Source organism: Delphinapterus leucas, chromosome 17 (assembly GCF_059928025.1).
Source record: "Delphinapterus leucas isolate spDelLeu-1000000601 "Yukka" chromosome 17, BTC_Dleu_Yukka2, whole genome shotgun sequence".
NCBI classification, from domain to species: Eukaryota; Metazoa; Chordata; class Mammalia; order Artiodactyla; family Monodontidae; genus Delphinapterus; species Delphinapterus leucas.
The window spans coordinates 49,345,941-49,418,029 of record NC_143145.1 but is presented as its reverse complement, the minus strand read 5'-3'; the positions used below and the strand labels follow the sequence as shown (position 1 = coordinate 49,418,029).

At 39.4% G+C, this 72,089-nt stretch overlaps 2 long non-coding RNA genes across 8 annotated transcripts; one reads left to right on the top strand and one right to left on the bottom strand.

Moving 5' to 3' along the window:
- Nucleotides 1–33,346: 33,346 nt before the first annotated feature.
- On the bottom strand, nt 33,347–43,847 carry LOC149746982 (uncharacterized). Its single transcript, XR_016388408.1, has 3 exons — nt 43,721–43,847; nt 41,872–41,955; nt 33,347–33,615 (listed from the first exon to the last, which is right to left on the bottom strand). It is a non-coding gene; the product is annotated as an uncharacterized LOC149746982 (long non-coding RNA).
- On the top strand, nt 43,835–71,327 carry LOC149746981 (uncharacterized). Of its 7 annotated transcripts, XR_016388407.1 has the most exons (8): nt 43,870–44,669; nt 44,881–44,927; nt 45,860–46,047; nt 48,353–48,518; nt 53,042–53,107; nt 53,190–53,228; nt 53,807–53,922; nt 71,030–71,327. It is a non-coding gene; the product is annotated as an uncharacterized LOC149746981 (long non-coding RNA). The 7 variants fall into 7 exon arrangements; XR_016388401.1 differs by having other exon boundaries at nt 43,836–44,669; nt 48,353–53,107; XR_016388405.1 differs by having other exon boundaries at nt 43,866–44,669; nt 53,042–53,228.
- The last annotated feature ends 762 nt before the right edge of the window (nt 71,328–72,089 follow it).

The window sequence follows — 72,089 nt, the reverse complement described above, 5'->3', positions numbered from 1 at the left end:
ACTTCTTTTCTCTGTCAGAGTAGAGTGAAAGGTATCCTCCTTACTCAAGCAAAATAGCAAAGTATAGCTGGGCATCAGAAGCTGCAGAGCTTACCGAGTTTAATAAACTTCACCTATGAGTAATATTCCGTTGTCTATATGTGTCACATCCTCTTTATCCACTCATCTGTCGATGGACACTTAGGTTGCTTCCATGTCCTGGCTATTGTAATTAGAGGGGTGGGAGGGAGATGCAAGAGGGAAGAGATATGGGGATATATGTATATGTATAGCTGACTCACTTTGTTATAAAGTAGAAACTAACACACCATTGTAAAGCAATTATACTCCCATAAAGGTGTTAAAAAATAAAATAAACTTCATGGAATTCGGGCCACAAGAGAGTGGCTATGGAGATACTTCTTTCGGAAAACAATACTCTATTCTCCATCTTCAAACAACTCTGTTACCTGTATCATCTTCACTGGCAGGGGACACACTCTTGTATATATTGACTAATGAAAGGTATGTCAAGTAAGGACCTCCAAATATATACTCCTCCATAGAAGAAATGAGAACACTGGCAAAAACTGTCAAAATCAATATTTTCAGAACCCTGAAAATTAACCAATGATTTTCAACAATCCAGGGAATGATTATCCAAGAAAAATGGTTGAATCTTGAAATGAAGAGCAAGCCTTGTAGGGCTTTAACCTGCTCTATCCCCCTGTCCTTAACTCTGTGGTAGTCCTGAAAATGGAACAGCCTTACAACTACTATAGCTGGAAAGCCACCAATCTAGCAGCAACGTTTGAGGGAGCAGAATCAATTTGAAGTATCCCAAAAGCCCCACACACATGGAATTATTACTATTTGACTTACCTGGCAGGTCTATGAAAAGCTCTATTCTCGTGTCTTGATATGATCTGACAGAGTCCTTACCTTGTATGAACAAGCCTATCTACAGGGAAAGTTTCAAGAAAATTAATGACAATTGTTTAATGTCAGTCTGTCTGAAGTAACATTACTGATTGGGACTAATAAGAAGTTCACCAAACAACCTAAAAGGAAAAACTGGGGAATAAGATGTCAAAATGTTGCAGGAAGGGGAACCCCTTCCAGGGCCTGAGAGTGGGCTCTTGTCTAACACTCAGAAATGAATTGTCTGAGGAGACACATGTGCTGACAAAACAAGAGACTTTAGTATAGGAAAGGGGCACCGGGCAGAGAGCAGCAGGGTACGGGAAACTAGGAGAACTGCTCTGCCATGTGGCTTGCAGTCTCAGGTTTTATGGTAGGAGGGTTACTTTCTGGGTTGCCTCTGGCCAATCATCTTGCTTGGCCCATAGTGTGACTCAGGGTCCTACCTGGTGGCACATGCGTCTCTCAGCCAAGATGGATTCCAGCATGAAGTATTCTGGGAGGTTGGCTGTCTCCTCCCTCTTTTGACCTCTCCCGAATTCTCCCGGTTAATTTTCAGCACCATGTTCCTAATCTGGAATTCCTGCTGTGAGACAACTCAGGTAACTGGCCCTGGCCAAAGTGGGGGCTTTCAGTCGGTGATCTCCTGACAACCAGAGGCTTTGAAAAACTTCAACATATTTTGGGAAAATGAGAAGATCACTTTGTATGCATAGGCCTGTGCACACAAAGGCTGTGTACATTCCTGGGAAAGGCCCCAGAAGGCCCTAAGCTCTCCTTTCATCTGACCTGGTAATTCTGCAAAAGCAGAAGTGAAGTCTAAGGTGGAGTTAGAAAATGTCTGCCTAAGAGTTAAAGGTATGCCCCATACACATAGAGAGACCCTTGGCGAAAGTTGGGATATTTAAAGATATTTAAAGAAATCTGTTCAATCATTAGCTGACCATCAAGCTAATTGAGTGGTGACTTCAGTGACCAAACAGGAAAGTAATATATACATTATAGAATTAGTACAAGAAAGTCACTAAAACACAAACAGCTATAACAGAAACTTTGAGTGGGAGTTCTGATTTCCAAAACTGATACATTAATGCAACTCTAAAGGTTTCAATACAAATTATGAGACATGTAAAATAATGAGAAAGTATGGTGCTCACACGGGAAAAAAGTAGTCAACAAGAAGCTATAATATATATGTTTTTAAAAAAAAGAACTAAAGCGAAAGCATATATAAAGAATTAAAGGAAAGAATGAGAACAACATGTGACCAAATAGAGAACACCCACCTGCAGCCCTCTCTAGGCTTCCTGTTCGACCTAAGAGGGAGAAAATTGAGAAATACCACTGAAAGTCATAGGCAGGGATACAGACTCACCAAAAGACCAAGACCTTACCATACAGCCATAGAAAACTTCCTCTCCCACACACCTTACCACCACATCATTTAAACTCCTGTATAATAACAGGAAATACAAGTGAAAGAACTGCATGTCTCAGACCTCATCTAAGAAGTATCTAAGGAAACCTGAAGATTACAGGAGTGACAAAAACAAGGATATCAGAGGAAATTTTAACCTCTCACTCCTACAGCTAGAGCAAGCAATAAGCACAACCTAAATCCCAGTCAGGTAAACATAAAACTTCACACTAGAGGCCAATTTATCTCAGTTCCTTTTACCCAGTACATCATTTCCAGCCTTTAACAAAAATTACAAGAAGTACTACAAGACAAAAAACAAACAAACAACAACAACAAAAAAACACAGCATGATAAGATGAGCAAATATCAGAACTAGACTCATATTTGGCAGAGATGTTGGTATTATCAGACAGGGAATTTAAAATAACTAATAAATACAGTAAGGGCTCTAATGGGAAAAGTGGACAACATGCAAAGATGGATGCATAATGTAAGCAGACAGAAGGAAACTCTAAGGAAGAATCAAAAGGAAATGCTAGAAGTCAAAAACACTGTAACAGAAATGCAGTGTGCCTTTGATAGACTCATCAATAGACTGGACACAGCTGAGGAAAGTATCAGCAAGTTTGAAGAAATGTCAATAGAAACTTTCAAAATTTAAATGCAAAGAGAAAAAATAATGAAAAAGACAGAACAGAATATGCAAGAGCTGAGGGACAATTACAAAAGGTGTAACCTATGCATAATGGGAATACCAGATGGCAGAAGAACAAAGGAATGGAAGAAATGTTTGAAACAATAATGACTGAGAACTTCCTGACATTAATGACAGACACCACACCACAAATCCAGGAAACTCAGAACAGAGGGAAGAATAAATTAAAAAGAAAAAAAACACAAAAAAACAAAGCTAGACATATCATATTCAAACTTCATAAAATTAAAGACAGAGCAAATCTTAAAAGAGAAAAACACCTTACCTATAGAAGGACAAGATAAGACTTATATAGAACTTTTATTCAGAAACCATGCAGCAAGAAGTGACTGGAGTGAAATATTTAAACTTTTGAGAGAAAGAACCCAAAGATCTAGAATTCTGTACCCAGAAAAATTATCCTACAAAAATGAAAGAGAATTAATTTTCACAGACAAACAAAAATTGGGGAAATTTGTAGCCAATAGGCCTGCCTTGAAAGAAATGGTAAAAGAAGTTCTTCAGAAGGAAGGAAAATGATAAAGGTCCGAAACTTGTATCTACATAAAGAAAGAGAGAGCAGCGAAGAAATATGAGGTCACGTTGGTAATTTGAAATCAGCCACAATGGAAGTATGTACATTTGCATGTTACTAATCAGCCATACAGCTGCAATTAACATTCCCAAATAGTTTGTTAAACTTTTACCAACTCCCCATGTGATATCAGCCTTATTTCTTTTTTTAAAAAGGTGATCATCTTTCAGGACAAAACATGATGAGCTAATAATTTTACTTCAAAGTCTGATTTTATCAGTCCTGTTACTGGGACTCCATCTCCAAATTATGGCAATAGGTAATGGGTTGCCATATTTATAATTCAGTAATCAGTTTCTGCCTTTTTCCTTAGTCTTAAGTTTTAATGTTATTGTTTTTGTTATAATTATTGTATTTGCTTTTCTTATTTTCCTCCTCCTTCATCTATTTCTTATTTTTGTCTTTCCCTTTTATTATTGTTTCTTCAAGAGACAGTGGTATATATGTGGAGATACTGTATCAGGGACTGTCAGCTATACACATTTTTCAAACAGAATTTCTCCCTATATCTTTTTAAGCATTTATTTTTATCTAAAAAATACATTCACATTGTACAAACATCAGAAACCATAAACTATAGTGAATGTATTCCTCTTTTGCTCCCAATCTCTGCCCAATTAATTTCTATCCTCTCCTTCTAACAGGTAATTCTTATTATTACTTGTTTTTTGCTTCCTACACACTTCATATAAATTTTTTAAATGTGTGTACTGGCAAGTTCAAATATCTATTTTTTTCTCTCCCTTTTAAAACATGAATCCTAAATGCTATATTGGATACCACGTACCTTGCTTTTTCACTTACTATATTTTGAGATATTTCCATATAAGTACATTAAAAGTTTATGTTTTGTACATGTACATAGTTTTTAATCGTGTGGATAAAGCGTGAACTACTACTCCTATAGTTTTCCTTCTCAGTAATCAACACTGTCTTTTCATTTGCTAGAATCAGACACTTTACTGTCATATTTGACTCCTCTCTTTCAAATTCCACATCCAGTTCTTCCACAATTCTTGTTGGCTCTACCTTCAAAATATATTCTGCATCAATTCTTTTCTTACTAATTTCACCAATTCTACTTCTATCCCAAGCTATCACTGTATTCCTTGACATCTTTGAGTATCACAGAGCCCCAGAGGCTTATCTGTGAGTTCCTCTGCTTTTGCGAATATGCTCCATGCTCAGTGGGAAAGACTTCACACCCAGGGAGTTCCCCTGTTAACCAGACCAGCTGTACCCCATCTGGATCTGAACCTAATATATTTTACTCCTCTGTCAGTCTGCAAAATTATTCAGACAAACCAATCACATCCTCAAGATGTGAACTGGGATGGGGGTGGTCCACTTGTCTCTGGTTACTACAAAGTCTGCCTTCGACAGCCCCTGCTGATTCACTCTTATCCCAAGTGTAACGCTTGTGTTGCCCTGCATAGTGTGTGGAATCCTCCTCTCCCAGGTTATGAGTATGTTTGACTAATAAACTGCTGTCAATCTCATCTGTTCAGAGTGGAATGTCATATCTTCAGCCATTTTGTACTATTTAGGGTATGGGACTCATCCTTCACCGGGGGCATGAATAGGATGTACTGAGAACAATCACCATCTAGTTTAGTTTTCTCTTTCATAACTATCACATTCCCCTCCCGAAATCTACTTTCAATACTGCAATCAGTGTGTTGAAAACATGAGTAATATGTTTCTTTTTTGTTTTTTTTTTTGCAGTACACGGGCCTCTCACTGTTGTGGCCTCTCCCGTTGCGGAGCACAGGCTCCGGATGCGCAGGCTCAGCGGCCATGGCTCACGGGCCCAGCCGCTCCGCGGCATGTGGGATCTTCCCGGACCGGGGCACGAACCCGTGTCCCCTGCATCGGCAGGCGGACTCTCAGCCACTGCGCCACCAGGGAAGCCCATATGAGTAATATCTTAAAAACGCTCTACTCTAACCCATCCAATGGCTTTCCATCTTGTAGACTAAAAGCTCAAGTCCAAACAGAGCTTACAAAGCCGTACATATTCTAGGCACGCTATTGATCATTGACCCACTCATCTACAGCTCCTGTTCCCATTCAATCTGATCCAGACACACTTGTCCCGTGCTGTTCCTTCTTGGTATGTTTCCAAAGATGGGCCAGTGGCAGCAGGCCATTGAGCTCGATAGAAACCACAGCAGTTGTTTAGATCTTAGATCAATAGACTATTTTTTTTTTAGGGAGGAGTATTTTATCACTGATATTGTTTACACTTGTCAGTTCATGAAGATAATAAACATTTAATCAGTCTTATTATTGATTTAAGATGTTCTGTATACAGTGCACAACTTATTGACTACAACCATGGTGAACTACTTCCACTGACCACACCCTCCTTTGCTATGCCTCTGTTTGCATTTTAGGGTGTTTGCACTGGTATTCCCTTTACCTGAAATCTCTCCTCTGAGTTTCATATGGCTTATATATTCACTTTTATCAGGCCTTTACTCAGATGCCATTTTCTTATTAAGGCCTCTGTTACTACTGTGTTTAAAATGGAAATCTTATTCCCATTCTTTACGTGATTGACATGAAATAGGAAAGGTTTCAAATTCAGAATAAAATGTTTTGTAAATATTTATGTTTTCTCAAAATTCAGATTAGTTTTATTCTACAGCCCCAATTTTATACCCACTTCTAAGAAATCGTAAAAGACAAGCATTTTTATAAAACATTTGTGTTAAATCTAAATGGCTGTCAATTTACTTACATACCTCATTAGACACAAGTTAACCTTCAGACCTTTAACTTTAGAAATGAAGCTGAGATGAGAATATGTGAAGAATAAGGTATGTTTTGCCTCTCCTTCAAGAATTTTGATGCCACTTTCTATTATGGAAACTCCCAGAATGTATTGATAATGATAATTATGATGATAATAATTGAGTTAGTTACCATAGGCTAGATACATTTTTATATACTTTATTGAATTATTGTAATAATTCCATGAGACTGGTATTATTATGTCCCTATTATAGATGAGAAAAATGAGACCAGAGTTATCAAGTCATTGAACTAAGGTCACCCAGCTGGTAATTGGCTATTAGGGTTTTCACTTAGGTCTACTTCCATCAAAAGCCCTTGCTCTTAAATAGAGCACTATGCATCCCCTTCGTGGAAGCAAACACACCAGAAGACCGAAAGGTTTGTGTCAATAATATTAGAATATTATGATGGAGTAAACGAGAACACATCTATATTCAGTTTAAGGTGGAAAAACAAAATGTGAAATCTTTTGTTCATAGATTTGGGACTAGCAGTGCAGGGGTCTGTGAACTACAGCCTATTTATTGATGATATGACCTACAAATGTTAGTCATTTGGCAGGTAGAAATACAGCTCCTGATCCAATGTTAATGTAATAAATTTAAATGCTACTAAACATTACTTTGGTAACTGCAAACCAAAGGTCTGCAGTCATTTGCATGAAATGTACAAATAAGCATTTTGACTTACATGTTGTCACAAGCATAAATTCAGTTTACTCTTTCTAAAAGCCAGGACTTGGCTATGAACATTAAAGATGACTCGTATGACCGTGTTAATCTTTCCACCTCATATTTCAATTTTTATGAGAACTTTATTACTAAATAATATATCTCCATGCTCTCCTTTTGTAGCACTACTGCCCATTACTTGCCTAAACTCTACTCTGTCATTACTTTTAGCAGTTTTGTGCCTCGTATACTGTACAGCCTGTGATGCTTGTCTTTCTAATAAATTCTTCATCACTTTCACTATAATCACCTGCATTGCAGCTTCATTCATCTCCTTTCATTCAAAGATCCAGGGAGGCAGCATCCCGCTGAGTAAAAGGTTTTAAAAAACTTAATTGGGCCACAGGAACCTGCTTCTGGGCTTTAGTCAGCGTCATGAAATATTGCAGTTACTAATATAATACTGGTGGCTTTTGAATAACAGATTAATTAGGAACATCCTTATGCAGAGAAATAAATGGAGTATTCATGACATGATTTTCACTGCAACAATAAAATGCAAAAACTCAATACTCAACCAAGTTTAAACCTATCCTGGTTACCTTGATGTGTGCAGGTTTCTGAGTCTCAGAAACACACTCCTGCCAGAACCTCTTCATTTAAAATTAACTCATATACCTGTGGCTCCATCTACTACAGTAATTGAAGGTCATGTACTCACAGGTTTTGCCTTCTATCTCAGCTACCCTAGTTAATTATGGTCATTGTTTGGGGCAGAATCCCTTATCATCTAAACTGTGTGTGAACTGACAGCCAACGCTCCTCTTTCTTTTCCTTCAGGGAGTATCTTGATGATGTTTGGGGAGAAGGCCAAGACTACCATAATCTAAGAGACAAATATTCTGAAATTATTGACTGTCATAAATGGGAAGGGTGATAGTATCTCCAGCTCTAAATTAGAAAATCCATGAAGAAGAAAGAAATTCCACTGATGGGGGAAAATCTAGGAGTGGGTAGGTACTGGCAAATCAGATGTGATAATATTTGGGGGTAAACCCAAGCTGACCAAATGATCAAGGGGATTTTTCAGTAAAAACTCAATGCATGGTATGGGTATATATACTGAGTTTTAATATCTGCTTAAGAGGTGACTTGGTAAGGAAAATCCCATTTAGATTTTGTAGAGCTTAACTAAGACTTAAGTAAGAATTTAAAACTAAGAATTTTAAGAATCTAACTAAAAGAGAACTTTAGCCAATTAGGCTATTATGTTGTAATTTTAAAATGTGAGTGTGACACCAGCAGTCAATCTGATAAGTAAATCATGGCATAGTTATGCATAGAATACTATAAAAATGAGAATGAACAAATGATATCTCTGTACAAGAATATGGATGAAGATCACAAATGTACTGCTGACCAAAAGGAGCCAGACCTGAAAAAAGATATACTATATTATTCCATTCATATAAAGTTCAAAACCAGGCAACGCTGATTGACTCCTTCAGCCCCAGCTCCTGGAAACCGCTTATCTGATTTCAACCCCTATACAGTAGTTTTGCCTTCTATAAAATGTCATACAAATAGAATCACATAGTACTTAGATTTTTGTATCTGGCTTCTCTCACCTTCAATAGTGTTTTTGAGGTTGATCCATATTGTTGCATATATCAGTAGTTTGGTTCTACTTATTGCTCGTTTAACTCTGTCTCATTGCTGAGAATCTTATCGGATGGATGTGCCATGTGTTATTTATCTATATATTTACCTGTTGATGGATGTTTGGCTTCATTCTAGATTTTGGCTACTATGAAGAAATCTGCTCTAAACATTTGTGCGGACCTGTGTTTTCAGTTTTCTTTGGTAAATACCCAGGGCTTGGATTGCTGGATCATATGTTTAACTTTTATTTATTTATTTATTTGTTATTTCTTTATTTATGGCTGCACTGCTTGGTTTGTGGGGTCTTAGTTCCCCGACCAGGGTTTGAACCCACGCCCTTGGCAGTGAAAGCGCAAAGTCCTAACCACTGGAACTCCAGGGAATTCCCTATGTCTCTCTTTAGAAGAAACAGCCAAACTCTTTCCCAAAGTGTTACATTTTGCATTTCCACCAGAAATGTATGTGTTCCAGTGGCACTTCATCTTTGTAAACTCTTTGTATCACTTGTTTTTCCTTTGTGTGTTTGTTTTTTTAAGCTATTTTAGAAGCTGTGTAGTGGTATCTCATTGTGGTTTCAATGGAAATTTTCTGAATGAGTAAAATTATTTTAAGCATATTTTCAGGCGATTATCTGCCACTCACATTTCTTCTTTGGTGAAATATCTGTTGAAATATTTTACCCATTTAAAAAATTGTGTTGTTTGTTTATTATTGTGGTAAATGTTTATATATTTTAAATCAAAGTTATTTAATGGATAGATATATGTTTTGTAAATATTTTCTTTTTTCCCTCTTTGTTGTTTTATAAACTATGGCCTTTTTTCTAATTTTAGTACTAATTTTTTTTTTTTTTTTTTTTGCGGTACATGGGCCTCTCACTGTTGTGGCCTCTCCCGTTGCGGAGCACAGGCTCCGGACTCGCAGACTCAGCGGCCGTGGCTCACGGGCCCAGCCGCTCCGCGGCATGTGGGATCTTCCCGGACCGGGGCACGAACCCGTGTCCCCTGCATCGGCAGGTGGACTCTCAACCACCGCTCCACCAGGGAAGCCCCTAATAATTAATTTAAAAGCATATATATTTAATTGTCTCCTTCTCTAACCAGGTATAAAGTTATTCACTATTTCTGTCCCCTTCCTGAATATAACATGGATCTTAACACATTTTAGCCACATATTAATCAATACCACCTCATCTGGTTATTGTTGCAAGTGTGTTATTTGTTCCTTTTTTTAACACACAAATGACATATTATTGTCATATTCATGTGTCATTTTGTAATTTTTCTGCTTATTGCTGTTTCTTAATTCTATACTTTCATTCCTCTTCAGTTTTATTCTTACTAAAATTTACTCTTTATTGTTTTCATGAGATCCTGTGGCTATTAAACTCTCAGCATTTTTCTGAAAGTTCTTATTTTGCCCTCACTCTTTTTTTTTGTTTAATGTAAATTAATTTATTTACTTATTTTATTTTTGTCCGTGTTGGGTCCTCGTTGCTGTGCACGGGCTTTCTTTTAGTTGCGGTGAGCGGGGGCTACTCTTCGCTGCCGTGCGCGGGCTTCTGTTGGCAGTGGCTTCTCTTTATTGCGGAGCACAGGCTCTAGAGCACAGGCTCAGTAGCTGTGGTGCACGGGCTTAGTTGCTCCGCGGCATGTGGGATCTTCCCGGACCGGGGCACGAACCCGTGTCCCCCGCATCGGCAGGCGGACTCTCAACCACTGCGCCACCAGGGAAGCCCCACAAATATTATTCTTGTTTTGATCCTCCCTCTCCTCTCACCACTTAAAAAGGCAAAAGCCATTCTTAATTTGCAAAACTAAGCTGCACAAAAACAGATGGTGGGCTGGATTTGTCTTGCAGGTTGTAGTTTGGATTCTGGAGTTTTATTCTGACATCTGCACTCTTACTCAAGTTGTTTCCACTGCATGTCTTGTCTTCCTGGCTTTCTGTCACTCTCTGACCCTCTTCAACAGCTCTTCTCTTCTTATCCCTTCCATTGAGTTCTGCCCACACCTTTTGGTGGATCTCCTTCACATACTGACTTCTAGTGGCTCTGCTCTTTGTTAGCTGGAGGACCTTGGGTAAATTATTTAATATCTCTTAGTCTTAGGTTTCTCACCTGTAAGATGGAGATAATACTAGTACCTACCTCAAGGTATTCTATGTGTGTGTGTGTGCGTAAGTGAGCGCGTGCACGCACACACACACATTAAAAGAGATAGTGCATATAAAGCACTCAGCACAGTGTCAGATATACTAAGCGCTCACTAGTGTTATTTAAGTTATTTAATGTTACTTAAGTTAAGCACTTATGTTGTTTAAGTGTTTTGTATGTAACAGTTTTGTTCCTTCATTTGAAGCTTCCCAGATGCTAATGTTTTTCTTGTGTTCTCACAATAGCCTAGGGCTCTATTTAAAGCAGGTGCTATAAATATTGAAAGTACACAATGAGTTAAATGTAAGAAAGGTAAACATTTCTAGAAATAGTTATATGGAAGGCAGGAATCATAGCAGCAGCCCAGGCCATACCTACTGCTGGAAACTATAGGGCAGGCTTGTATGGCATTCTCAGGCTCTCAGTATGGTGCCTCTTCAAATTCCTGTTCAGCTGGGGAAAGGTTAAGTGCTCCTTGTGGGAGAGGCAGACCCACCCCCCTCAGCTCTTAGCCCTTGACAAGAACACTTCCCGTCTAGCCCCAAACTTGTTCACCTCCCCCAACAAGTCAAACTCAGAGGCTAACCAGACGCCCCACCACCACCCCTTCTTACCAGGCATTTAACTACCACCTTTACACACCCTTGTGGGATCTTACCATCTCCAAGTGACTTTTTAACATATTCCTCTCAACCACATGTCACATTCTTCATGGAAGGAGTTTCGATGAATACAGCGTTTTCTGTCTGGTTCCATTTCCTATGATAACTCAGCGCTTGCCTGCCTCTTAACCCAGCTCAGTGTGCACTGATCAGGTTGCTATTGGGTTTTGGATAAAAACCTTTGCTCCTTGGGAAGGGGAATTGCACTGTCTGTCTTAGATTTAGTCCTCTGGTCCGGCATAGGGAGAGAGGGATCTGAGGCAGAGATGAAAGTGTTTCAGAAGATGCTCTGAGACATACTATGGTAAACTGCTGTTTGGATATAAAAGAGGGACACTGGATTGGGTGAGAGAGGCATCCTCTGCACTTCTGGATGGTTCTTCTGTGCCTGAGAGCTTGCAGGGTGGGCACAAATGTGCCACTCTGTCTGATGGGAGGGGACTGACAATGGGCTTCAGAGGCATGACAAGGTGCCCTCATGCACGTTTGCACAGAGAAGGCCTTGTCCACTGGGTATGAAACCTGGTGGTGGAGAAACCACTGGTGTGGAGAGTGTGTGGACAGTAGGAACATGGACTTTGGTGTCAGATGCTCTACCACTTAACTAATAATTGTGGACTATTTCTCTGGAAATAGAGATAGTACTTACTATATAGGGTTGTTGAAAAGATTAATACATGTAAGGCATGTGGTAAGTGATGTTAAATTATAAGAGACATGAATCAGTAACATATGAGATATTACTGGCAATGTGACCCCATTTGAACCTATGAAGAGTGGTCTGGCATTTAGACACATGAGTCACATATGTTTCCATGTGCCTTGGGTGGCCATGAAATTAAGTGGTCTTTTTTCTCTTTTAAAAACCACATCCCTTTAATAGAAAACTGCAGCAAACACCATGCAATATGTGAAAAGGAGCACTTATTTATTGTCACTACATGTCAAAAACCAGCTGGACCATTTTCTTGTAGCAGATGTTTGCCAAATTAACTTTGGAAACAGAATTCATGTAGGGTATTTCTGTTAGCACATTGAATGCAACTAGGACACATACAGATAAATGTTTGAAAACATTTTCCAGGAAATGTCAATACCCTCTTAATTTAAATGTCAATACCCTCTCAGGAAATGTCAATTTCCTTTCAGGAAATGTCAATACCCTCTTAATGTAAAAGAAATTCATTTACAAATGATCTGCAATTCAGAACAGCTTTAAAAATTTGACCATGAAGACTTAAGAACATTTAATTTATGTTGTTTGTGGTAATGGTAATTATGAAGTGTGATAATTAATGTGCTTTATAATAAGAAATAGATATTTGGTCATTGTCCCATTCCTGGCACAGAGCTCCTAAAATCCTTGGAATTTTCTCCGAAGAGAGCAATAAAGGTGTCTTTTGTTATGTTAATGAGGTTGCTTTTGAAAAACTCCTAAGGATGGGGGCTGGCTGCCAGTGGAGGCAGCTGTGTGAACAGAGGATGGAAACTTTCAGCCCTGCCCCTCAAGCTCCTGGGAGGAGAAAGGGTCTGGAGACAGCGCTGCCAGTCTCCCAGGCAGAGAGCACTCCCATAAGGCCCCAGATGTGTGTCAAATCAGAGGCCTGAACTCGGGCCGAAGCTGCAGGATAAGCAGACGAGCCTCCCGACCACAGTCTGGGCGTCCAGCGGCTGCTCCGCACGGGGCCCTGGAGCAGGTGAGTCCCAGCGCCAGGCCCGGAAAAGCTGTTTCTCATGTCGCTACAGCCTTGTGGGTCTCGGGCATAAGAGCCCCTTGGTTTTCAAAGCTACATGTTTTGGGGGCTCACCTCTCAGGTGCAGGTCTTGGAAGTTGGGGTGCCTGGTGTGGGGTTCAGATCCTTTGCTCCTCGGAGACACTCTGGCTGTTGAGTTCCCTCCTGACTGGGGCGGGGGGGAAGAGTAGGGGTGGCGTTTATGCCGAAACTGAGTCCCAGCCCTTCCCACGTGCTGCCTGTGGGCCTTCTCCTTGGCCCCATTTATAGAAGTTGGTCAGTTTTTAGATTTTTTCAGAGGAAGTTGTTCTTTTTGTATCTGTAGATTCAGTGTGTGTGTTGCCATCTTGAACCTGAGTTTTAAACGGAAGTACTTAATCATATATTTTTTAACAAAGTCTATAGTAAATTAATATTTCTGTCTTCCTCCTGAAGAAGATTAGTATTTTTAGAATGCTTTAACTTCGTTTAAATATTCCTCCCATGGTCTGCTGTGAGAGGCTTTTCCATCTTCTGTGCCATTTTTATCTAGTATTTTAATTCCGTTTTGTTTTTCAGTACAAAAAAGTTATCATTTATGTATTTTTTTTAAAAGTACACTATTTTTTAGAGCCGTTTTAGATTCATGGCACATTGAGTGGAAAGTATTGAGAGTTCTCATATACCCCTTGCCCCCATCCTCATTATTTTTATAGTCAGTTCTTACTTAAATTTACCAACGGGTGTTCTGATTTTTTGCGTCCCATTGCTCCATGCATCCCATACCTCCCTTCTGAATTTATTTCCATTAATGTGATGTGAACCTTTATTATAATTTCTAGGAATGCAAAATAAATCTATCTGTAGTTTTTCAGGGGTGAAGAACTTCTAGTTGTTGTTTCTGTGGGCTGAGTCATTAGAATTCCTGTTTTTTTTTTTCATAGTTTGGTGAGTGAGGTCATCTACATGGATATTCTTTTGAGAGTACCATGCATGCCTGGGATGGGAGACCTCCCATGAGATGTTTTTTTCTGTTTGCCTCTGTCCACGCTCAGTAGTGTTCATGAGTCCCCCATCAGTTTTTGTTTTTAAATAATTTTAAACTTAACATAAGAGTTGCAAAGATAGTACAGGAAGTTCCCACATACTGTTCACCCAGCTTTTCCTATTACTGCAGCCCTTAGCAAGCCTACGATTGGCCTTCAGCAATTTGTTAACCATTTCTAGCTCAATTCTTCCTAATGGCTTATATGGTGTCCAGAGGTGTTTGTCCCAGCCAGGCAAAGGCCTGGGTCCTGTTTCTTCCTGTGGATGCCTGTTTTTCCTCAGATTCTGGGTTGGTTATTGGCTCCGTGACCTCCGCTTTCTGATGAGTTCATGAAAAATTGTTAATTTGCCGTTTGTCTAGCTTGTTCCTTGTTGTAAGTGTGGGTGTGATGCTTTCCAATGCTATGTCTCCAAGTGGAACCAATTTTGGCGTTCCTTTCTTCTTCTAATTTCTGTACTGCTCAGGTGGTGCAAATTTGGGACCGGCACTGGTGGCCAGCACAGCTTCAGTGCTGCTGGCACAGTTGGCTATCCGTTTGTTGCAATCCTGGGTTAGTAAGCCGAGATCCTTTGGTCTCTGCTTATGGACAGGTAGGTGGGTTTTATTTTGCTTTTTGTTTTTCTTTATTTTTGGTTCTACCTTTGTAGAAAATTGTGGTTACCAATGACTCCATGGGGATTTCCCTGAAGATAGAAATGACCTAAAAGAATACCTTTTCTTTATTTAGTGTTTTCTGTTTTATAAGATACATGGGGGCTTCCCTGGTGGTGCAGTGGTTGAGAGTCCGCCTGCCGATGCAGGGGACACGGGTTTGTGCCCCGGTCCGGGAAGATCCCACATGCTGTGGGGCGGCTGGGCCCATGAGCCATGGCTGCTGAGCCTGCGTGTCCAGAGCCTGTGCTCCGCAACGGGAGAGGCCACAATAGTGAGAGGCCCGCGCACCGTAAAAAAAAAAAAAGATACATGGACTGCCTATGCACCTCTATGGCACTTTCCATATAATCTGATCTACATGTGATTTTCTTCTATTTTTTTCTGCTTCCATTTGTTTTGCGTATATTAGATTGGAATCACTTTGAATAAAGAGGACATAATTTCTACTTTTGTACATCATGTTAGTGCTGAGCGTGTATATTCATTCAGCAAATATTTTCTGATCCCCTGCTGGGTGCCACAAACTATTCTAGGACCTGGGTGTATAATGGGGAACAAGAAGAAAATTTCCTCGCTTTTTAGTATTGTGAGGAGTCAGACACAGAATAAATACATAATTACCAACTATGATAAAGAAAAGTACATGGTGCTCTGAGACCTAGTTTATGGTGGGGGCTCAGAAAGACTTGTCTGAGGGAGTGACTTTTAAATTGAGACTTCCAGGCAAATAAGACTTATGGGAAGAGTGGAAGGGAACAGCATCACAGACAGCGAACAGCATATGCTAAAGTATTTTGGTGGCAAAGAGTGTGGGGCATTCAGAGAACTGAGCAGTCAGTGAAGCTGGAGTGAGTGAGGAAATGAACCTGAAGGAGTGGTCAGAGGCTGGAAGATACAGGGTCTTGAAGGAGTTGATATTTCATTGTAGTCTTGGCAGCCATGGAAGGGTTTTGCTCTAGTTTACATTTAAAAGCCTTACTCTGGATGCTGGGTAGAAGACTGATAATAAGGGAAAGAGAATGGGAATAAGCTGTTAATCTGGGTGGTCCGGGCAAGAGAGTACAGTGGCCTGAACAAGGGTAGGAGCAACAGGGATTGAGGGAAGAAGGACTCGAGGTACAGTCTGGATGTGGAAGGGGCAGGACTTGATGATGCTGTGTTTGGGGGAGGGGTAGTTGGGAGGCAGAGGAAAGTATCAACCAATGCTTTCAAGCTGATTTATTCACTTCCTCCGCCCACTTAAACAAGGGAAGAAAATTGTCATGTGAGTCTCTTTTTTCATGATTTTCACTGAGCAGAAACCTGCTCTATAGCTACCTAAGTCTGGTTTGTCTCACTCGCTGTGTTCCATTCTACATTCTGTCTTGTCTAGTGGGATTTTCCTTCTCAACTGGATTACTAGCTGTTTGGGGGTGAGGCGGGGCAGGGGGAAGGACTATGTTGCTTTCATCTCCAGTCCTGTGTAGCACTTAGCACAGTCCTTTGCTCAGATGCTGAAAATCATTTTTGAAATATACATTTCTTTTGAGCACTTTATGTTTCTTCAGTTGGACAAGAAAGATTTCACTTTCCTTTGGACTTAACCCTTCTTTCAGTTTCTAGTCCATTGGTAAACTATGGTGCACATGGCATATGGATTATAAATTCAAGTTAAATTTTCCTCTGCTGTTTGCTTTTAGTCTACAGTAGAATCGAGTTGCTGGACCAGCAAAAAGCCAAGTGCTTTATCCAAGCCTGGTATTTGTATTTGTGAGGTGAGCTACTGAGAAGCACATTGAAGCGTTTTGCACATATGTTTTTCTCTTTTGCCTCTGTGGTAACACATTTTCCTAGCTGTGTTTTGGACTTTTCCCATTTCAGTTTTGAAATTTCCACATGGGGTTTAGCCACTTGGTGAAGTGCTCTCAGCTTCCCTGCTCACCATCAGGTTGGCTTCAGCAGTGAGACCTTTGATATCTTTCTGTTTTTCTGAGCTTGGGTTTACTGCCGCACTTGCTGGCCTTTGGCTTTATTTCTTTCCCAGTATTTTATAGTTGTAACGTATGGGCTTTTCCTTTCAACAGTTCTCTGTCCTCAGGGAAGCACTCCGTCTTGTCTGTTCCCTGGTTTTTGATTTTGACTCTGTTGCTACCCAGCTGTGACTGTTGCAGCTTGAATCACAGCACCCCAGAGCATGGACCACTTTTCTTCAGTTTGCCTGTTTCTCATCTTCTCTGCCCTGACATTGTTTCAGACATAATTTTTAATTCGGTGGAATTTTTCTCATTATTTTATTTCTTAGTTGCCGATTCCAGTGTGTCTCTTTAAAATAAAGCCGATTCTGTTAATTTCTTTCTTTCTTTTTTTTTTTTTTTTCTATTTGGCAATGTGGAGATTGCCACTGCTCTTGACAGCTGCTTTCCAATATGTCATTACTCAGCCTTGGAAGTAATTGTAGAATGTTGTGTGCCCCTGACTGGAACACTGCATTACCAATGTCCCGAGTGTGGCACATCTGAAGGTGGGGGTGACCTGAAGAAGAATCTGGGACATTTGTACAGTGCTGTGCAGTTTACAAGGGACCTTAAATCTGTGATCTTGTTTAGGACTCACAATAAGCCTAGGAGGGTGGCAGGGCATTATAAACTTTTTATTTTCTCAAAGTGGCTTTAAGAGGTAGGTGCTCATTGTTATGTCATTTTATAGATGAGCAAACTGAGGTCATAGGAGGTTATGTATGGTGCCTAAGACCACATAGATATAAGTGATGCCAAAATCTGAACATGAATATTCTAATTCCAGAGCCCACTCTTAATCCCAAAATAAAATCCCACTTTTATTCGAAATTAAATAATTAGGGGAGAGAGGCCTTTCTGGCACGACATTATGCTGGATTAGGTGCTCCTCGTGGCACTGACATAAATCCACATTTAATAAGAAAATTTAGCTCTTTTCAGGAGCTAAAAGTTTGAAAATTTAATGAAGACAAATGGCCCCTTTTAGCAAAATTAAATAGCAGTGTTTGAGGCGCTGGTATCCAGTTTGTGGTAGCCCTCTTGGGGTAGGAAACTTTCAAGTTATGCTTTGGCTGTGACTGTTCCTTATCTGCATTATAACCTTGAGTCAAAATATCTGTTTACTGCAGACTCTGCTTTTTGTGGAGGCCCCATAAAGAAGTGACCCATTCTGGTAACTGGTGTAGGGAGGGGAGGAAGGGAATGCACCAGCAAGTTCAAAAGAAGTCCCAGGACATATATGCAGTTGGGAAAAAAACCCCAGCCACGTTATTTAGACAGCTGGGCTTGGGAGAGAATGGTCATTGTTTGGGAAAATTGCTTAATCAGCCCTCTAGTGCAGAAGGCAAGGGCTGGAAGGAATGATCTGGATGACAGGATCTGAGAGAGGAGTTCAAGCCCTTTGGACGGACTCTCAAAGGATGTGTTGACCCTAGTTGACAGGTAGGCTGCACATACATACAGTCTCTTAATCCCCCATCCCCTCCCTGGGAATAAGGCCAGAGTGCGCTGGCGTACTCTGCTGACATCTTACACACGCTAGGCTGCGTGTTTGGGCCTTTTCCACGTAAGGCTGCTCTAGCGATGTTAATTTTAACCTGATTGTCCTTGGATGTGAATACTGGCAAGCTGAGGAGTGGGTGGCTGACACTGACTTGCTATAGGCCTGGAAGCATTTTTGATATGTGATTCAAGAGAAAAAAATAAAACCACAGAGAACATAATTGGAGCCTCTATCTTGGAAAGCATGGTCTCCAACCAACCGTGGGCTGCTGCTAGCGCCAGCTCTGCTGTGCGACCTTGGGAAAGGCATTTAGGCAGTCTCTCTGAGTCTCTCTTGCTTTCCCGTTTGTATAATAAGGGCAGCTGGACTGAATGACCTCTCAGGCCAACCCTTCAAGCTGTAAATTCTATGAGTGTTCACTATTTCTTTCTCAGTATTGAAGAGTTTATTTATTTTTAAATTCGATTTTTAGAAGATACAACAATTCATCCAAGGAGGAGAGTAGTGACATGATCCTGGGAAAAAAAAAATCATTGTATTTTCAGAACTTTTCTTTCATGTAAATGTGTGTTTCTTGCTCCCTCTTCTGTCCAAACTCTAGTTTACTCTGGGTATTTTCTTTTTTTAAAAAAATTTATTTTAATTTATTTATTTTTGGCTTTGCTGGGTCTTCGTTGCAGTGCACAGGCTTCTCATTGTGGTGGATTCTCTTGTTGCGGAGCACAGGCTCTAGGCACACAGGCTTCAGTAGTTGTGGCACGTGGGCTCAGTAGTTGTGGCTCGCGGGATCTAGAGCGCAGGCTCAGTAGCTGTGGCACACAGGCTTAGTTGCTTTGCGGCATGTGGGATCTTCCGGACCGGGGATCAAACCGGTGTCTCCTGCATTGGCAGACAGATTCTTAACCACTGCACCACCAGGGAAACCCTACTCTGGGTATTTTTACGTTTTGAAGGCCATTGTATAAACTTGCTCTTTTCTGTTTGAAATCTACGCTATTTTTATAATTGTTGATATTTCCTCTCTCTTTTTAAACTGCGGTGAAATTCAAATAACATAAAATCAATCGTTTTCAAGTGTACAATTATGTGTCATTAAGGACATTCACAGTGTTGTACAAACAACACTTTTATCTAGTTCCAAAACAGTTTCCTTGCCTCCAAATGAAATATCCCATATCCATGAAGTAGTTACTCCCCATTCCTTTCTCCCCTTAGTCCCTGGCAACTATGGTTCTGCTCTCCATCCCTATGGATTTACCTTTTCTGGATATTTCTTATAAATGGAATCATACAGATGACCTTTTGTGACTGACTTCTTTCACTTGGCATAATATTTTTGAAGTCCATCAACATTGTAGCATGTATCAATACTTCATTCCTTTTTATGGCTGAATACCGTTGCATTCCATTGTATGTATATGTCACAATTTGTCTATCCATTTATTGGTTGATAGATATTTGGTTTGTTTCTGTTGTTTAGCTATTGTGAATGGTGCTGCTGTGAACATATGTGTACAAGTATTTGTTTGAGTACCTGTTTTCAACTTTTGGGGGCATATACCTAGGAGTAGAACTGCTATGGTAATTCTACGTTTAACTTTTTGAGAAACTGCCTTTTTTTCCTCAGCCACTGCACCATTTTATATGCCCGCCAGCAATGTATGAGGGTTCCATTTTCTCCACATCCTCATCATGCTTGTTACTTTCTGTTTTTTTTGGATTACAGCCATCCTAGTGGATATGAAGTGGTATCTCATTGTGGTTTTGGTTCCTTCTCTTTTCTTTTTTTTTTTTTTGGTCTTGCCATGCGGCATGTGGGATCTTCGTTCTCTGACAAGGGATTGAACCCTCGTGGAGTCTTAACCACTGGACCACCAGGGAAGTCCCTCATTGTGGTTTTGATTCTTACTTTTAGGAAGTAACAAGGTACCTTTCATATTACCACCACTCCAAGCCAGTATAAGAGCTAATAGATGCCAGGCAAATCCTTTGGCAAAATTCATTTGAACCACCAATCTCTTCTGTATACCTGGCCACTTACTTTCACGCCTGTCTCAATCTTGTTCCTAGGGTACAACTCTGTGTCTTTGTGTGAAATGTCTTTTACTGACCCTTTGTTTGTCCTAACAGAAAATACTTAAAAAAAAATCATATGCAAAAAAGGGTATGAAAGCCAAGATTCGAGGAGGGAAGTGTTTTGTTTTGGTCAATATTCACCGAAAGATACTGGGTTCTTTTCTCTGGGAGAGGTTCTAGGTGAGATAGTTAATTACTCCTGGTCCTATGTGGAGTTGGGTGCACCAAGAGCATCTTCTTGGACAGACGTCTGGAGATCCACACCAACTGATTTAAACACTTGGTCTCTTTGAGGGATGCTTGAAGTTGCTTTTTGTACCACACTCAAAGGGTAGTCTGTACCTCACCCACCTGAGAAGTGCTGCTTCTGCAGAGGATGCCCTTGGATTTCTAACTGCAGTGGTTCCATCCTGAGGGAACTATACTCAGGTGGTTGATCAGCACAGAGGAAGGTGAACAACTTCCCCTTCTGAATTCCAGACTTAAGAGTGTCATAGTCAGTAAGGTCTGGTAGGCTGGCAGGTGGCTAAGATTAGCCGGGGTTAGTTGTTTCCCATTGCCATCTGAGTGACCTTTCAAATCAGGAATTTCTTCTCTTTCCTCATACACCATTCCTCTTGCCAGTCAGTCAAGGCCAAGGTCAACATTTTCTATGGACAGTCCAGTTTTTAAAAATTTGAGGAGGGGAGGTTCTCTAGCTTCTGTGGTTAATGAGATTTGCCCACCCTCTATTATAAAATAAAGCACCAAGGAGTTAAGAAAACTTATTTAAAACTTGGAAGTAAGACAGAACGATAGGTACTATATGTCCTTTTAACATCATCTAGGGGCATAGTTTAGCAGCTCCACCCGAGGGGTATTTAGGCAGGAGAATATGCTTTGTTCATCCCAACCATTATTTTTCATTAAAATTTCCAGACTCAGTGAAGTCACATGTTAACATGTAGATTTGGCAAATAATTTCTGTTCAGTATAATAGATAACCCCAAAGGTTATGGCTTATTGCTCTCTAGGTCATTAGCCAGTTTTGTATTTAACATCGTGATCTTGTTCTAATGTTGTTCCACATGCTTATGAAAATCTAGATCCTGAAAATGCTCTTTGAAGGAGCTTTACCATCTTAACGTTTCCCTCATTAATTAACAAGTTGGATAACATCTTTGACACATGTTCATTTGATATTTGGATGAGAGTCATGTTTTTCACTTTTTGAAAATTACAGTTTCAGAAGATTTTACTGGAAACCCAAGGGAGGATGGAATTGGGTCAAAGCTAGTATCAGTAAAGGGATTATGTCCCACAGGGAGTGCTATCATATGCTTTTCTAGACAAGATGATCATGGGTCTGTTTGCTGGGTCTAGCTGAGCAATGCAGATTTTGAGTTGTGGGGTGTATTTGGCTCTTCTAACTTTAAGACTATGACTCACGGTGTTTCACAGCCTTGCCTTCCATTGCCAATGATAATTCTGCCCAACATTGGGACTTCTGCTCCTGGCTTCTCTCTGCTCTTCCAGCTCTTCAGTGTCTTTCTATTCCCAACCCAAACAGACAACTGGTGAGTCCTTTCACTCCCAATTTCTTTTAATCTCCCTCTCTTGAGAGTGAGACTTCTGTACTTAGAGGTTCTAAAAGCTGGATTTTCAAGCCACTCATCAGTACTTGCTGACACTCGTTTCACCTCCTGGCTGTCTGTGGGGCACATATCTGATCTGGCTGGAGAAGACACGCTGGGGCAGTATTTTTTACAAGAGCAACTTGTGAGTTCTAAAGTAAAATCTTGCCTTCAGACTGAGTTGAGTCTTTTCTAGTCTTTGGGGATGAGTGATCCTGTGTGCTCAATTATATCACTGCTGTAATTGGAAATCTACTTGTCATCAGTTCGTCAGGCTGTTTAATCTCTTGGTCACTCATTGGGAGCTTGGGCTGTTCTGTTTTTCCCTCCGATGTGTTATTTCTTCCCACAGTTCAAACCAGGATTTTCTGGAATGTGGGCTCCTTTTGTTACTCCTTCCTCTTCTCCCACCCCTCAGAGAGCATTACTCCTCTTTCTTTTAGCTCAGAGTTAGTTTGTGTTTCATCTTCTCTCTGCTTCTTGGATGGAATGAGCTCTTGAGAGGCAGATCATCCTGTCTTGATTTAGGCTGAGGAAAGATGAATTTTATTGGTAGGGCTTCTTTCTTGCCTTTCTATTCTCCTCTCTTCTCATAATGGCTTCTCTGAGGTGTCTCATTTCTCTCAACTTCTGGGATTCCAGGGGAGGTCAGGGCCGAAGAGCTGAGGGACTGGCTCTACATGCAGAGGTCCTGTCTGTCCTGAGGTAAGCTCAGCTTTCCCCTCCAGCCGTATATCCATGTTGACGTCCATCTTTGGGTCAAAGGTGTCATAATGCCTGCTCTGGCACAGGCTTGTTAGAGTCTGGAGGAAGCTACGACCTCACCTCTGTTTCCCAGGTCATCAGAATCTTTGTAAGGGGCTTCTCAGGGGCAGCAGGGAAGGAAGTGTCTTTATGCCTCCCAGAAGCACTTTTTACATTTTGCCATGGGATGTGATGATGTACGCTTTATAGGTCCCCCACAATGCCTAGAATAGTTGCAAAAAGATGTTGCTCAGTCTGTGTTTGATGAATAAATGAATGAATCAAATTAGTGGGATTTATTTTGACACTTGAGTTCCACTTTGGTTCGAGCCTGGATTGGTTCATATAGCATTTCCATAGATCTAGCTTTATAGTCTTCATTATTTAAACTGTTATTGTAATAATAATTTAAGAAATTTCATATAAAATACAGATGCTGGTATAAGTATAGTTGCCTATATAATTAAAAGCTGGGGTCTTTCTGTTTTTAAAATTCTGCAAAACACAATTTCTAGCTATATTGAGAAAATTCCAGGCATGGCAGGTCTATGAGGTGCACGTGAGACCAGGACTGCATTAACAGCTCAGCCGCCGCCTGTGGTTGCACCAGGGGAAGGAGGTCAGTTGTGGAGTTTAGTCCTGACTAAAGACTAATAAATGTTATTAAACTGTTTGATTACTTAATACAGAAGAAGAATAGAATCTTCCCTGTATAGACTGACTGCACACTGATCGCCAGAGTTTCCTTTCTGTACACAGACTGAAGAAAGATTATTTTAATTTTTAAAACTTCTTTTTGTTTAAAACATCTTTATTGGGGTGTAATTGCTTTACAGTGGTGTGTTAGTTTCCGCTTTATAACAAAGTGAATCAGTTATACATATACATATGTTCCCATATCTCTTCCCTCTTGCATCTCCCTCCCTACCACCCTCCCTATCCCACCCCTCCAGGCGGTAACAAAGCACCTAGCTGATCTCCCTGTGCTACGCGGCTGCTTGCCACTAGCTATCTACTTTACATTTGGTAGTGTATATATGTCCATGCCTCTCTCTCGCTTTGTCACAGCTTACCCTTCCTGATCCCCATATCCTCAAGTCCATTCTCTAGTAGGTCTGTGTCTTTATTCCTGTCTTACCCCTAGGCTCTTCATGACATTTTTTCCCCTTAATTTCCATATATATGTGTGTGTGTGTGTGTGTGTGTGTGTTAGCATACGGTATTTGTCTTTCTCTTTCTGACTTACACTCTGTATGACAGAATCTAGGTCTATCCACCTCATTACAAATAGCTCAATTTCGTTTCTTTTTATGGCTGAGTAACATTCCATTGTATATATGTGCCACATCTTCTTTATCCATTCATCCAATGATAGACACGTAGGTTGTTTCCATCTCCAGGCTATTGTATATAGAGCTGCAATGAACATTTTGGTCCATGACTCTTTTTGAATTATGGTGTTCTCAGGGTATATGCCCAGTAGTGGGATTGCTGGGTCATATGGTAGTTCTATTTGTAGTTTTTTAAGGAACCTCCATACTGTTCTCCATAGTGGCTGTACCAATTCACATTCCCACCAGCAGTGCAAGAGTGTTCCCTTTTCTTCACACCCTCTCCAGCATTTATTGTTTCTAGAATTTTTGATGATGGCCATTCAGACTGGTGTGAGATGATATCTCATTGTAGTTTTGATCTGGATTTCTCTAATGATTATTGATGTTGAGTATTCTTTCATGTGTTTGTTGGCAGTCTGTATATCTGCTTTGGAGAAATGTCTATTTAGGTCTTCTGCCCATTTTTGGATTGGGTTGTTTGTTTTTTTTGTTATTGAGCTGCTTGTAAATTTTGGAGATTAATCCTTTGTCAGTTGCTTCATTTGCAAATATTTCCTCCCATTCTGAGGGTTGTCTTTTGGTCTTGTTTATGGTTTTCTTTGCTGTGCCAAAGCTTTGAAGTTTCATTAGGTCCCATTTGTTTATTTTTGTTTTTATTTCCATTTCTCTAGGAGGTGGGTCAGAAAGGATCTTGCTGTGATTTATGTCAGAGTGTTCTGCTTATGTTTTCCTCTAAGAAGTTTGATAGTTTCTGGCCTTAGGTTTACGACTTTAATCCATTTTGAGCTTATTTTTGTGTATGCTGTTAGGGAGTGATCTAGTCTCATACTTTGACATGTACCTGTCCAGTTTTCCCAGCACCACTTATTGAAGAGGCTGTCCTTTCTCCACTGTACATTCCTGCCTCCTTTATCAAAGATAAGGTGACCATGTGTGCGTGGGTTTATCTCTGGGCTTTCTATCTTGTTCCATTGATCTATCTGTTTTTGTGCCAGTACCATACTGTCTTGATTACTGCAGCTTTGTAGTAGAGTCTGAAGTCAGGGAGCCTGATTCCTCCAGCTTCGTTTTTCGTTCTCAAGATTGCTTCGGCTCTTCAGCATCTTTTGTGTTTCCATACAAATTGTGAAATTTTTTGTACTAGTTCTGTGAAAAATGCCAGTGGTAGTTTGATAGGGACTGCATTGAATCAGTAGATTGCTTTGGGTAGTAGAGTCATTTTCACAATGTTGATTCTTCCAATCCAAGAACATGGTATATCTCTCCATCTATTTGTTATCATCTTTAATTTCTTTCATCAGTGTCTTATAATTTTCTGCATACAGGTCTTTTGGCTCCTTAGGTAGGTTTATTCCTAGATATTTTATCCTTTTTGTTGCAATGGTAAGTGGGAGTGTTTTCTTGATTTCACTTTCAGATTATTCATCTTTAGTGTATAGGAATGCCAGAGATTTCTGTGCATTAATTTTGTATACTGCTACTTTACCAAATTCATTGATTAGCTCTCCTCTCACTGTTGTGGCCTCTCCTGTTGCGGAGCACAGGCTCCGGACGCGCAGGCTCAGCGGCCATGGCTCATGGGCCCAGCCGCTCCACCGCATGTGGGATCTTCCCGGACCGAGGCACGAACCCGTGTCCCCTGCATCGGCAGGTGGACTCTTAACCACTGCGCCATCAGGGAAGCCCTGTTTGTAGATTTTTTGATGATGACCAGTATGAGGTAATACCTCATTGTAGTTTTGATTTGATTTCTAATGATTACTGATGTTGAGCATATTTTCATGTGTTTGTTGACAATCTGTATATCTTCTTTGGAGAAATATCCGTTTAGGTCTTCTGCCCATTTTGGGAGTGGTTGGTTTTTTTTTTTTTGATATTCAGCTGCATGAGATACTTGTATGTTTTGGATATTAATACTTTGTCAGTTGCTTCGTTTGCAAATATTTTCTCCCATTCTGTGGGTTGTCTTGTCATCTTGTTTAGGGTTTCATTTGCTGTGGAAAAGCTTTTTAGTTTCATTATGTGCTATTTATTTTTGTTTTTATTTCCATTTCTCTAGGAGGTGGGTCAAAAAGGATTTTGCTGTGATTTATGTCATAGAATGTTCTGCCTTTGTTTTCCTCTAAGAGTTTTATAGTGTCTGGCCTTACATTTAGGTCTTTAATCCATTTTGAGTTTCTCTTTGTCTATGCCGTTAGGGCGATTTCTAATTTCATTCTTTTACACGTAGCTGTCCAGTTTTCCCAGCACCACTTATTGAAGAGACTGTTTTTCCTCCATTGTTTATTCTTGCCTCCTTTAACAAAAATAAGGTGACCATATGCGCATGGGTTTATTTTTGGGCTTTCTATCCTGTTCCATTGATTTATATGTCTGTTTTTGTGACAGTACCATACTCTCTTGATTACTGTAGCTTTGTAGTACAGTCTAGTGTCTGTGAGCCTGATTCGTCCTGCTCTGTTTTGTTTTCCTCGAGATTGTTTTGGCTATTTGGGGTCTTTTGTGTTTCCATACAAATTTTGCAATTATTTGTTCTAGTTCTCTGAAAAATGCCATTGGTAGTGTGATAGGGATTGCACTGAAGCTGTAGATTAATTTGGGTAGTATACTACTACCCATAGTGTTGATTTTCACAATGTTGATTCTTCCAATCCAAGAACATGGTATATCTCGCCATCTGTTTGTATCGCCTGTGATTTCTTTCATCATTGTCTTATAGTTTTCTGCATACAGGTCTTTTGTCTCCTTATGTAAGTTTATTCCTAGGTATTTTATTCTTTTTGTTGCAATGGTAATTGGGAGTGTTTCCTTAATTTCTCTTTCAGATTTGTCATCATTACTTGATAGAAATGGAAGAGCTTTCTGGGCATTAATTTTGTATCTTGCTACGTTACCAAATACAATGATTAGCTCTACTAGTTTTCTGGTAGCATCTTTAGGATTCTTTATGTATAGTATCATGTCATCTACAAACACTGACAGTTTTACTTGTTCTTTTCCAATTTGGATTCCTTTTATTTCTTTTTCTTCTCTGATGGCTGTGGCCTTTCAAATTGTTCTGAAAAAAAGAGGATACTAGTTCCACTGAAAGGTACACAGGTTTTCATTGTACATTTCTTTCAATTTTCTATTTGAATTTGTTTTATTATAGAATGTTGGAAGAAGTGAAAAGTAAGAACTGTCTAAATGTAACTTTCTTGATTTGGACATATTTTAACCAGGCCACAGAATGGCATAAACCTGGTGTCTTAAGTAAATTACTTTTTTAAATGAAATATTTTGCAAGTATTATTTGTGTTTTGTGAAAGGAAGATGGTAGATATATGTTTTAAGAACTTATCACAGAAAGGTGCTCAGAAATTGTATGTAATCATACCAAGATAGAATGGTAAAATAAGCCAAGCATTTCTAGATATATCCAGGTAAATCCATATAATTTGAATAGTATATTTTCCCTTGCTCCTTCAAATGATTTGGGAAGTATAAATTTTCCTATATATCAGTGCCATATTTTATTTGATAGTTTATTTTTAATTTGCAGGAATCATGCATCTCATGCTAAGCCATATTTGCATAGATATCAGTTGAAAATAATTTTCTGAATTATTTTTATAAATTGACTTTTATTGAATTCTCTTATATTAAATATAGTAACTAAATAAAACTTTTGGGGCAATATGATCTAAATAAATAATGTCCACTAGAGATCGCCAACTTAGAATACTGTTTTGTTATTCACAATATTGATCCGAATCAAACTGTCATCACTAGGTGATTGCTGTCATCACTGGGGATTTAATGTTACATGACTAGAACAACACTTGTGAAATTGGCAGTGTGATACTGTGCTGTTTTAAAATTGAAGTATAGTTGATTTACAATGTTGTGTTAGTTACAGGTGTACAGCAAAGTGATATATTGTGTGTATATATATATATATGTATGTATGTATGTATATGTATATATATTCTTTTTCAGATTCTTTTCCATTATAGGTTATTCTGATATATAGTTCCTAGAGATTATCATACTAAGTGAAGTAAGCCAGATGTAGAAAGACAAATATCATATATCATTTATATATGTGGAATCTAAAAAAATGATACAAATTAAAGTATTTACAAAACACAAATAGACTCACAGACATAGAAGACAAACTTATGGTTACCAACTGTGATATTGTGCTTTTGCTTTACACTGTCTGTTGGAGACAACTCTCCATGGGTGGCTCACATTTCTGCATGTTTTGCAAACAAATACTGTCAACCCTTGAATAACACAAGGGTTGGGGCCCTAACCCCCTAGCAGTTGAAACTCTGCATATAAGTTATAGCCAGCCAACTTACAGTCTGCCCTCTGTATCTGTAATTCTACAACTGTGGATTCTCCCAAGTGTGGATCATGTAGTATTATGTTATTTATTATTGAAAAAACTCAGTGTATAAGTGGACCCTAGCAGTCCAAACCTGTGTTGTAATTAACTGTCCTTTGTTAACAAACTGTAATTTCAAGGATTTTGGTATACCTTGATAGAGAGAAATAGTGTCTCCTGCTGGAGCAAAACCAGGCATGCTTAGGTTATTCTGCAATAGGTTAAAGAGAACGTCTTCCTCCAGAGCAAAGGGCAGCATTCTTTCTGCCCATTCAAATATAGTCAGGTTCGGTCAGCTCAGAGTTCCTCTCCTGCACTAAAGCTACTGCATGGGCAGGCATTCATCTGACCTCATTCACACCACCCCTGTGGAACTTGGGGGCAAGGGGAAATTACACAAACATGCCATAAAATTAAAAATGCTTAACTTACTTTTAACATTACATAAAGGAAATTTAATAGTGTTTCATCTGGGCTGATATAAATGTGCTAGCAATATAGATCCATCTTAATATTGAAATAGATATACATTATGTATTATTTTTTTAAAGATTAGGCTAGAAAACTTATTCTAAAATGATTCCAGACTAGATAATGAAGATCAACCTGCATTTTGTCATCCATACACTTATCGTGCACAGTCAAAGTTGTATTATAAGTAGATGGAACCATGATTGACAGGTGTTTTCACAGGTATCTAATACAAATTAAATAAATTCCTTTCTTTACATTTATAGTAAAACTCTCCACATTCATTTATATCTATAACCATACCCTCATCTCATTTATATAGCCTCTTATTCACATCAGATGAGTTTCTGAAATCCAGCTCCATTCCTTGCCACTGCCTTGATTTAGGCCTTCCTCTTCCTTTGGCTGGCTTTCCACCATCAACCTCTATGCAATTTGAACAATCTTCTATACGATTTTCATAATTATCATCTAAAAATTGTAGTATTAATAGCACTTTTCTTTTTTACATATGAGTCGTTTCTAATATTTAAGTTTGACTGAGGTCCAGTCTTTCTTTCCAGTTTCTCTATGGCTACCAGACACTTTCTTAATATCTTATCTTACATGTGATACATTCTGTGAAAAATTTCCCACTCCTGTGCACAGAAGCAGTTGCCCCATCAGCAATGTTCCCCTTGTACTTTAGTCTTAGTCCATTCCATCCTTAATGCTGTAAAATTCCATGGGCATTTCCGAGTTGGTCTCCAGACTAAGGGTGGTACCTGGATACCAGCATTTTGGTAATGGTGGTTTCATCTGGAAATGGAATGAGGTCATCTGTGGGTCAAAGGACACTCTGTTTCTTTTTTTAAAAAGTGAATGTAGTAGCATATTTTGCCAGTACCAGTGAAAATAATAATTTTTAATATCCAAAGCATCTCATGTAAATCTTCTAAAGTAGGGGGTTTAACTCAATCCACAGGTTTCCTGGTAACCAAGAAGGAGAAAAACATTGAACCCAGAGGACACCAATAAGAGATGTACCAAGAGCAGACCTGATGAGACTATTCTAAGACCACATCCTTGAATGTGCCTGCTGCTCATCTATCCCCTAAAACATTCTGAAATTATTTTTTAGGAAATATCTAACCTAGACAAAACTACAACTTAGAAAAGAATCAACACTTATGCAGTTTGTACTATGTTCCAAATACTATTGTAAGTCTTGACTTATATTGACTCATTTAATTGTCACAATATACCTATGAAACAGTTACTACTAACAGATGAAGAAGCCACAGTGTAACCTGTCCAAGGTCACAAAAGAAGGGGCAGAGAAGAGATTTGAACTCAGATAATCTGCTTCCAAAGTAAACAACTTAGTCTCGAAACTAACCTGTTACAAGTTAGAATAAACATTGCTGAAAACAATGTTAGGGTAAGGGGGAAGAATCTTTAGAAAACGGAGCAAAATGAAATAGAAAATAAAGCAAAGGTAACAGCATCATTTCCTTGGCAAATTTAGACATTAGCATTTAGATGTATCTTATTCTTCACAAAATATTCCATCGCATGTGTGACTCATGACTAATATAATCAGTCATCTATTGATGGACACATAGTTTGGGTACTTTCATAAATACTCTATCAAATAAATTGCTGGGTGAATGGGTATAAACATTTAAAACCATAGACACATTAAAAATCTTACCTTTAAAAATGACAGAATTTATACATTATAAACAGTAAGCAAAGTCTCTTTTCCCACTCTTTATCAAGAATGGGCATCATTAACCTTCATTCTTTGTCAATAGGATGTGTGAATAATTATTTCTAATGTCTTATATCTTAAGAATTAAATCGATGCAGAGAAAGCTTTCGACAAAATTCAACACCCATTTATGACAAAAGCCCTGCAGGAAGTAGGCATAGAGGGAACATTCCTCAACATAATGAAGGCCATTTATGACAAACCCACAGCCAACAGTGTGCTCAATGGTGAAAAACTGAAACCATTTCCACTAAGATCAGGAACAAGACAAAGGTGCCCACTTTCACCACTCTTATTCAACATAGTTTTGGAAGTTTTAGCCACAGCAATCAGAGAAGAAAAAGAAATAAAAGGAATCCAAATTGGAAAAGAAGAAGTAAAGCTGTCACTGTTTGCAGATAACTATACATAGAGAATGCTAAGGATGCTACCAGAAAACTACTAGAGCTATGGTACAGTAGCAGGATACAAAATTAATGCACAGAAATCTCTGGCATTCCTATACACTAATGATGAAAAATCTGAAAGTGAAATCAAGAAAACACTCCCATTTATCATTGCAACAAAAAGAATAAACTATGTAGGTATAAACCTACCTAAGGAGACAAAAGACCTGTATGCAGAAAAGTATAAGACACTGATGAAAGAAATTAAAGATGATACAAAGAGGTCTCCATCTGATATACCATGTTCTTGGATTGGAAAAATCAACATTGTGAAAATGACGGTACTACCCAAAGCAATCTACAGATTCAATGCAATCCCTATCAAACTACCACTGGCATTTTTCACAGAACTAGAACAAAGCATTTCACAATTTGTATGGAAACACAAAAGACCCCGAATAGCCAAAGCAATCATGAGAATGAAAAACGGAGCTGGAGGAATCAGGCTACCTGAGTTCAGACTCTACTACAAAGCTACAGTAATCAAGACAGTATGGTACTGGCACAAAAACAGAAAGATAGATCAATGGAACAAGATAGAAAGCCCAGAGATAAACCCACGCACACATGGTCACCTTATCTTTGATAAAGGAGGCAGGAATGTACAGTGGAGAAAGGACAGCCTCTTCAATAAGTGGTGCTGGGAAAACTGGACAGGTACATGTCAAAGTATGAGATTAGATCACTCCCTAACACCATACACAGAAATAAGCTCAAAATAGATTAAAGACCTAAATGTAAGGCCAGACACTATCAAACTCTTAGGGGAAAACATAGGCACAACACTCTGTGACATAAATCACAGCAAGATCCCTTTTGAGCCACCTCCTAGAGAAATGGAAATAAAAACAAAAATAAACAAATGGGACCTAATGAAACTTCAAAGCTTTTGCACAGCAAAGGAAACCATAAACAGGACCAAAAGACAACCCTCAGAATGGGAGGAAATATTTGCAAATGGAACAACTGACAAAGGATTAATTTCCAAAATTTACAAGCAGCTCATGCAGCTCAATAACAAAAAAACAAACAACCCAATCCAAAAATGGGCAGAAAACCTAAATAGACATTTCTCCAAAGAAGATATACAGACCGCCAACAACCACATGAAAGAATGCTCAACATCATTAATCATTAGAGAAATGCAAGTCAAAACTACAATGAGATATCATCTCACACTGGTCAGAATCTACAAACAATGCTGGAGTCGGTGTGGAGAAAAGGGAACCCACTTGCACTGTTGGTGGGAATGTAAATTGATACAGCCACTATGGAGAACAGTATGGAGGTTCCTTAAAAAACTACAAATAGAACTACCATATGACACAGCAATCCCACTACTGGGCATATACCTTGAGAAAACCATAATTCAAAGAGTCACGTACCAAAATGTTCATTGCAGCTCTATTTACAATAGCCAGGACATGGAAGCAACGTAACTGTCCATCAACAGATGAATGCATAAAGAAGATGTGGCACATATATACAATGGAATATTACTCAGCCATAAAAAGAAACGAAACTGTTATTTGTAGTGAGATGGATGGACCTAAAGTCTGTCATACAGAGTGAAGTAAGTCAGAAAGAGAAAAACAAATACCATACGCTAGCACATATATATGGAGCCTAAGAAAAAAATAAAAAGGTCATGAAGAACCTAGGGGCCAGACGGGAATAAAGACACAGACCTACTAGAGAATGGACTTGAGGATATGGGGAGGGGAAGGGTAAGCTGTGACAAAGTGAGAGAGTGGCATGGACATATATACACTACCAAACGTAAAATAGATAGGTGGTGGGAAGCAGCCGCATAGCACAGGGAGATCAGCTCGGTGCTCTGTGACCACCTAGAGGCGGGGTATAGGGAGGGTGGGAGGGAGGGCGATGCCAGAAGGAAGAGATATGGGAACATATGTATATGTATAACTGATTCACTTTGTTAAAAAACAGAAACTAACACACCATTGTAAAGCAGTTATACTCCAATAAAGACGTTAAAAAAAAAGAATTAAGAGGTTTATTAATTATGTATTCCTGTGTAACAAATAGTCCAAAAACTTTAGCAGCTTAGAACAACAGACATTTATTATCTCACAGTTTCTATGGAAACAGATATAGGAAAACAGGTGCAAGTTAGCTGGGAGTGTCAAAGCCTCAGGCTCCGGCTCTCAGGCAGGGTGCCATCAAAACATTGGCAGGGCCTACAGTCATCTCAAAGCTCAACTGGGGGAGAGTCCCCTTCCAAGATTGCTCATGTTGTTGCTGTCAGGTCTTGTTTCTTTGTCACATAGGGCTCTCCACTGGCTCCCTGAATGTCCTCATGACATGGCAGCAGTCTAAGGTGTTGAAGCCAGAGAAAGGAAGATACAGTCCTTTATTATTTAATCATGAACGTAACATCCATCATTTTTGCTTTTTCTATTTGTTGGAAACTGTCACCAGATCCAGACCACAGTTAAGAGAAGGATAATACACGAGGATAAGGATCATTAGGAGCCACCTCAGGAACTGTGTATCTATGAGGGATATAGAACAACTTTTTCTATGTATTTGACTTGGAGTGTGTGTCCCCTAAAAACTCTTGAAAATGTTTATATTTTCAAATTTATCTTTTATGTTGTCTGAAGTTATTACTGTACTCAGGTCTTCCCCATTCTTAGAGTACTTTCAAAAAATTAAACCCTAGGAAGATTTCTTATGCTATTTTTATGGATTATTTTTGTATTTAAGTATTTTAGCCATTTGAGCAATTTGGAAGTTACAAAGAATGAGGTATGGATTTTGCTTTATTTTATCCAAATAGTGAGCTATTTGTCTCAAAAATATGTATTTTTACATATAATAATTCAGCTTCCCTTTCCCGGATTTGAAATGCACAATGGCAGAATTTTACCCCATTCTACTCAAAATAAATAGATTGCTCCTCAAATCCTTGTGATTTCTTATAAAATTTTCTTTTATAATCTTGTGATTATAAAATAGGTATAACCTGTGAGAACAAAGCTTGTTCTGAAAAAAATCATCTAACTCTTCATATCACAGAATCATTGTTCTAAATCTTTATATATATGTGTGTGTGTGTGTGTGTGTGTGTATATATATATATATAGTTTATGCCATCATGTATCATATGACTTATACTCTTAAGGACTTAGTTATATGATCCATGTAGGTGTAAACTGTATCTACTATATGAAGCAGTATTTTGAAACCATCAGCAATCACTTGATTTTGGGACTGTGAGTATATACTCCATAGTCAAAATTAGAAATTAATATTTTCTTATGACAATTAAAATTATGTGTGTAGATTCTTACTGCTACTCACTCAAGACCTAGGACTGCGGAGGAGCTGATCTATCAGGTTTTCTTGCTAGCTATCTGTTGCCAGTTACATACTTAATAATTGAGAACATAATTCACTTCTTTCAGTTTCTCAAAATCCTCCTCTATACAACCTCCCTTTGAGCTGAAAACTTTCCATTCAGTAAAGTGGGTTACTTTTGTCTGTAGGAACATGGTGGGTTAATGATGGCATAACAGCTCTCATAGTTTCTTGGAAAGTCTTGCATCTACTGCCACCCTGTGAAGTGGCAGGGTACGCAATACCTATTGTATTGTTCTCAGCTTCTTATGAAAATCTAAAACTTAAAGAGTTCTGTTTCTTATTCAGTTAAACTAGTTGTCTGTATGATTCTTATTGTTGTTATAGTTACCTTGTTATATTTACCTTGCTTTCTGGCTATCAATACTTATGTCATTTCATCTGACTATTACTTCCTTGAGATCATACTATATTTCATAAGTTTTGTATGCTCTGCAGGGCTTAGCACAGTGCCTTGCACAAGATAGATAACGAAAATATGTTTTGAATGAAGTAAATCATAATGCACTGGTTGGTGTATTTTGTGTGTGACTGAAAAAAAATTTTTTTATAGTAAGCATACATGATGTTTGGCTGATGCCATACATTTTCACTTAATTCATTGTCTATTTTAACTGAAAATATTTTGTTAGAATATAAGGGAGTTTAAACTTTTATTTGGAAAGAGACATAATTTCTTTGTAGCTGAAAACTTCAAAGGTTTGCTAGTGGTAGATTATCCTTGCCCGATATAATTATCCTATGTAGTTAGAGACTATACTATAAGACATTACCATACAAAAGTTCCTTGACTGTAAGGCTGTTTTCTTTGTTCACACATTTTCTCTCCCATGAAGTAAGGTTGTGATACACATAAAGTTAATATTTGAGAAATGACTACATTGTAGAGCTTCATTGGTGGTGACATTGGTCAATCACATGAAATTTATTAGAATTCTAGATGAACTCAATGTCATCAAATTCCAGTTCAATCTAACACTGACTTCCAAAACTGTGCCCTTCTCTCAAATTTCATGACCACATCCATAGTGCTGCATTATAATATTTCAGCATGTGGACAAGTGCAGAAATCATGCATACAGTGCTCACTTGTTATAAAAATTCAGAAAATAAATCTAAATACCAATGAAAGGAGAAAATAAAATCAACTATAACTTGATCATTTAGAGATAACATTTTAGTGTTTCCATCGAGATGTGTTTATTTGCATATAATATGAACCTGTCATATAGATATTCAATTTTTCACTTAATGTGTCATGAACATTATTTTATGTCAACCATGTACCGTGAACATTGTGTACTAAATATGCTTTTTAGAAATCAAATTCAGTGGCTTCATTAGAGTGGAGAGTAGCGTATTTATTTTACCAATCCCTGATTTTTGACAATTTAAGCTCTTTCCAAATATTTACTATTATAAAAATTCTCACAATAAAAATTCATGTGCCTAGGTTCTTACACACATACACTATTATGATATTCCTGATGTACAATATTGCTGTATTTCTTGCAATTACTGTATTTGTTTATATTAAACCCCACTTTTCCTGACTCTACCATTTCAGTCTCCACATATCATCAGAGTAATCATTTCACAATGACATTTATATGCCATGCCTCAGTTTAATCGTCTTCAGTGGGTCCCCATTGCCAGCCTGCATATCTAAAAGATCAAAGCATCCTCCTAGCCTTTGAATTCTGCCTCTTCCCAATTAGGATCTCTTGATTTTTAGCTGTAGGCTTAGTTCTCCAAATTCCCGGAGCAAATCCTGGTGATTTTATACTTAAAGGCATACAGTCCTCAAAAAATTCTATTAAAATTCAGAACCTTCTCCCAATGACAAAACAAAAAATGTAGATAACTCCACGATGAAGCAGAATTTGGGTCTCACTTAGTGATAAATTCAAACTGTCATTTCAAATAGACATGATTTGGCTGATGTGAGCATTTCACAAAATAAGTGGTAAGAAACAGTTTTGTAAAGACAGTAGTACACAGAGGAAGCGTTTAATGTTATCTTTTACATGTGAAAGCAGAAACTAAGGTTCAGAAGAATAAACTTACTTTTCATCCTGCTTAGCTACGCAGTCTCTTTCTATGGAAAGCAGTAAATATTTATTATAGGTTAAAGGCAATGAAAATAATGGACCTGTAGCTGGCAGCCATGCCAGGTAGTTCTTGGCACTGACAACATTTACCATATAAGCAATGACTGTCAAATTTAAAGAGCAAACACATTTTCCAGGAAAAATCATTTAATATTCATTTGCCAAGCACAGGGTATATTCAATTTGAGGGTTAACACTTAAAAAATACAGACACGAGGCAGAAAATATTGATTTTAAAAGAAGAAAAGGGGGAGGACATTTAAAAATCCATTTAAAATTAAAACTTTTCACAGAATCTCTAAAGTGGATCTAATAAATCCTGTGTCTCATATAAGAAACAGGCTTATTTCTGCTGTCTCAGATCATTTTGCAGACCCTTCGTTTAAGTCATGGCAGCTTAGCCAGTCTGGCAAAGACTGAAGGAGAAGGAAAACGTTATTTATAGGCTTCTTATAGGATATGAATTGCTCTTATTTCTTCATAAAAATTCTATTTAAAAAAATTTTTATTACTGTATTTATGTAGCCCACCATACAAGGGGCTCAAAAATACCACCACTCCACACACACATACACACCCACCAAAGTGAATTGGTATGAAACGGGGCCCATAATTTGTGAAAGAAAGGATCTGGCCTCAGCTTGGATCCAATTAGGATTAAATCCCACTCACTACCACCTGGAAATAAGAAAGCAATGAGAAGAGATGAAATGAAAGTAATGAAAGTAATTAGAGAGAGACAGAGACAGAGAGAGAGGGACAGAGACAGAGAGAGGGAAAGAAGAAGGTGAGGGGAGAAAGAGAGAGAGAGAGACTCTCAAGCTACAAAAATAGAAGCCATTGCCAGTCTAGTAATACCTGGATAAAGACAGTTAATAGACATTATCATAGGAATTCATCAAACTAGACACATAATGAAGAATCTTTAAAAATGTACTAGAAACAAATACAGACTAGGTGGAAGTCAATTTTATAATTACACAAAATTCTATCCCTATAATGGATAGAACACTATGGTATAAACAGAATTTAAATCAAAACTAATATTTCTGAATACTAGCTTGAAGAAAACATTACATATATTATACTTTTTAATTCTCAGAGATTAAATTTTATTTTCACTCACTCCTCACATTCAATTAAGCACAAAATCCTGTTCATTTTACCCGCATAACATCACTAGAGTATTCCCTTTCACTCCATTCCTTCTACCATATTTCCACTTCAGGGTTCTATCATCTCTCATTCAGAATATTAAAATATCTTCTGAGTGGAACTCCTTATCTCCTGTCTTGAGCACTCCTAACACATTCTCTACATTGAAGCTAGAAAAATCTTCCTAAAACTTTGTATGTTTTCATGTAATATTCCTCCTTAAAATTTGTCGGTAGCATCTTTTTACCTTCAGGATGAAAAACATCATCTATCCTATGGCATCCATGTCCTTTCACAACCCAGGCTTTGATTACCCTGTCAGCCTCATTCCTCACGCCCATCTCAGATTCACTGCCCATGTGCCATCTCTGCCAAGTCATCTGCAGTTCCCTCAAAACCGTCAGCTCTTTCTCCTCTGAACACTTGCTTATTCCATGCTTTCTGACAGCAGTTATTTACCTCAACATTTTGCCTGGGTAGCTCCTGATTATCACTTTGGCTAACCTTAGGTTTCTTCTCCACTAGGAAGCCTTGCATAATGATTTCTAGTTCAGATTTGTTATTTCCTTTAGAGAGTTCCATAATATTATCATGTCCAATCTCTCATAATACTTAGTAAAAGTGTTACAGTGATTTCACTTGAGGTCATGGACATACTGAATGATCAGGAATGAAGAAAGTACCAAACACTGAAAGATGTTTGAAAAGTACTCACAAAGGGAACATGCCAGATAAAGGCAGTATCTGTCTATATATTATAACCTGCCCTAAGCATTGCCGTGGTGACTAACATAACGGTGTAGGTGGGAGATTTTGAGGCTTTAGGACAAGTTAGTGGAATAAGAGTCAAGACAGAAAGAAATAGTAAACAATGTAAAACAAGGAGAATAAAGAAGTCATACAACTGTGAATTAAAGAATGAAGTAGGAACTAGAAGAAAACTCCAACAGATCCGCTTTGGTGAAAAACAGGCTTGTTGTTTTCTTTGCAAGATTATGTAATCTACACAGTGGCCTTTCATGCACCACTCTTGGGAAAATAAGCTACTTTTTCACATTTTAATGAATGGAGTCATTTGTTTTTCATACCTCTCCTATTCTGATCTTCCAAAGGTCATAGAGTCTTCATCAAATATTTTAAACTATAAATATCTAACAAATTAAAATAGAAATGTTATAGGAAATAAAAAATCTTTAATAGGAATCTTGCTTATACTAGCTAATGAAAGCAGCATACAGACTGAAGTATTACCAAACAATGAATCCCATCAAACTGCTAATGGAAAGCCTTATAGCAAAATAATAAAAATGGTTTTTGAATGTGGTGTATGGCTACCAGTGGCATCATGCTAATCAAAGCTCATATATGCCCACAGCTCTCCACAATTTCGTACAAACTCTTACCCTAATTTTGTTTCTCAGTCTTCCCTTACATATTTGTTTTCACTTACATCTATTTACTCTCTCATGAGCAGAATCTGAGTTGTCCAGTATTGATGCCTTTGTTTACACAGTTGTTTCCGCATAGAGTGCTATCTTTATCTCTCTACACATCTCCAAATGGTACTTGTATTCAAGGTCTAATTTAAATCTTACTTCTTTCATAGATAATTTCTTGGCCAATGTCTATTGAAATGCTATCTCTTAGCTCTGAATTATATTAGGATTTATCTTTTCATTTAGTGTCCTGCATTAACGATAACCAAACAAAAATGAGATTAAGTCTTTCACATTACTTGTAAACTGAGTCTAAAGGCACACTAAATGGCTAATTTAAGAATATTTTAGCAATCATAGTATTATTATATTGCTTACCTAGATAATTCTGAAAAGAAAATCATTCATGGATGCACATATTCTGTTATATAGTTTTATAATGAACAAATTATTTTTAAAATATTCCCTTAAAGCAGTGAGCTGATTGCTCTGTGTGGAGCAGATGCCCTGTCATTCCTTAGTCAATCTCTATTGAAATGAGTTTTTCCTACTCTAAACTATGGTGGACTTATCATCTCTTATTTACTCGTCTATATTAGCTATAACTGTGCAAACATGAGATTGTAAATTGAGTCTAAAGACATCTCCAAACAAATGGTTCAAAAATATTTTTTAGTAACAGTAGTATTATCAGAATAAGTATTACTTCTTGAAAAGATTCTATGAAAGGAATACCTTCAAGCTTTATGCATTCTGTGAACATTCATGTCATTACTTGACTATTTTAAAGGAATTTTCCCAAAGCACTGTTATGTATACTTTACGAAATTAAGTCTTATGGACCCCTGCTTGCTCCCTAGCCCTGCTGAGGCCCTCTGCCTCAGTGGGGAAGGTTCTTTCTCCCTTTGAGTTCATGCAGCCAAAATAAAACCGAAGCTGAGATTGAAGCAGCTTTATTCAATGGTCAGAGAATGGAGAAGTAGAAACTTAGTTCACGAATCAACTTCTCACCTTAATGGTGAGAGGGATTTGCTTTTAAGGAATAAGGACGATGAGGGTAGGAGTGAGACTAATGACGGTGAGGCACGTGCATTGGTTTTCTGGGAAAGAAGCAGGGCTTCCCTGGAAATGGGGTACCATCCCTTTTCTGTCCTTTTTTGCTTTGTGACATCCGGTCATAGTCACCTGTAGGTGTGTCATATAGTATACTATATAGTAAAATCAGCATAAAATGAGACTCAGGGTCTGCTGGAGGTCAGATTCGTAGCCATTTTGGTTTCAGCTGATTCTAACCAGTTTTTTTTTTTCTCTTCCTATAACTTCCTTTGTGTCCAGACCCTGTGACTTAAAGATATACGTTAGTTCCTGTTCAAAGGAGGGATTGGTGAGTTTTGAGCAAGGGTCTGGTGGCAACTCCGGTAATACATAGAGCAGAGGCTCTTTCTCTAAATATTAGCCAATTGACTGGTAAATTTAATAAGGGTAAGCACTAAATTGAAAGGTAAAAGGCCACTTATGCCTCATCACGATAGAAGGGATTTGGGTGTAAAAAGCATTAAAACAAAGTTGTCCTTAGTACCCCTAGCAATTCACTGAATCCCAGACCTGAAAATGGTGGTTATTCTCCATTATGTGTGAAGTGTTCCAGTTGGTTTTACTGGAAGAAAGCTGAAAATTTAGAGTTTGCTCTGAACAATAAGCAAACAATAAGCAAAATAAACCAAAAAAATCTTAGTCATCTATGTTTTGAATAGGTAATATACTTATATGTTTCAAAATTCAAGAATTACAAGAATGCATAAAGAGTTTCTCTTCTTCTCCCTGCTCTTCAGCCACTTAATATCCCAACTGTGAGGCACCCAATTATACCAGTTTGTGAGACCTGTTTTAATTAAATTTATATTTCCTAAGCTGAAACAGGTCTGTATTTGCCTCATGAAATGTAGGTCAACAAGACAGTTATTGAGTAGCACCTTTGCCGGGAAGGTTCCTGGATACTCTGAGAAAGAATTATAGAGAGGGCATGCTAGGGGATATCTTAGTGATACTTAATATACTAATTCCTCCTCCCATTAAGAGTATGATGCATTCTTCCTTCTCTTGTGATCCTATTATGTGTTGGCCACTTTACTACAGTTGGTTTCATTATCCCTACTTTATATATGAGAACACTAAGGCTCACATAAATTAATAGTTTCTATTGGTCATACCAACAATAAGTAGCAGATTTGGAGTCAGATTTGAATTGCAATTGTGGGACTCTAAAGCCTTGTTTTTTCCACTCACTGCTTAATCAGAGAAGGAAAATTCTTGAAGTCAGATTTCAGGAAGAATGAATGGGAAAACAGAGAAAGCCAAAACAGTTTAAAAATAGGTTTTTATATTAAAAAAATTAAAATGTAAAACAGCTTTTATAGACATATTACCTAAATTACCCATAGCAAATTTCAGTTACAAAACAGTTACACTGTTTACACAAGGTATTTGAACAACCTATCAGACTCACCTACTCATAAGGCGTTGGGAGATTGTTGAGGAAGGTCCTCTCTCATGGGCAGAAGTCAGGTTACAGAGAATAATTCACCAATCACTAAAATAAGAACATGTTACAGCACATAAACTTATTTTTCTTTTGTGATCTCAAAGAACAATGCAAACATTATCCACACCAGAGCCCAAGAAGTACATGTATCTGTTATTCCCACTTCATAAGTGAGGACATAAGACACCCTGTGAGTCAACTGCATAGCCCAGTCCTATGCTCAGACTACATAAATACTGCTAATGTTAACATTCTAGGAAACAAGTGGAAGAAAAAATGTGATGCAGTAATGCCAGAGTGTTGCACTGTTCCTTATGGCTTCTTTGACGGCAGAATTAATTTCCTACCCGATTTAGGGAAGAATTTTAGATTATGAAATTGTTTATGAGCACGAAAGGGAGCTCCCTTCATTTCTTGGTCCCAAATGGCACAAAACTTAGATAAATTAAAATCTTGAGAAGCAGCATCCAAAATGGGAGGATCAGTCTCCTTTAAAATACCTAAGGAGTCCATCTGTGCTAGATTTCCATATATTTTAATAGTTGATTCTAAAATACATCTACCCTCTCTAATCAACCGCCACCCTTCAAAGTTGACTACATACACATAATTTCCCAGTAATTGCTCCACAGAATTCAAGACCCAGGGTAAATATACCCTGTATATCACTAAATCAGGATTATGGTACACAAAAAGCGGGAACAATTTCTAGAGGTGTCTCAAACTTACTGTGAGATCTAGCCCATCCAAGCCTGATCGCAAGAGAGCAAGTAAAAGCCACAGGCAGATGAAAGTCAATACCATTAGCAGGGCTGAAGCTGAGGAATTTATCTGCTGTTGGATACTGACGGCCTCTGGCTAATCAGGCATCTAGCATGATGTATTTTCACTTTAGATAGAGGGGGAGGAGAGGAGAATGTTGCAATCATGGATGTTAACTCACTAAGAATTGAATGCAGGGCCTAGTTAAATTCCTATTGGAAGGAAAATACACAAGACTAGTGACTAGACTCACTGATTAATATATATGGTTGAAAGGTTTTTCTGGAAACAGGAACTAATCTAGCCTTCCCTTGAAATCTGGACATTGCACTAAACTTGTTCCAGGATGGGAGAGACATTCAAAAGTTTTGGTCATTTAACAGCTTTCTGATTTCCGTTTATTGTTAGCAAAAATAATACAAGTTTCCTCTAGAGACAGGCTTCCTTCCCTGTGACGGTAAGAGGAGAAACTAAATTGAGTTTGATATCTAAACTTTCATGCCTACATGTGTAAACCAAAAACAACAAAAAGCCCAAACCAAAACGTCCCAGACTCTACAGCAGTGCTGTTCAGTAAAAATATAATGTGAACCACATATACAATTTGAAATTTTCTAATAGCCACTTAAAAAAAAAAAGTAATAGCCACCTGTGGCTAAGAGCCTACCTATTGGGCAGTGCAGCCCTAGAATTCGAGTTCAAAAAAAAAAAGGGAAAAACAAAGCAAACAGAACCCAATTTCAATAAAGAGGACGTTTAGAGTTGGGCTGTGATCGCTGATTTTTGGTGTCTGGAGAAAGGAGGCCCAGGAGTAAGATAAAAAGGAGAGGGCAGTGAAACGAAGCGTGATTGCTGCATCTCCAGAGAAGCCTGCTCTCCCCACCATGTTAGCCCAAGCGTTGAACGGCTGCCTAGAGGTGACGAGGTGTGCGGCCGATTCTAAAGGGTCACCGTCGTTTGGGCTTGAAAGCCCGCTTGCCCGGGATTAGAGCCAGTGGCGTGGGGAACGCAGATTTCGGGGCTCCGCGGTGGAGCCGCCAGGGCGCCCTACCTGTCGAGCAGCGGGGTGTGAATGTGCAGGTGTTTCACGGCCACCTGAACGCGCCAGTCTGCGTGGCGGGCAGAAGACACGGTGCCGGACGCGCCGCGGCTCAGGTAGGGCAAGTCGGCGAGCTTGTGGTACGGGAGGGTGAGCAGGGCGCTGCAGATGGCCTCCTCGTTCATGGTAGCGGGTGTCGCGAGCACTCAGGCAGCCGGTCGATTCCGGAAGTGCCCGCCGCTCCCCCGGCTCCACCCCCTGCGCGAGCCGGGTCGGCAGGCCCTACAGCCTGCCGGACATGAGGTCACGAGGCCGTCCATTCTCCGCGCAGCCCACGCCAAGCCGCTGCTTATCCGGAGCCGGAGCGGACTCTTCTCTTCTAGAGACTGGTCAACTCTGCGGCGGCGGGGCGCACAGGGGAGAAGCTTCCTCTCTCCGACCTGGCCCTCCCAGGTGCTGCCTGCCACCGGAGCCCGCCTGTCAGAGCTCCACCATCCCCAGACTTCTCAGGCGACGTCAGCGGCGGATGCCGAGGCGGGGATGAGGGCCACTGGCCCGCGATCCTCCCAGCAAGGCTCCGGCCTCGGCCTGAGGCCCGAGATCTCTGCCTTGTGGCGCCCAGATGACGTGTGCCACACCGGCGGGGCTCGGGCGGGGGCTTGGGAGTGGGGAAGTGAGGCAGGGGCGCTCAATTTGTCTTCTCTCCACCCAACCCACTAGGTTGGAAAGGTTTTCTTTTGGGGAAATTTCCTCTTCGCAGCTCCACAGCCAGTCAGCGAACCCTCCCACCCAGGAGGAATCGCCTCTGGTCCCATCGGCGCGTCTTCCGGGAGTCACCAAACACCAGACAGAGGTAGTGGGGTGGGTGTGGCAGCTGCCATTTCCTGACTCCAAGCCTGCGCGGAAAGCCCTTTGAGGACGTGCAGTGGTGACTTACTAGGGCTCCGCACTCCTCAGCCCGGTGAGTCAGGTAGGGGTGTAGATTCACTTGCTTGTCTGGACTCCAATCTAACCTCACTTCCAACTACTTTAGTCGTGTGGGGGTGGCTGATAAGCCCTGTCAGAGTTTAATCCTGTCTAAACGTTCAGATGTTTAGTTCCTGTTGGGTGCTTCTCTACTAGGGACCTATTTTTCTGACTTTTTTTTTCTCTCCTGACGTCCATAATTACAGACACAGATTGAAAAGTAACCTTGAGAGAGTGCTTCCCTTGATTCCAGGTAAGCCTGCAAACATTACTTTCTTATAGATCTGGGAAGAATGCGGTGTTTAATGCCAATCAAAAAAGACTGCAAAGATCTTTTTACCTTAAACAAACACTTTTCTACACCAGAAATGATTATTTTGCAAAGTGTGGTGCAAATATTATACACAATACCAAGTCCATGCTAGGCATTTAATGAATTCTAAAGCAAAAGTAATAGGGAATGCCTGACTTCAATCAGGGATTTCTGCCTACAGAAAATCAGTGCTTCCTGTATTTTTGTATTGCCTGAAATGAGAGTAGCAGTGTTACATTTTACAATAAATGGAAGCTGTAATGAAAGAATGTTTTAAAATTTGATAATTTAAAATAAAATACTTAGCTTTAAAGATATGGTCTGATAATCTGTGGTTCATTCCTTAATAAGCTTTTTGCTACAAAAAGTGCTCAGAAAACTTTTCCCATTCATTCATTCATGCAGTCAGTTTACAAACTAAGAATTCTAGAGAAAGAGAACAAAAATTAAGAAGGGAGGAAATGATCAAAATAATAATTCAAGAATTTCTTCCAGGACCAAAAGACAAAGATGTTCATAGTTAAAGGACCCACCAGCTACCCACAGTGAATGAAGAAGGACCTATGTTAAAGCACACCATTAAAAAGATCAGAACACGAAGAATAAAGAGAGGATTTTAAAAGTTTTTAGAGGGAAGAAGCAGGAATAAACGGATGGGAATTAGAATGGCATTGGGTTTCTCAACAATAACTTTTATGCTAAAACACTACAGTGAAATTTCAAGTTTTGTAAGACAATAACTTCCAACCTAGAATCCTGTAGTCAAACTATCCATCAAGTGTAAGAGTAGAATAAAAACATTTTCACATATACAAGGATGAAAACATTTATTTTCCATGCATCCATCCACCTTTTTTTTTTTTTTTTTTAAGGGAAAGTTACTAGAGGATGTGCTCCAACAAAACATGAGAGCAAGACAAGAAAGAGAAAGACATGGGATCCAGAAAAAAGGACCAGGAGAATGTGAAGGGAAATGCCAGGGTGAAAGATATGTGGCAGAATTAGAGAGCAATCGTTTTCACCGGAGAAGGAAGATGGCAGACTCCAAGAAGAAAGACTGGTTAGTGTAATTGAATTTATTTAGATTACTAGTTTTGAGTATTTGGGTAGTTACATTGATAGATGTTTGATAGATCTAATGAAATACGTGATAAAATTCGAGAGAGAACTTAAAAAATATAAGCAAGTAAAAAACAGAAGCAATTATTAATTCCATGAAAACTAAAAATTAGACAAGAATGGAAACAGCGTTTCTCCAACTGTTGTGTGGTGAAAATTCTAAGACTTTTTAGAGCTTCTGAAATACTCGTGTATTATAAACCTCGAAGGAGAGAACATGCAGCATAGAGCACTCTGAAATTTATGTATATTTTTAATCACATTACTTTAAAATTTTTAAAAATTAGTATTCACATGGTTCAAAATTTAAAAGTGTAACAGACAGATAATTCAATAGAAAATTAGGCAAAACACCTAGATACTTCACACAAGGGTATATCTAAATAGCAAATAGTACATGAATGTGAAAAGGTGCTCGACATCATCAGTCATTAGAGAACTACAAGTTAAAACCACAGTGCAATATCACTACACAAATACAAGAATAACTAAAATTAAAAGGACAGAATATAGCAAGTGTGGGTGAGGTTTTGTAACAATTGGAGCTCTTGTACATTGCTGGTGGGAGTGTCAATTGGTACAATCAATTTTGCAAACTGTATGGCAGTACTATTAAAATTGCCGTTATGAGGATCCTCAGCAATTCCTTGCCTAGGTATATGGACATGCATATGCATATACTAGAAAGTTCATAGTAGTGCTATTTATAATAGCTTCAAACTGGAAATTACCCAAATATCCATACATAGTAGAATGGGTAAATGATTTGTGGCCCATTTACACAGTGGAATACTAAACAGCAATAATAATCAGCAGTGTACAATATGATGAATTGCACAAATACAATACTGGATGGAAAAGCCAGACACAGAAGAGTATACATTTTATGAGTCAATTCCTGTTAAGTACAAAAGTAAGCAAAACTAGCCTATGCTTTTAGAAATCAGGATAATGTCTGCTCTTGTAGAGTGGTCATAGTGACTAGAAGGGACAGGATGAGGCCTCTGGGGTGATAGAAATGTTCTGTTTCTTGATCTAGGACCTAGACTCTTGGTGCCAGTTACATGGGTATGTTCAGTTATGAAAATTCTTTGAGGTTACACAATGTGCACTTTTCTGTGTATATATATGTTATACTTCAATAAAAGGTTAATAGGTTTAAATACAAAATAAATAATATATGTGGGTGTATATTATGTCTCTTACTTTTATTTAATTAGTATTACAGTATATACCTGTTCACCTTGCTTGTCTTTCACTTAGTAATCTATTTCGGATATCTTTCCATACAAATGCATATAAAGCTTTCTCATCTTTTTTTTTTTTAATGATGGATATGCCATAATTTACCCCTCATTGGTGGACACTTAGCTTGTTTCCACATATTTACTATTACAAATTATGCTGCAATAAGTAATCATATATGTCATTTCATACATGTGCAAGTGTATCCATATATATGCCCTAGAAGCTGAACTGCTGGACAAAAGAGTTATGTTCGTTTGTAATTTTGGTTTGTATTGTTGAATTGACCTTCACTGAGGTTGTTCCAGTTTTCTTTTTCTGCAGACAAATGAGAGTGCTGTTTCTCCACACACCTTCTTGCATTTCTTTTCGAGATAGATAGTATAATGTTGATCTGCTGATTCCTGTATTTCAGTGCTTTTAAAGTCATTTAAATGCTAAGATTCTTTTTATTGCAGACCTTCTAAATATCTGGCTTCAATTTGCTTATCACAACATCAAACCTTTAGCTTTCATGATAGTTTCACCATTATAGAGCTAAAGCTATGTATTCTTAGTGATATGTACATTGTTTAATTAATGCCCATAATGAATGGCTAATGACAGAAAACCTAAATAATACTAATGCTAAACTACATCAACTAAATGAGAAACAAAAAACATGAGAATAATTATGCAAATTAGGCTAAAAAACAAGCCTCACACCTATATGTTGAATTCATCTATTCAAAATTCTGTAGAATCATATTAAGTCATATTTTCCATTTACTGAGAATAAAGGTTATTTATATCTGCATGTGCTATTTTAGGGACACGGTAGCTTGAAATGGCATGCTTGAAATCTCTCATAGTCTGTTTTTTTGTTTTGCTTGTTTTTTTAACTTCAGTGCCTTTTATTCCTGTAAGTTCTTTATATTTATTTATTTTTCTAATTTTTTTAAAAATTAATTTTTATTGGAGTATAGTTGCTTTACAATGTTGTGTTAATTTCTGCTGTACAGCAAAGTGAATCAGCTATATGTATACATATAATGTCCATGGACAGAGGAATGGATAAAGAAGATGTGGTATATATATGCAATGGAATATTATTCAGCCATAAAAAGGAATGAAACTGGGTCATTTGTAGAGACGTGGATGGAGCCAGAGACTATCATAAAGAGTGAAGTAAGTCGGAAAGAGAAAAACAAATATCATATACTAACGTTTATATGTGGAATCTAGAAAAATGGTATAGATGATCTTATTTGCAAAGCAGAAATAGAGACACAGACGTAGAGAACAAACGTATGAACACCAAGGCAGGAAGTGGGGAGGTGGGTGAGATGAATTGCGAGATTGGGATTGACAGATATACACTATTGCTACTATGTATAAACTACGTAACTAATGAGAACCTACTGTATATAGCTCAAGGAACTCTACTCAATGCTCTGTAGTGACCTAAATGGGAAGGAAATCCAAAAAAAGAGGGGATATATCTCATAGTCTTTAAAATTAGAAACAAGACAGAAAAGTTGAAAAATAAACCCCTTAAAAAAGTACAAATGCAAGAATTAAAAACATCTCATATTCTAATTTTTTCTATTTTTTGGTCTAAAAGCATCTGGTAACCATTGGGGGAAAATGGGTGAAGGATATGTGGGACCACTCTGTATTATTTTTACAACTTCCTGTGAGTCTATTATTATCTCCAAATAAAAAGTTTTAAAAAGTTGTACCTGGGTGTATTACAACAAAGAGCCACAAGAATTATAAAAAGGTATGTAAAGGAGAAGTAAGGCTTCCTGATTCTTCAGATCTCCAGTTCACCTCCCCTAAGACAGCAAATAAACTTAACAAATATTATGTGCCATAATGCTAGGTGCTGGAAATACAGGGATAACAAAAGACACATGGTCTCTGTCCTTAAAATGCTTTTAGTGTTCTAAGGGAGATAGAACCTAAGCATACAATTACAGTAGAGTGTGATAAATGTTCTGGTAGGGAAGTCCAGGGCACACTCAGAAATTAGGAGAAAGAAGCCTGCATGGTAATTTAATGAAGAGAGGTAAGGCAAACTGCCCAAAGTCATAGAGTTTTTAAACTACAGAGACATGATTCCTGCACAAATCTATTTGAATTAAAGCTCATATTCTTTCTGGGAACTGCTTGCTGTGTCACTAGGGTATTACATTTTCAGTTTCACTTTATATGATGTCTCAGGAGAGGAATTTAGTAGCAAGAGGGAATTTCCCAGCTACAAAAAGACAGTGATGGACAAAAATTTATTATTAATGGACATTTCATGGGAAATTCCATTTTCTTTTGACATTTTAATTGGCAGGTTTCCAAGAGTGTGGAAAGGTATGTTACCAGTAGCTCAGTCTGCATTTAAAAATTTTAGCTCCTGAATTAAGCAGGATATTTTGCTTTTTCAAATGTCTTCAGAACTCAAAATCATTTTCTCCAGCTGTCACTCCTAGCTTGTAAGCAAAATATACTAAGATATATTTTTTAGGCAATACACACACACACACACACACACACACATACACACACAGACAAAGCCACACTTTTTTTTTTTTTTTTTCTGCTTTAGGCAGTGGCTATATGAAAGAGATTATAAGTTCAGCACCCTTTTTAGTATCCTTTTTTGGGCAAGTATAGACCAAGTTGTAGAAGAAGGCAGAGCTTTTCTTATTGTAGTAGCCAATATAGTGTAGGTAAGGAGTCCCCAACCCCCGGGCCGCAGACTGGTACCGGTGTGCAGCCTGTTAGGAACTAGGCCGCACATCAGGCGGTGAGCGGCTGGCAAGCGAGAGGAACTTCATCTGCAGCTCCCCATCGCTCCCCATCGCTCGCCATCCGCCCCACCCAGTCCGGGGAAAAATTGTGTTTCACAAAACCGGTCCCTGGTGCCAAAAAGGTTGGGGACCACTGGTCTAGGTCATAACAGCGCCGGCTGGTGCAATTTGGAATCGGAAACATGACTGAAGCAGGGGTCCAATGTCAGCAGCTGAACAGGTTGCCAGAGAGAACTCTAAGGTTTATTGGGAACTAAGGAACACTCAGGAAGCTTCTTTGACTTAATTTTTATAATTGTAAAAAGGAATAGAAATGTCTGCCCTGCCAGGGAAACCTTGTTGCACAACTCCTGCCAAGGACACTGTTCACACTGGGGAGGTGCCATTCACGTGGAATACGTTATGAATGGGCCCCCTAGAGTTGTGCGATGTGGAGGCCCTATAGCCTACCTGTCTCCCAGGATTGTTCTGAGAGACTCAAGTTATACAGTGAATATAAAAGAACTTTATAAGTTATAAACCTGTCAATCTATGTAAATAATAATAATAATAGTTATTTTCCTGGCCAGCTCTGCCCTTCAAGCAAAACATTCTTATCTAGTTTAAGAAAGAGAAAAGCAGCCCTTATTAGCTGGGAGCTGGCCTGGCACTCCCAATGAATCTGTGGCATTCTCCTGTTCAATATAAACACTTTCATAGAACATCAACGTCAGACAGGACTATTTTGTCACTGTAGTGGAGCAAGAAAAAATAAGACCACTTCATTATCATGTTTGAACAGACAGAGGTAAAAACATTGTTCAAACCACAAAAATGAGCAAACATTGCCCTTTCCTGGCTAATAATAAGTGCCTGCTTCTTCTTTACCAATTATAGCTTTATCTCAATTTCATTATTCTCACTGTCTAGATATAAATTATTGAGATACCTGATCAGAGAATCACTCCTGCTTCCAGACAGCATCCAATGCAGGGAAGATACCCGTTTCCTTGAATGCTCCTCAGAATCACCTACAAGAAGTCCAAATCCTATGATAAATTATTTCTAACATCCTCTTACTGAGATGTCCTGATTCTTCATGGTACACATAACTCCTGCTTGCAATGAGTCAGTAAACCCAGATTTATAGAACTGCAGATGTGTTCCTGGTGGTCTTTGGATAGAGGACATTGGCAGATTCATAGAGCAGTTATTATGAATGCTCTATGGAGCCCTCACTGTCTGCATTTCAGTTAAAGAACTGGCTCCTCTAACTTCTCTAGGGACTTAGCTATGGTGTAGGTTCTTTTTCATAGCCCAGAACTCCTGAGGAAGAGATTCTGGTTGGCCATAATATCCCCCTTCAAGTCCTTTGTGGATTATGGGGATATGGACATGAGGTACTGAATTTCTAAAACAGCAACAACAACAACAATATCGACAACAGCAATAATAACTAAGACTTATAGGTTAAGAATCCGCCTGCGAATGCAGGGGGCACGGGTTCAAGCCCTGGTGCGGGAAGATCCCATATGCTGTGGAGCAACTAAGCTCGTGCACTACAACTACTGAGCCAGCTCTCTAGAGCCTGCAAGCCACAACTACTGAGCCCACGGGCCACAACTACTGCAGCCCACGTGCCTAGAGCCTGTGCTCCACAGCAAAGAGAAACCACCGCAATGAGAAGCCCACACACCACAACAAAGAGTAGTGCCTGCTCGCCGCAACTAGAGAAAGACCGCGCACAGCAACGAAGACACAATGCAGCCAATAAATAAATAAATTTATTAATTTTTTAAAAAAACAACCTAACACTTATATAATGCTTGCTACGTGTCAGGGACTCTTCTAAGCAATTTCCATAGAGTCACTCACTTAGGACACCAACACTGTGCAATAGATGCTCTTATGACTCTAACTTCGCAGATGTAGAAACTGAGGCACAGAGATGTTAATTACTTGTGTAAGGTCCCACAGCTATTCAGAGGCATAGCCAGCAATTGAACAAAGGAAATTATGTTGCTGTATTCTGAATCAGTTCAGCTGTTCTCATGAAGTAATAGAGTACTGAGAGATGGAGTGTGAATGATTTGGCACCACTCAACACACTTTTATATGAAGAGTTATTTTATACGTGAGCAAGGATATCTTTTAAAGGAGTTCAGTCTAGCAATCTTAAAGTGTTGATGTGTCTCTTTAATAATAGTGTCTGTTAGGAATCATTTAAACTTTATGGAAGTAACGCCATTGGCTATAATTTGCTTTTTCTTTTACATATGAACATTTTAATTCGGCATTTATTGACTGTCTATGATGAGAATGGCTCTTTGGTATGTAGTATGGGACAAAAGCTCTACATTGCTATCTACAGAATAAATAAGCTCTACACTGCTGTCTACAAAAGTGATGACTAAAGTCTTTATATACATCATGATGATTTAAGTCTTTATATACATCATTTTTATCGTTTAGAAATCTTCCTTATTATAATAACAACTTGGAATTGGAATATAATTGGCATTAACTGATCTGATGCTAGCAGAAAAATATGGGGCTTCGGCACCCAATAGAGTTAAAAGTCTCCTTCTTCATTAATCTATGTGCATGACCTCTTTGGTATTTTGTAATCTCAGTGAGTCTCATTTCCTTCAACTATTAAATAGTGAAAATAATACTTTTCTTAAGGGTGTTAGGAGAATTAAATAGGATAATGTGCATAAGATTATACCCAATAAGTATTAGTTTTCTTTCTCAAAGTAAAATATTTGGGCCTTGCCAATTTTAGTCTAAGTGAGAATTATCAACTTTATGATTGTCAAGGCTGGGTTATGAATAGTGAAAAATGACTTAAAAACTGTGTAGCCATGCTGTTGTTTCAAATGTGATCTCTATGCAGACATGGACCGTATCTGTTTTGTTCAACAGTGCCTAGGACAATGAAAGTGATAATAATACACCTACTATCACCTTAGACTGTGGAAGGATGTTATGGTCAGTAGAAGACTGCAATTCTTGGGTGAAAAGCATGCAGAATTCTCTAGTGTGCTCATTTCAAGTTTTTGTGTTTTCACAGTTACACGTTCATGTTTAAAAATCATTATAGTTCACAAAGGTAAATAGTAATAATAATATTATGACATCTATTATGACAAAAGTACAGGATTTTAAAAAATCTTTGCAGCCAATATTCTGATAACTCTCTGAGTCTAAACTGTATCTCTAAACTCTTAGACTGTAGTCTAAGTAGAAGTAATATATTCTTTCACCTATTTAGAAAATTAAAGTATTATTAAAGAAACCACGTACAACTGAATATGTTGGATGGAAGATATTTGATTTCAAGCATAATTAGGTATTAACTTAAGTTTATTCCTTTTAGTAGATTTAGTGAAAACTTAGTCATCTGATTGAATGAATATATCAATCTTCTTTAAAAACTTATTATGAAATAGATGAAAGAAGTATTAAAATTGAAATACTAATTTCTCACACATAAAAATGTTTTACATTCTACCAAATACAATATCATTAAGACAAGCTTGTGTTGTAATTATTATCTCTATTGAGATATGATGGGGCTAATAAATGATATTATAAAGACAGGAAGATTCCAAAAAGAAAGGGAAGAAAAAAGATAAGCTACTATGTTACCAAACCTACAAGTCAGGTAAGATACTTCTCTTCCCCTAGGAAGGAGTACTGGCCTGATGAAGGAAGGGGAGTGGATGGTACAGCGAGAGCCTGGGTACGTTATTCCAGTGAAAGAACTCCTCCTGGAAGAAAATACGTGGAATGAGGGGATGGTGGTAAGTGTTCTCCCCAACAATTCCCATTTTAAAGATGGGGAAACTAAGTCTAAGAGTAGATTGACTAGCTTCAAGTATTACAAGTAAAAGGTGATAGAACTGGGAGTAAACCAGATGGTTTATTTCAGGTTTATCAGAGGGCCCTTATTAATGAGGTACACGATATAGTATCCTAGAATCACAGTAAAACCAGGACCTATACATGTTAAAAGTTAGAGCCGAATATCATAAATTTGCAGCTTTCTTTATATTTGCTTTGTGATGAGGTAATGAACTTATTAGAATAAAAGCATTGTATATATTTTTATTTAGTGAGTACTCAAATGGTGCATACATCTGAATTAAATGCCTGAAATATCTCAGTTATTAAGAAGCTATCATTGGAAACGTAGCAGAGTGTACATATGTTTATGCACGCAAATATTTAACAGAAACACAGTAAAGAGGTTCAATTATATTCATGCTGAAGTATGGAAGTTACCAGAGAGTTAGTGAACGAGGAATTTAATCACTATTATTTTGTAGAGTGTAAATGATTGAGAAAAACTTACAGAAAGAGGTGATCTGAAGGTCAGTTCAAAGGAGAGAATCATTTTTCGTTGTTTCCAGAGAGTTTTTGGTACATTTTAGAGAGGGCTACAAAATCCAAGAATGAGAACCATGTCCCACCAGGACAACTGGTGGGTCTGCATGTTGCAAAGAAGCAATAGCATGGTGAATGAAGTCTGTACCTCACTACACTCTGGGCAATAAAATGTTTTAAGAGTCAGGTTCCATAATATGAGTTTGTAACATCTTACCTATAATTTGTGGGTAGATGGGCAAAGGCTTGGCCTTAATCACACATATAAAAACACGTTAACAAGATCATGTTTGGTTTTAACCCCAGTCTCTATTTTCGTACCTGCATTGCTTATCCTTACTGAAACTTGCTTTCCTCATCCGTAAGGGAAGTACTTTATGAACTGTGACATACTAATTAATTTTAGTTTTGAATCATGGCTCTTCTTTAAGGTTTTCTTTGTTCTAGTTTAGTGTCATTTGAGGGTGAGCACTGCACAAGGCACATATAGAAAAACACAGGGTATTTCCTGCCTTCCAGGAGTTTCAAGAAAAGAGAGAACAGTTTTTAGAGGCTTAGCACTTATTCCACTCTTGCATGTTTCCCTACTAACACGGTTTCTAAAATTACTCATCTGTGTGGAGCTCAATAAATATTTCTCCAGTAACTAACATAAGACAGGCAGATCAAATAATTAGATGTAACACTTTCATTCATACAATATAGCGTGTTATCTTACAGATGAAAATTGGCAACATGTTCAAAGAGTAACCAAGCTGGCTTTTAGGATCTAGCTGTGTCAGTCAGTTTTGGTTTATTATCTCTCTCCTCTGCCTGCTGTATCTTGTATTTATTTATGTCATCTTCATGTATAACTTCTAAACTATAAGAGCTAGCCACTATGGCTTTGAATGTAATGAAGTCACAGTATGATGAAGGAATTGTTTTCTAATGCAACTCTCCCTAAACCTCAAAACATTAGAATAATTCTGTAGTCCTCCATTTGTCTCAGTTACTGCTCAGAGCGCTAATGCAGCAGGTTGTGTGCCTGGGCAGTATGGGGTACTTGCTTTCACTGCTGAGCTTTCTAACACTACAAATAAAACATAGATTATTCAGAAAGTACAAAGGTTCAACATCTTCCCACAAAATCGTTGATGAAGTTATTTCATTAATTAGCTCTTAAAAACAAAACAACTGATAACAACAGGATACCTATTGATTTATGAGGTAAACAATTTCCTTTGAAAAGATAAATATTGATGCCAATACACTGGTGATGAAGTGGAGCCTAGGGGATGAGGGGCTCCTCATGTGGGGATGAGGCCAGCTAGCAGGCATTGTCTGAGTCAGGACCTTGAGCTGGGTCAGGAGGTATAGACCTTATAACTCTCTTATTGATCATTGATCCTGGGGGTGAATGGCAACATCCTGTGAGATTTCTGAGTCAGTTCTGAAGTAGGTTCTCGTTCGAGTTGGGCAAACATGTAAGAGCAGTATATAATTGCTTGGGCACCAGCCCAACCTGGAGTTGATGCTTAGGATGAGGTAGGTAGACAGAGACTAAAGGATCAATTTTTTAAACCAATGAGAAAATTGCTGAAGTTGCTCTACTCAGGGCAGGCGTTGCGGGGTGCAGAGTACAACTGAGGAGTGGTTTATCCTTAATTCTTAAGTGTGCTAAAAGTAGAGGTGTAGTTTTATTATATGGTATTTTGGGTCAGTAATGATAGTCGTACATACATGTCTGCTTCTATATGTTACTTATACATTATATATATTACATATGTGTATCTATATATGACATTAGTTCATACATGTACATTGTATAAAATTTAGAAGAATCAAAAGGGGTATAGTGAAAAGTTAGTCTCTACCCCTTTCTATGCCTCCCAGCCACCAATTTCCCTCCTGGAAGGTGAATTACAATTGCCAGTCTCTCACTTCCTCCTTTCAATGCTCTTTGTTCTAGCCGATTAATCTCCCCAAGCCCAAGGGCTCCTGCTCAGAAATTTTCCAGCTTCTGCATTTTCCTGTCTGGTTAAATTTAACCTTATTTACCTATCTTTCAAAGCCTCAATGTTTTATTTATTCTTCTTTAATTTCTTTTGTCCAGTTCTCCTAACAAGCTCCCTATGTCTCATTCCTACATGTACTTGTTCTCACTTCTCATTCATGATCTTCTCTCTTCTCTAGTCTATGTGAAATTTGTGCTTCTTTGAGACTGAAGTCAGACCCTATTTCTTCTGACTGCTCCACCCATCCCCATTGATTTCCTTCTTCTCTGAACTCCTAGGCATCTACAAAGTGGGTTATGCTTCAGTATCCCAAAATGATGCCAAAATATGTTAAATAAAATATTAAGTTGCATTATTTGGCTGGAACTATATAAATCCAAAGAGGCAAAGAGGTTAGCTCAAAGCTATCAGCTGTTACAATTATCTTTGATTAATGAAAAAAGTTAACATACAGAATTTTTCAAAATATGGTTCTTGCGGGGAAAGAGAAAAAGGAGTACTTGCTGGGGAGAAGTTGCAAACCACTAACTGTACACACATCTAGTACCTAATTATGTAGTCAAGTGGTTGAGAGCATGAACTTTGAAGTCAGGCACACCTAGGTTTGACACTCTCTGATCTTTTGGAGCCTTGGTTTCTCAACAAGGAAATGAGTTAGCAGGTAAAGCACTCAGCACAATGCCTATTGTATGGTAAATGTTCAATAAATGTTATGTGTTATTGTTGTTGTTAAATCTTATTTGCTATTTTGTAAGGTTTGTCTCCTGTGTTGGGCAGAATAGTTGACCCTCTTCCCCCTCCAAATGTCCACATCCTAATCACCAGAGCCTCTGAATGTTACCTTACATGGCAAAAGGGACTCTGCCGATGTGACTAAATCAAAGATATTAAAATAGGGAACTTATTCTGGATTATCAGGTAGACCCAGTATAATCACAAGGATCCTTTATAGATGGAAGACAAAGGCAGAAGATTCAGGGAAGAAGAATCCGTGTCAGAGTTAGAGTGATTTGATGTGAGAAGGAGTCAACCTGCTGTTGCAGGCTTTGAAGATGGAAGAAGAGCCAAGGAATACTGGCATCTAAAAAGAAGCTGGAAAACATAAAGGGATTGTCTCCCAGAGCCAGCAGAAAGGCTTTTAGCCCAGTAAGATCTGGTTCAGATTTGTGAGCCCTAGAATTGTAAGATAATAAGTGTGTGTTGTTTTAAGCCACTAAGGTAGTGGTAATTACTAAAGCATCAATAGGAAATGAGTGCACCTCCCCAGCTGAAGACCAATTTCGTAAAGCTCATAGTGTCCAGAGTAGTGCGGGATGGGAACATAAATGCAAAAATTGGGTCTACTGAGGGTTCCAGCAGAGAGGCATAGCAACTTGTAAATTGCCCTTTATAGTGAAGAAGAGGAAATCAGAGTTAGCTACAAGCCAGGTCTCTTTCTAAATGTGGATTTCCATTACAATATAAATTGAAAATACTGGGGAAATTCCCTATCTCACTGCCCGGGAAAGATGCCAACAGGCCATAAATTCACCTATACTCCAGTCAGGTTTTCCCCCTAAGTGTCCTTGCCTCCCTTACTTACTGCTAATTTACAAGATCAGTAATAATCACTATCACGCACTGGGTGCACAGTCTGTGTCAGGCATTGTGCTAAAGGTTTGTACACATTATCATATTTAATCCTCACAAAATTCCCATGGTGGTAAAAAGAAATGTAGTACCTTGTTTTTCAAAGTTCAGGTCATGGGTCTCAGTGGAAGTTGAAATCAGTTTGGTGAGGATTGACAAGGAATTTTAAACAATAAAATACAGTAGAAAAATACCAGTGTACTGCATAAAATGAATAAGTATATTTTCATAAAATTTGGTTTCAATTATACATATAACAAAGACTCTCAAGTTACAGGTGAGTCTTAATTGATAAAATATATATGTATTGGGTTGTGTTGTAGAACATATTTCTTTTTTTTGTTTTTTTTTTTTTCCTTGCGGTACACGGGCCTCTCACAGTTGTGGCCTCTCCCGTTGCGGAGCACAGGCTCCGGACGCGCAGGCTCAGCGGCCATGGCTCACGGGCCTAGCCGGCTCCGCGGCATGTCGGATCTTCCCAGACCAGGGCACGAACCCGTGTGCCCTGCATCGGCAGGCAGACTCTCAACCACTGCGCCACCAGGGAAGCCCTGTAGAACATATTTCTTATAGTGGGTTACATTAAAAAAATTTTAAACCCACCAGTAAAGTGGTTAAGAGTACAGGCTCTGGCAAAAAGGTTACCTTGGTTTAATCCTAGTTCTTTGTCTTACCAGCTCTGTGATCTTGAGTGGGTTACTTGTTCTCTCACACAGTTACTTTGTCTCCTTGGGTCTCCCCTCAAAGGGTCTTTTTGAGGATTAAATGGATGAATCTAAGTAAAGCAGTTTGAACGGTGCTTTAGTAGCAAACACTCAGTTACTGTTACTTTCCCAATGTTACCTGGTTAGCAAGTGGCAGAACTGGGCAGATTCCTGTTCTGTCTGATAAAGTTTAGTCTTGAGTTTGAAATCAAAGGTAATTTCAAGCTGACTTAGGTGTCCCGTCAAAACAAACAAAGAACAAAATAAGTCTGCCTTTACAATAATTTACCAGCAAATTAAAAAGATGGGAACCCTCATCTTCTCAGGAAGTTGGCCTATGTTGGCAGAGTCTTGTCTCTGAGAGAGTACAGGTTTCCTGTCTTATTCTGCTCTGAGTTACAGGAGAAGAATATGTGGAAGGCACTAGGTTGTTTGACATATAGAACAAAGTGGTGACTCACATAAATCTTTACCGTAGGATCACCATATAAATGTTTACATCTAAAAGGAATCAGGCAAAGGAGGAAATCATGCAAGAGTCTGGAGGGAGGCCTTCAGCTAAAAGTTTGTGAGATGACTGCTTTTGTTATTGGTTGTATTTGTCTTTTGTTTTTTTCTGCTCTGTTTCCTCCCTCTGCTCCAGCAGGCAGCTGAGGCATTTTATCAATTTCTTAGAAAATTTTCTGATGCTACCTGGTGTTACGTGCTTTGAGTGTTGGTTGAAATATATAGCCAGGCTATACTGCTTTCACAGGCTCTGAAAATTTAAGAATTTAAGAAGCTAATGAGTTTCTTAAGTTATGCGTAAGCCTTAGTTGCTGAAAATTATTCTGGGCCTTTAAACTGCTGATTTTTATATTCAGCCAAAAGCCAATTTAAAAATGAATTCCATACTACCTCCAATTTGCTTGATTGTAGAGTAATTTTATATCTAGTTAAGGTTTTGTTGGAATATGTATTTCTAGATTTTACGGTTTGGAAAGTGTGTGAATCCAGCCTCTCTACCAGGATGTGGCAGGGAGTTAGCAGTGTTTTGAACCATCAGGGAAAGGAAGTAGATATATTCAGCACCCTGCCCCATCTCAACACATTCACTTTCTCATCTTAGTAGTGGTAATCTTTCATTTGTTATTTTGGATTGAACGTTGTTTGTAGCATATGGCCCTAATGCCTTAGAGCCCTAAGTAGAAGGGACAGTAGTGCTAATAATTCTCTGTCGGAGACGTACCCCCTCTTCCCCCACTTCTTTGTTCTTGAAGGATTTGCTTTCTCTTTTATTATTTATTTATACTTTTTAAAAGAGCAGTTTGAGGTTCACAGCAAAATTGTGGGGAAGGTACAGGAATTTCCCTTATACTCACTGCCCCTGCACATGCATAGCCTCCCCTATTCTCAGCATCCCCCGACCAGAGTGGTTCATTTATTACACCTGTTTAACATACACTACCACATCATAATCAGAGTCCATAGTTTACATCTGTTTACATTACATAGTTTACATTGCAGTTCATTCTTGGTATTACACATCTCACACCAGTCAGAATGGCCATCATCAAAAAATCTAGAAACAATAAATGCTGGAGAGGGTGTGGAGAAAAGGGAACACTCTTGCACTGCTGGTGGGAATGTGAATTGGTACAGCCACTGTGGAGAACAGTATGGAGGTTCCTTAAAAAACTACAAATAGAACTACCATATGACCCAGCAATCCCACTCCTGGGCATACACCCTGAGAAAACCAAAATTCAAAAAGAGTCATGGACCAAAATGTTCATTGCACCTCTATTTGCAATAGCCAGGAGATGGAAACAACCTAAGTGTCCATCATCGGATGAATGGATAAAGAAGATGTGTCAAATATATACAGTGGAATATTACTCAGCCATAAAAAGAAATGAAATTGAGCTATTTGTAATGAGGTGGATGGACCTAGAGTCTGTCATACAGAGTGAAGTAAGTCAGAAAGAGAAAGACATATACTGTATGCTAACACATATATATGGAATTTAAGAAAAATCATGTCATGAAGAACCTAGGGGTAAGACAGGAATAAAGACACAGACCTACTAGAGAATGAACTTGAGGATGTGGGGAGGGGGAATGGTAAGCCATGACAAAGTGAGTGGCATGGACATATATACACTACCAAACGTAAAATAGATAGCTAGTGGGAAGCAACCACATAGCACAGGGAGATCAGCTCGGCGCTTTGTGACCACCTAGAGGTGTGGGATAGGGAGGGTGGGAGGGAGGGAGACGCAAGAGGGAAGAGATATGGGAACATATGTATATGTATAACTGATTCACTTTGGTATAAAGTAGAAACTAACACACCATTGTAAAGCAATTATACTGCAATAAAGATGTAAAAAAAAAAAAGAACACTTGAACAATTGTTTTTTTTGTTTTGGTTTTTGATATTTTAGTTTAAATTTTATTTCCTGCCCCCAAACATCCATTAAGCCCCCAGGAGAAGGAAAAGTGGATGTGACTAGAAAGAGAGAGAACTTTCTTCACAACAATGGCCATGGCAAGCTTAGGCACTTTTGGTGAAATTTCTCTGGGAAGTACAGGCAGAGGAATAAAATTCAAACTGACAGAGAGGTATTGCTTTTTTTTTTTCTTTTACATCTATATTGCAGTATAATTGCTTTACAATGGTGTGTTAGTTTCTCCTTTATAACCAAGTGAATCAGTTATACATATACATATGTTCCCATATCTCTTCCCTCTTGCGTCTCCCTCCCACCCTCCCTATCCCACCCCTCTAGGTGGTCACAAAGCACCGAGCTGATCTCCCTGTGCTATGCGGCTGCTTCCCACTAGCTATCTATTTTACGTTTGGTAGTGTATAATATGTCCATGCCTCTCTCTCGCTTTGTCACAGCTTACCCTTCCCCCTCCCCATATCCTCAAGTTCATTCTCTAGTAGGTCTGTGTCTTTATTCCTGTCTTATTCCCAGGTTCTTCATGACATTATTTTTTCTTAAATTCCATATATATGTGTTAGCATACGGTATTTGTCTTTCTCTTTCTGACTTACTTCACTCTGTATGACAGACTCTACGTCTATGCACCTCATTATAAATAGCTGAATTTCATTTCTTTTTATGGCTGAGTAATATTCCATTGTATATATGTGCCCCATATTCTTTATCCATTCATCCGATGATGGACACTTAGGTTGTTTCCATCTCCGTGCTATTGTAAATAGAGCTGCAGTGAACATTTTGGTACATGACTCTTTTTGAATTATGGTTTTTCCAGGGTACATGCCCACTACTGGGATTGCTGGGTCATATGGTAGTTCTATTTGTCGTTTTTTAAGGAACCTCCGTACTGTTCTCCATAGTGGCTGTACCAATTCACATTCCCACCAGCAGTGCAGGAGTGTTCCCTTTTCTCCACACCGTCTCCAGCATTTATTGTTTCTAGATTTTTTGATGATGGCCTTTCTGACTGGTGTGAGATGATATCTCATTGTAGTTTTGATTTGCATTACCCTAATGATTAATGATGTTGAGCATTGTTTCATGTGTTTGTTGGCAGTCTGTATATCTTCTCTGGAGAATTGTCTATTTAGGTCTTCTGCCCATTTTTGGATTTCGTTGTTTTTTTTTTGTTATTGAGCTGCATGAGCTTCTTATAAATTTTGGACATTAATCCCTTGTCACTGGCTTCATTTGCAAATATTTTCTCCCATTCTCAGGGTTGTCTTTTGGTCTTGTTTATGGTTTCCTTTGCTGTGCGAAAGCTTTGAAGTTTCATTAGGTCTCATTTGTTTATTTTTGTTTTTATTTCCATTTGTCTAGGAGGTGGGTTAAAAAGGATATTGCTGTGATTTATGTCATAGAGTGTCCTGCCTATGTTTTCCTCTAAGAGTTTGATAGTGTCTGGCCTTACATTTAGGTCTTTAATCCATTTTGAGCTTATTTTTGTGTATGCTGTTAGGGAGTGATCTAATCTCATACTTTGACATGTACCTGTCCAGTTTGCCCAGCACAATTTATTGAAGAGGCTGTCCTTTCTCCACTGTACATTCCTGCCTCCTTTATCAAAGATAAGGTGACCATATGTGTGTGGGTTTATCTCTGGGCTTTCTATCCTGCTCCATTGATCTATCTTTCTGTTTTTGTGCCAGTACCATACTGTCTTGATTACTGTAGCTTTGTAGTAGAGTATGAACTCAGGTAGCCTGATTCCTCCAGCTCCGTGTTTCGTTCTCAAGATAGCTTTGGCTATTTGGGGTCTTTTGTGTTTCCATACAAATTGTGAAATTTTTACTTCTAGCTCTGTGAAAAATGCCAGTGATAGTTTGATAGGGATTGCATTGAATCTGTAGATTGCTTTGGGTAGTAGAGTCATTTTCACAATGTTGATTCTTCCAATCCAAGAACATGGTATATCTCTCCATCTATTTGTATCATCTGTAATTTCTTACATCAGTGTCTTATAATTTTCTTCATATAGGTCTTTTGCCTCCTTAGGTAGGTTTATTCGTAGATATTTTGTTCTTTTTGTTGCAATGATAAATGGGAGTGTTTTCTTGATTTCACTTTCAGATTTTTCATCGTTAGTGTATAGGAATGCAAGAGATTTCTGTGCATTAATTTTGTTTCCTGCAACTCTACCGAATTCATTGATTAGTTCTAGTAGTTTTCTGGTAGCATCTTTAGGATTCTCTATGTATAGTATCATGTCATCTGCAAACAGTGACAGCTTTACTTCTTCTTTTCCGATTTGGATTCCCTTTATTTCCTTTTCTTCTCTGATTGCTGTGGCTAAAACTTCCAAAATTATGTTGAATAAGAGTGGTGGGAGTGGGCAACCTTGTCTTTTTCCTGATCTTAGTGGAAATTCTTTCAGTTTTTCACCATTGAGGATGGTGTTGGCTGTGGGTTTGTCATATATGGCCTTTATTATGTTGAGGAAAGTTCCCTCTATGCCTATTTTCTGCAGGGTTTTTATCATAAATGGGTGTTGAATTTTGTCGAAAGCTTTCTCTGCATCTATTGAGATGACCATATGGTTTTTCTCCTTCAGTCTGTTAATATGGTGTATCACATTGATTGATTTGCGTATATTGAAGAATCCTTGCATTCCTGGAATAAACCCCACTTGATCATGGTGTATGATCCTTTGAATGTGCTCTTGGATTCTGTTTGCTAGTATTTTGTTCAGGATTTTTGCATCTATGTTCATCAGTTATATTGGCCTGTAGTTTCCTTTCTTTGTGACATTCTTGTCTGGTTTTGGTATCAGGGTGATGGTGGCCTCGTAGAATGAGTTTGGGAGTGTTCCTCCCTCTGCTATATTTTGGAAGGGTTTGAGAAGGATAGCTGTTAGCTCTTCTCTAAACGTTTGATAGAATTCGCCTGTGAAGCCATCTGGTCCTGGGTTTTTGATTGTTGGAAGATTTTTAATCACAGTTTCAATTTCAGTGCTTGTGATTGTTCTGTTCATATTTTCCGTTTTTTCCTGATTCAGTCTTGGCACCTTGTGCATTTCTAAGAATTTGTCCACTTCTTCCATGTTGTCCATTTTATTGGCATAGAGTTGCTTGTAGTAATCTCTCATGATCTTTTGTATTTCTGCAGTGTCAGTTGTTACTTCTCCTTTTTCATTTCTGATTCTATTGATTTGACTCTTCTCCCTTTTTTTCTTGATGAATCTGGCTAATGGTTTATCAATTTTGTTTATCTGCTCAGAGAACCAGCTTTTAGTTTTATTGATCTTTGCTATCGTTTCCTTCATTTCTTTTTCATTTATTTCTGATCTGATCTTTATGATTTCTGTCCTTCTGCTAACTTTGGGCTTTTTTTCTTCTTCTTTCTCTAATTGCTTTAGATGCAAGTTTAGGTCGTTTATTCGAGATGTTTCCTGTTTCTTAAGGTAGGATTGTATTGCTATAAACTTCCCTCTTAGAAGCGCTTTTGCTGCATCCCATAAGTTTTGGGTCGTCGTGTCTCCATTGTCATTTGCTTCTAGGTATTTTTTGATTTCCTCTTTGACTTCTTCAGTGATCACTTCGTTATTCAGTAGTGTATTGTTTAGCCTCCACGTGATTGTAGTTTTTACAGATCTTTTCCTGTAATTGATGTCTAGTCTCATAGCGTTTTGGTCGGAAAAGGTACTTGATACAATTTCAATTTCCTTAAATTTACCAAGGCTTGATTTGTGACCCAAGATATGATCTATCCTGGAGAATGTTCCACGAGCACTTGAGAAAAATGTGTATTCTGTTGTTTTCGGATTGAATGTCCTATAAATATCAATTAAGTCCATCTTGTTTAACGTATCATTTAAAGCTTGTGTTTCCTTATTTATTTTCATTTTGGATGATCTGTCCATTGGTGAAAGTGGGGTGTTAAAGTCCCCTACTATGAATGTGTTACTGTCGATTTCTCCTTTTATGGCTATTAGTATTTGCCTCGTGTATTGAGGTGCTCCTATGTTGGGTGCATAAATATTTACAATTGTTATATCTTCTTCTTGGATCGATCCCTTGATCATTATGTAGTGTCCTTTGTCTCTTCTAATAGTCTTTATTTTAAAGTCTATTTTGACTGATATGAGAATTGCTACTCCAGCTTTCTTTTGGTTTCCATTTGCATGGAATATCTTTTTCCATCCCCTTACTTTTAGTCTGTATGTGTCTCTAGGTCTGAAGCGGGTCTCTTGTAGACAGCATCTATACGGGTCTTGTTTTTGTATCCATTCAGCCAATCTGTGTCTTTTGGTGGGAGCATTTAGTGTATTTACATTTAAGGTAATTTTCTATATGTATGTTCCTATTCCCATTTTCTTAATTGTTTTGGGTTCGTTATTGTAGGTCTTTTCCTTCTGTTGGGTTTCTTGCCTAGAGAAGTTCCTTTAGCCTTTGTTGTAAAGCTGGTTTGGTGGTGCTGAGCTCTCTCAGCTTTGGCTTGTCTCTAAAGCTTTTAATTGCTCCATCAAATCTGAATGAGATCCTTGCTGGGTAGAGTAATCTTGGTTATAGGTTCTTCTCCTTCATCACTTGAAATATGTCCTGCCAGTCCCTTCTGGCTTGCAGAGTTTCTGCTGAAAGATCAGCTTTTAACCTTATGGGGATTCCCTTGTGTGTTATTTGTTGTTTTTCCCTTGCTGCTTTTAATACGTTTTCTTTGAATTTAATTTTCGACAGTTTCATTAATATGTGTCTTGGCGTATTTCTCCTTGGATTTATCCTGTATGAGACTCTGTGCTTCCTGGAGTTGATTAACTATTTCCTTTCCCATATTAGGGAAGTTTTCAACTATCATCTCTTCAAATATTTTCTCAGTCCCTTTGTTTTTCTCTTCTTCTTCTGGAACCCCTATAATTTGAACGTTGGTGCGTCTAATGTTGTCCCAGATGCCTCTGAGACTGTCCTCAGTTCTTTTCATTCTTTTTTCTTTATTCTGCTCTGCAGTAGTTATTTCCACTATTTTATCTTCCAGGTCACTTATCCGTTCTTCTGCCTGTTATTCTGCTATTAATCCCATCTAGAGTATTTTTATTTTCATTTCTTGCATTGTTCATCATTGTTTGTTTCATCTTTAGTTCTTTTAGGTCCTTGTTAAATGTTTCTTGCATTTTGTCTATTCTATTTCCAAGATATTGGATCCTCTTTACTATCATTATTCTGAATTCTCTTTCAGGTAGACTGCCTATTTCCTCTTCATTGGTTAGGTCTGGTGTGTTTTTATCTTGCTCCTTCATCTGATGTGTGTTTTTCTGTCTTCTCATTTTGCTTCTCTTACTGTGTTTTGGGTCTCCTTTTTGCAGGCTGCACGTTCGTAGTTCCCTTTGTTTTTGGTGTCTGTCCCCAGTGGCTAAAGTTGTTTCAGTGGGTTGTGTAGGCTTCCAGGTGGAGGGCAGTAGTGCCTGTGTTCTGGCGGATGAGGCTGGATCTTGTCTTTCTGGTGGGCAGGTCCACGTCTGTTGGTGTGTTTTGGGGTGTCTGTGGACTTATTATGATTTTCGGCAGCCTCTCTGCTAATGGGTGGGGTTGTGTTCCTGTCTTGCTAGTTGTTTGCCATAGGGCGTCCAGCACTGTAGCTTGCTGGTCGTTGAGTGATTCTGCGTGCTGTGGTTGAGATGGAGATCTCTGGGAGATTTTCGCCATTTGATATTATGTGGAGCTGGGAGGTCTCTTGTGGACCAGTGTCCTGCAGTTGACTCTCCCACCTCAGAGGCACAGCACTGCCTCCTGGCTGCAGCACCAAGAGCCTTTCATCCGCACGTCCAGGTACGTGGGGACTTTCTTCCCTTTTGGGAGGTCTGAGGTCTTCTGCCAGAGTTCAGTAGGTGTTATGTAGGAGTTGTTCCTCGTGTAGATGTATTTCTGGTGTATCTCCGGGCGGCGGGCGCAGGTGCCCGTTTGCGGGCTTCTCTGGGCTCCCGGCTCCCGGCGGCGGGGAGCGGCGAAGGAACCAGGAGGGCTGGCGGGCGGTCTGGGAATGTGGCGGCCGCGCAAGAACGGCCCATGGCCCTCACTCACCGCTCCAGTGCAGCCGCGACACGGGCCCACGCCCACCACCCTCGGGTTCCGCCACAGCCGCTGGACACGCCGCGGACCCGCACGGCTAAGCGGAGCTGGGCTCAGGCGTCAGCCCTCCCGCTCCAACTAACTCCCCAGAAGTATTGCTTGGTGTGCATTTCCAGGCTCTGCCTTCTTTCTCATCTCTTGGTGGCAGGTTGAGGAAGAGGAGAAAAGGTTAAAGTTTTTCATAAACCGGCAGAATAAGCTTATAACATCCTCTCACTATCTCTGCATAGGTTCTAGTCTCTGCAGCACTACATAAGCTTTGCCCGAAGTAATGAACAGTTAAAAGTCAAGTGTAGTACTTCACCAAACGACTTAAAAATGCTTGCGCACTGTAAAGGATTACGTTGCAGAGAGCACACATGGACCCAGAGCAACTTTTGCCAAAAGAGAATATTGTGCTAAATGTACAGCCATAGCTCTTTTCCATATGAAGAAACAGTCAGAAGGATAAAAGAACTGGGTCAAAATCACACAAGTAAGTAGGACAGAATCTGGTCTGTCTGTCGTAAGGGTTGTGTTCTTTAACCAGCAGGCTAGCTTTTCTCAAATCTGATTCATGCATAGAATAACTAAACACCTCTGTTTGCCTTGAATATTCCCTGTTTATACGTAGGGCTGCTGCGGTTTCTCATATTGCCCACTTTGACTCCCAAAAGCAACCGAGAATACACAATAATTTGGTCATTCTATCCATGGACCACTGTGGTGGGACTGCCCAGGAAGCTTATTAAAAGTGCAGCTTCCTGAGCCCTACTCCACATCTAGATAAGTTTTCTTAGGGTTGGCTCAAGAATCCAGGTACAAGTCTTTTTAAGTGCTTTTGTGGAACCCCCCAGGTGAGTCTCTCGCTCCCGTAGTTAATAAACCATTTATTCTGCCTCCCCCAGATGCCCAGCCAGGTCCTATTAAGGTAGAAGTTCCCCCACCACATCAGAGGGATGCTCCCAGCCAAGTAATCTCTGGAGCCTTGGAGAATCTGAATGGTCTCATGCTGGCCCACCTGCCATGACAAAGCTCCTCCAGAGCATTCCCCTTCACATTTTACATTCTACCACTCCCAAAGGCAGTCTGCTCCAATGGGGCCTGACTTCGTGTGTCCTAACGTGCACCCGCTGATTCAAGCAGTTTAGGAATAGAAGGTGCTGTGGTTTTCAACCAGGGTGGCCCAACCTCTAAAATGGTAGTCGAAGCAGTCTCTACCTCCCGGGCACATCGCCTCTGCAACAGCCCCAGTGAACGAATGTCCCATCTTTGCTTTTTCGAGGTCGGCAACAGGGAGTCCCCTCCTAAAGAAGGTTGTCTCTCATTGCCACACTATCAAAGCCTGCCGCAAATGTTCCTTCCCGTAGGCTTGATCAGGCTAAGGGCAGAGTTGTCTCTTTCCTTCTCTGAGTCGGACCAAATCGTCTTAGAAACACCTCTTCACACTGTTGACCATGTTTTTCATGGGAGCTGCTGCTGAGTCTTTCTCTCATCCTTTCATGGTGGAGAGAAAGAGGATTCTAATGAGTTTTACTTCTAGGGGAGAGGGGAGTGTAATGATCATGTTGTCATTTTCTATTATGTCCTTGTGTCATGAATTTGTTTTCAATTTCATGTTAAAATGGGCCCACCATTTCCACTTTGTGAGGTCATTCAGCACCCTCCTTTTGCTCCTTTAACATCTCTCTCAGTATCACTTGGAAATATTTGAAATGGCATGAGCTTGTCCTCACGTTCCTATTAGCTGTAAATCTGGAGCCCCGACGTGAACCTAACCATTGAGCAGAACACCTCTCCACTACCTGTGTAACACTGGGTAGGCCCCTTAACCTCTTGGTTTTCTTAAGTCCTCAGTTGTAAAAATGTGAGGGTGCTATGGATTTATATTTGGGGCACGACAAGGTCGAGAGGAGTGTGTCTTTTCCTTTATTCTTCCAAACTGGAATGTCTTCCCTCTCTTCCGCATGGGTCCAAATCTCACTTGTCCTTCAGGCCGACTGCCAAGGAGCCTTCCCTGATTCCCCAGGCCACACAAATCTCTGCCTCTTAGGGTCAGTGCCATACAACCTAGCTGTCTCTTACGTTAATCTTGTCTCTCAAGCCAAACTCAGAATATGGGTCTCTCTTGCCCTCCCGTGGCCCCTGCGGCTGTGCCAGCCCACCGGCACGCCCCACGTGGGGTGTCTACTAGACTAGGGCATGGGTGGGGAGGCCCAGGGGTGAGGGGCGAGGCAGAGTACCTTTGCCTCTACCCTGTTCTCCTCCACAAAACTGCCCCTCCTCCTCAAGCCTGCCCCTCAAGTCAAAGGTTCCATATATGACGTCACTGGGTAGTGATGCCCTCACAGGCGTTCTCAGGGTTTCCATGGCAGCATAACTGTGCAAACGGGCTGCACTCAGAGAAACTTCGCTACCCGTTCTCCACCAGATACCGATCTTTTTGGCTGTCTGTGTGAGAATGTGTGACCGGGTAGTGTCTGTGTACTCTAACCTGTGCTCTGTTCCCTGGGTGGGCAGTGCAGCAGGTACACCCAGACAGGGCAACTCTACAGGCGGTGTGATATACACACAACCTCACCCGGCTGGCACATGTTCCTGTGGGGGTTGCCAACTACGTACAGCTGAGCACTTTCCCCCCAGATGTAAGTAATACCAGTGACCTGGGACGCCTTCAGGGACGCACAGTTCTCACTGCTGAGGACAAGTGAAAGCTCATCCCTGGACAAGTGTGCGGGACGGTTCTGAGCTTTATAAATATAGCCTTACCCTTTGGGCTACAGGATGCTTCCATTCAGACCCTTTCCTGATTGGCCTCTTAACAAAAGACAAGCGCATTTTTGTTGGCAAATTGCAAATGGAGCGGTTTGAGGAAGAGGGCCACTCTTGAACCGCACCTTCAAACCCAGGCACCACTGTGCTATCATGTAGACATCTATATCGGTCCCCTCAGACACATCCCTTACCGAGTTGCTGAGTACTAGGGGTGAGGGTGTTGCCATATTGATGGGAAGACCGTAAGAACGAAGGGGGGGGCGGTGATGAAGTGCTAATGAGACTGGAGGGCTGAGGAGATGGTGTCCCAGGAGGCTAGGTTGATGTGAGCCTAGACTTGGTACCCAGAACCCGGTTCTGAGTCTCCTGATCACTCTGCCTCAGTATTTGGCCTTGTTCTAATCGACATAAAAGTATTAGACAGCTAGAGTTCAGTGTGGTTGAAATAGGCAGTATAAATGGGGCCCAAGAGGGGTTGCCAAGGTGGGCAGGGTTCTTAACCAATTTATATTAGATTATTTTTTTCCAAAACTTGAAAGACATTTCCATGAAAGCCCCAGAAGTGACACACTGCAAGAAATGTTTTCTCTGCTGTGGAAGGGAGAGATGGAGAGGATCATGATTGCAATTACTTTCGGGTTCTACTGTTTTCCCTGGGAACGGTGAAGAGACTTCCTCATGTGCTGCAGCCCTAGGCTCTAGGGATTGCTTTTGCAGCCAGTGTCCCTTCTCTAGGGACTCATAGAGATGATGCGCCAAGGCTGTGTTTTGGACGTCAAGTAGATTAAAAGGTCTTCAGCCAGAAACTGGGAGAGACATGAGAGAGGGAAATTCTGGCAGGAGACTGTGCACAGCAGAAGTGACTGATCAGTTCTGATTTTCTTTGCAGCAGCAGTGGCTCCCGCTTCTCATCCTACACCTGGTCATTACCATGTCCTGTACCGCGGGTGTGGAGAAACGCAGTTGGGCTGGCATGGGGAGACATACTGCCTGGTTGGTGGCTACCGGCTCTACGGGGATGTTCCTTTGGCCACGCCAGCTAAGGTAGAAGCAGAGAAGCCAGTCCCCAGACGTGCTCCGAAGAGAAAGCACTCTCTGGAATGGTCGGACGAAGACCTGGGTTGCCCCAGACCCAAAATCCGGCGATTGGAGCTTTCAAGCAGCACAGGAATACAAGGTGCTTTGATTGTCAAGCAGGGTGGCACAACCTCTGGGCACATCGCCTCTGCAAGAGCCACAGTAAACGAATGTCCCATGTTTGCTTTTTCAAGGTGGCAGCAGGGAGTCCCCTCCTAAAGAAGGTTCTCTCTCATTGCCACACTATCCAAGGTTGCCACACATGTTCCTTCCTGTGGGCCTCATCAGGCTAAGGGCAGAGCTGTCTCTTTGCTTCTCTGAGTCGCACCATATGGTCTTAGTAACACCTCTTCACCCTGTTGACCATGTTTTTCACGGGGGCTGCTGCTGAGACTTTATCTCATCCTTTCATGGTGGAGAGAGAGAGGATTCTAATGAATTTTACTTCCAGGGGAGAGGGGAGTGTTATGATTATGTTGTCATTTTCTATTATGTCCTTTTGTCATGAATTTATTTTCAATTTCATGTTAAAATGGGCCCACCATCCCCACTTAGTGAGGTCATTCAGCACCCTCATTTTGCACCTTCAACATCTCTCTCAGTATCACTTGGAAATGTTTGAAATGGCATGAGCTTGTCCTCACATTCCTATCAGCTGTAAATCCGGAGCCCCACCATGAACCTAACCATTGAGCAGAACACCTCTCCACTACCTGTGTAACACTGGGTAGGCCCCTTAACCTCTTGGTCTTTTTAAGTCCATAGTTATAAAAATGTGAAGGTGCTATGAATTTATATTTGGGGCGGGACAAGGTAGAGAAGAGTGTGTCTTTGCTTTTGTTCTTCCAAACTGGAATGTCTTCCCTCTCTTC